Source organism: Crinia signifera, chromosome 5 (genome assembly GCF_055691185.1).
Source record: "Crinia signifera chromosome 5, ASM5569118v1, whole genome shotgun sequence".
NCBI classification, from domain to species: domain Eukaryota; kingdom Metazoa; phylum Chordata; class Amphibia; order Anura; family Myobatrachidae; genus Crinia; species Crinia signifera.
The window spans coordinates 157,851,228-157,923,316 of record NC_139221.1 but is presented as its reverse complement, the minus strand read 5'-3'; the positions used below and the strand labels follow the sequence as shown (position 1 = coordinate 157,923,316).

At 42.9% G+C, this 72,089-nt stretch overlaps 1 protein-coding gene across 1 annotated transcript; it reads left to right on the top strand.

Annotated features, from left to right (window-relative positions):
- The first annotated feature begins 29,145 nt into the window (after positions 1-29,145).
- On the top strand, positions 29,146-63,531 carry TEX10 (testis expressed 10). The gene is made up of 14 exons (XM_083188172.1): positions 29,146-29,488; positions 32,745-33,460; positions 36,010-36,256; positions 37,707-37,816; positions 40,503-40,741; positions 41,028-41,166; positions 42,164-42,339; positions 46,253-46,430; positions 48,249-48,337; positions 48,888-49,021; positions 51,697-51,777; positions 55,761-55,939; positions 58,563-58,773; positions 61,430-63,531. The coding sequence occupies exons 1-14, from the start codon at positions 29,309-29,311 to the stop codon at positions 61,517-61,519; spliced, it is 2,769 nt and encodes a 922-aa protein (XP_083044298.1). The 5' UTR covers positions 29,146-29,308; the 3' UTR covers positions 61,520-63,531.
- Positions 63,532-72,089: the final 8,558 nt, after the last annotated feature.

Genomic DNA, 72,089 nt, shown 5'->3' with positions numbered 1-72,089 from the left:
TTCGGGCGCCCCCCCGAAATATTAACCCCCTCCTTACCCATCCCCATTGCCGCCGGCGCTTCTGCCTCTAACCCGACACGCAGATCTGTGTCGGGTGACAGGCGGTCCCCGGCTCCGGCTGCAGTGCTAATATAATAACAGACACTCTGAAAATGGCTGCCCCCATACAGCATTATGGGGGCAGCCATTTTCCGAGTGTCTCTTATTATATTACCACTGCAGCCGGAGCCGGGGACCGCCCGTCACCCGACGCAGATCTGCGTGTCGGGTTAGAGGCAGCGGCGCCGGCGCCAATGGGGTAAGGAGGGGGAGGGCAGGAGTTGGGAGCCGGGACCAGGTGATAACTATAGTCCCGCAGACCCCCCAGGCGCCCACACCTGCCTAGTGCCTCCCCGCCACCGCGGGGGCTGCGGGACTATAGTTACGCCACTGGGTTTAGGAACTCCAGGTCTGGGGGTGGATCAATTAAATAAATAAAAACATATATAATAGAGAAAGGGAGGGAGAGATAGATGTATATATTGTATTTAGAAACAAAGGCACTCATATGTGACTTTAAAATAAAACTTATCTTATGGAAAGTACATTTTCAGTTCTAATGACGTCATATTTAATTAGAGGTTCAGGAACTGAGTTCCTGCTGGTTCCTGCTGAAAAATAGCACTGGATATATATATATATAGATATATAAATTTTATGCGTCATCCACTCAATGGGAGATAGTGATCTGCACACCAGTATTGTATTCAGAAAAAGTTTATATAAACTGCATCACAAAAGCAGAAAAAAACAAGCACATGGCAGCATATTGGGAAATAAGATCAAGGTGCAGGTTACTTATCCGCATCCATCACAATGTCATAGTGAATATGGAAACCGGTCACCAGCCTCCAAGCCACGATACCCAACAGCCTGTTTCGGTGGTCCCACCACCTTTATCAAGGGTACACAAAATACTGACCAACTGGCATATAAATAGAGCCCCAGGTACTGCCAAAATTAACCAGACATACCTTACATGTGTGCATCTCCACGACAACATACAAACGCACATGACTCCGGCTCTGTGAAACGCAGGAAGCGTCAGTGGACTGCAATTCCGCTTCTGCTCACAGCTGGCTGGGTCATGACGAATAGGGAAAAGCCAAGGGCATTACTCACCCTGTAAAATGTTGTAAAAAGGCGGCGCTGTCAACGCGACCACTTGTATTGGTCCGACGCCCTACACACCATCCAGTGTACAACGAGACGTCCACTAGAATAGAATATATTAGTACCTATAAAAAGTATATGCAATTAAAGAGAGATCACACCATAATTATAGTAAAGGTTTAAAAGTCTGTTAAAATTATAGGTCTGCACCCGGGGACCCCATTATCAGAATCCTCCACCAGAAAGTTTTTCCAAGTCATGTGAAATATAAACGTACTTAAAGAAATTTTTAAATAATAAGTGATAATACACAAAAATACTGAGAAACAATCAGAAGACTAGGATATACACAAAATAAAGCTAAAAGTAAGGGTAAATACTCTCTCCCATATATTGTAGGTTATACTATATACCAGTCTATTAGTATTGGAAAGAAGTGCATGTAACAAAGTTTGCGCTTTAGCGACTTTGAGTGATCAGGGGACTCAAAGGACTGACACCTGCAGTCCTGAGCAGAAATGGAAAGGTATGGTTATGAGTCACCTGAAAGTTCAAAGCGCTATTATGAACAAAAATAAAGTGAATGTGACAAAAAAAAGTGCTAGAAATGGAGAAAGGTACTTCCCCTTTTAAGTATCCATATCCTCCAGGGCATAAACGTGTTCAAAAAGCTTTGAGGAAATGTCTCCGAGGGCAAAGTTCAAACATCTCCTCCCCCCCCCCCCCCACCGGGAATATCAACTGGATACTGGACTAAGAGATAACAATGTCAAAAATAAAGTCACACTGGTGATCCTGTTATTCTTTCTCGCTCTTTAGCTGTACATTAAATAGCGTACCCCACTCACTCGTAAAGGAAGTAATTAAAACATATAAAGGTTTCGTATGGTAGTCATCAGAGACTTTACAGGGGCGTACCTATACTCACATGCATACACGATGTTACAGGCTTATAAAGGTATCTTTATTGTAGATATTTATTCGAAAGGAGCGTACCCCTACTCACCCTCAAAAGGAGGGGATATTTATTACACAAAACCCATAATAGGGCTAAAAAATTCCAACAAACGTTACAGAAATTGGCAATATAAAAAAACATTTCTAAAAAAACATAAATTTAAAAAAAGCAGGCTGAGCCCCAAAAACCAGGAGGCAACAAAAGAAACTACAGCACACTCACTGCAATAGATGGTAAGGTCCAGACAAAGTGAATGGTGTTAGAGTCCAAAAGTTACCTCCGTGGTTGGTGGGCTTCAGGATGCATGAAAAAAACAAGGTCCCCTGGTCAATGCGTTTCGGCTCACTTGGAGCCTTTTTCAAGACATCTGAACGACCATTTCTGTAATGTAGAACGAAGAAGGGTCTCGACGGCGCTGAACAGGTATGTCCCTTGAAATGTGTATTGCTCGTGATGTAGGGCAAAAGATATATGAAAAAAACGTATTAGATTTTTCCAAGAGAAAAAAACGGGGTGTCTAAAAAACACTTAGTGGGGGGATTCGTACCCAAACTTACAGGGTAGGGGTGTGGTAAAGGTGTATAAAGGTATCTTTTTTTAAGGGATCCACCCGTGCAGATAGAAAATAGCTGGAGTACCAAGATAGTGGAACAGTGTCCAAGATGACGTACCGTACTCACTGTATGTACAGGAGCTTGACGCTTATAAAGGTATCTTTGGTCACACACAGTACAAAAATATCCAGATATTGCAGATGCCTACCGTACTCAATGTGTGGGTAGGTGGGATACACATATAAAGGTTTCTTTTGAATATAGCCAGGTCTCTCAGATCTTTGTCAACCCCATCCCGGGGGTGTGTAGTATATAAAAGAAAGGAGGACCGGTCTCAATAAAAAGGTTTATTATTGGTACACCTGATATGTGGCCAATTGGCCAATAGCCACACGCAGAAAGTCCAATATAATAAAAACAAAGATAAAAGATAAAAACTCACTTCTCTGCCAACATGTTTCGGCTGTCACAGCAGCCTTTTTCAAGGTAGAGAGTGAGTGAACAGGCAGTGGTTTAAATAGGATATGGAGAAAGCACTTCCGGGTTAATGTGATTAAAATTTAGAAAATCAAAAAGGGTCTAATAACATACATAGACATGGTCCAATAATGTCGCTACAATAGCGGACAGACTGGGGGGACTTATCATAAAACGCGTGGTATTAAGCAGGCTATAGATAACAAGTTTCCCCACAGTGGAACGCACCATCGCGAAGGACTTCCGTGATTTGGAACGCAAAAGCCGGAAGTGTCGTATAGAACACGTGTCTCCCGGCTGGTTCAGTCACTAGGTGCATCCAAACAAACCTCCGGTCTGTGAAACACACAGCCGGAAGTTAGAAGGTGCATTTGCGTCTGGATACAGTAATATGCAACACCGATATCTCTAATGGCCGGGTCATTTAAACCGATGCACCATATAACACTTCCGGTCTGTGGAACGCACAGCCGGAAGTAAGATAGCGCTATGGGACATAAATAATGAACACTTTATATTAAAGATAGCGCACCAAAAAATAACACAAAATTGAGATATAGTGACTGGTTGGGCATCCTTCAGTAATGTAAATATATAGGAATCAAGAATTTTTCGGATTCTTAATGAGAGTCTCCATTCCAAAATATGCTTTCTCCATTCACATAATATAAAAGTGCAAAAAATACAAAAAGTACAGATGACATTAATTACAGGATAGATAATCAAGAAGTCATTAAAATATTTAAAATATTTACAAAAACCATTTTAATTCAAAATCGTGGTTTAGGCCACCAGGGGATAGAGTGGACAAATTAAAGATCCAACGCATCTCTGTTTGTGCAAGGCGAACATCCCTATTGTTATACCTCCAGTTGGTTTTAACCATCTCCAACCCCCAAAAGCCAGTGATAGACTTTGTGGAGCTATTATGTATTTCTAAGAAATGTTGCAAGAAAGGATGTTCTTTAAAACCTTTTTTTATATTCCGAACATGTTCGGCAAGACGAACTCTAAGACTTCTTTAAGTCTTGCCGATATATAATTTATCACCGGAACATCTGATGGCATAGACCACGTAATTCGAATTGCACGTAATAAATTGTTTCGGCTTAACAACAGAATGATTAAGTTCAATCGCTGTAAACTTTCTAATAGATGATGGACATGATTTGCACATGGCACAGTCACCACAGCGGTGAAAGCCGTTATTACGTGTCGAAATGATATTTTGTTCTATAAATGCACTTTTTACTAATTTATCCCTAAGACTTGCAGCTCGTCTATACACAAATTTAGGTTTGTTAGGCAAGATGTCAGCTAGAACTGGATCCTCTAATAGAAGTTTCCAGTTCCGTTTAAAGACCTGCTCAATAAACCTGTGATAGGCATTATACTGTGTGCTGAAAGCCACTGTATAGTGTTGAGTGTTAGGGACATCGCTGATAGGCTTATCTTTAAGGAGCTCCTCTCTTGAGAGGGATCTAGTCTCGTCCAGGGCGACTTCCAGTAGTGTGCCATCATAGCCTTTATTTAAGAATTTATTTTTCATTTTTTCAGCACTAACTTCAAAATTGTTGGAACTTGAACAGTCACGCTTCAAGCGCACAAACTATCCTTTGGGGACATTAGATACCCATCTCTTCAGGTGGTTACTGGATGGACAAATGTATGAGTTTGAATCTGAGGGCTTGTAATAAATTGTGGTCTCCAGTTTATTATTCTCCACAAAAATTCTTAAATCTAAAAAATTGACCTCAATTTTACTGATATTAAATGTAAGTTGGATGTTGAGGCAATTATTATTTAGGTACTTACAAAATTCATTAAGTTCTGTTTCTTGTCCCCTCCACACAAACAGTATGTCGTCGATATAGCGCCACCATTGAACCAGATTTGCACCCCAGCTATGGCCTTGCCATACTATAAGGTTTTCCCATCCAGCCATGAAAATATTTGCATAGCTGGGGGGCAAATCTGGTCCCCATGGCCATACCGACCTCTTGAATGTAAAAACTACCATTGAAATTGAAATAGTTATTGAGTAGGATGAACTCAATTCCCTGTATCAATAGATTTTGCAGATCAGCAGTGATATTAGTATTATTCAAGGCTTGTTTGACAGCATGTATACCGTCCCCATGTTTTATGATAGTATACAGGGACGTTACATCTGCCGTAATCAGGAAACATTCATCGTCCCACACAACATCCTTCATCTTATTCAAAACATCTTTAATGTCTTTAAGGTGAGATCTATTTTCGAGCACAATTGGCTGTAAGTAGTGATCAATGAAGTACGATTAATGATATCTAGTGCTGACAAATTACAATTGTTCTTGTAGCTGATTTTCCCTATGCAAGGTTCAGTATTCACAGAACACTTTCCCTGACTTAAGTATCTACAAGTACATTTTTACAGCATTATTGTTTCAAAGTGTCACCATTTAAATATGATTGGAAAAATTTGTAGCCAGCCAAAGGCTAACACGTGTTTCACAAGCTTTGCTTCCTCAGAGCCACAAACCTGACGAGTGCTGACCTCTTGAGGTGACAAGTTCTCTCAAAGTGAGAAATTAAACCCCCCCCAATTAAAGGGACTTTGAGAGACAGAACACCTCCCTGACTGAGAATCAAACCTAGATGTATGTATACTAATTATAAACCCCTCCAGAGTGGGAATTCAAGACCCCAGAGATAGACCAGGATAGGCCATAAACTCCTGCAAAGCGGGAATTAAAACCCGCAAGAGGAGAGAAAACGCCATCGAATAAAATCCTCCAGAGTGGAAATTAAAATTTTATCATAAATAAGAACTCTGAGAGAGGTTTTGAGAGACAATAACATCTCCTGGATTGGGAAGTAAATCCACAAGATATACTGCAATACCTAATTACAGCACAATTTGTAGCCAGCCTAGGGGAAACCTTTTATCCCTATCCAAATCACCTTTCTTATCTTTTCGTGCATAAAGCACGTCACCAATATATGTTATGTGTATGTACGTCTAAAGTCTATTTTAAACTCTTCATAAAATTTCACAAGTCTCAGAAGGAGACCACCCTGTGAGATTCTATATATTAAAAAAATCAGCACAGGATGTGGGTCTCTCTTCTTTTTACTAATAAATACTAATAAAAGTTATATTTTAAGAAGAAACCTGTTCTATTTGGGGCCAACTATCTGTCTCCGAATAGAAACTATCTTTTTGGTGTGCATCCACAGCGCAATTCTTTCTCTTTCTCTTTGTTCTCCCATGTTTATTATATTGCCAGGATAGCACCCATCGCCGGAACACACTATTAAGGCGAAGAATCTAAAAATAGGAATACCTATTAAACCGCAAATAGGTGTGTGCGGACCCCAACGTCCCCTTCCCTTTACCCCACATCTACTGTCCTGATATCTAAAAAGATACCTTTATGAGTGTTTCCACATTCATTTGGATGTGAGTGAAGGGTATGCCAGACACCTTTTCTGGTCTTTCATGAGTTGTGATCACTTATACAGCCCAATAAAGATACCTTTACATGAGTTATCCCCTCCTTTTGAGAGTGAGTAGGGGTACGCTCGTTTCAAATAAATATCTACAATAAAGATACCTTTATAAGCCTGTAACATAGTGTATGCATGTGAGTAGAGGTACGCCCCTGTAAAGGCTCTGATGACTACTATACGGAAAATAAACCTTTATATGTTTTAATTACATCCTTTACGTGTGAGTGGGGTACACTATTTAATGTACAGCTTAAGAGCAACAAAGAATAACAGGATCACCAGTGTGACTTTATTTTTGACCTATTGTTATCTCTTATCTCCCCCATCGGGAATATCAACTGGATACGGGACTGTTTGAACTTTGCCCTCTGAGACATTTCGTCAAAGCTTTTTGGACACATTTATGTCCTGGAGGATATGGATACTTAAAAGGGGAAGTACCTTTCTACATTTCTAGCACTTTTTTTTGTCACATTCACTTTATTTATGTTCATTATAGCGCTTTGAATTTTCAGGTGACTCGTAACCATACCTTTCCAGTCTATTAGTATGATTATAGATGGCATCAATATTAGTAGATGACTTTCACCGTATAGTAACCATAAATTACATATATAGTGCTAAAGTAATAAACAATATAGCACTAAAGACTTCTCTTATGTACTCTTGATAAAGGTGGTGGGACCACCAAAACAGACTGTCTAGTATCGTGGCTTGGAGGCTGGTGGCAGGTTTCCATATTCACTATGACATTGTGATGGATGCGAAGTAACCTGCACCTTGATCTTATTTCCTAATATGCTGCCATGTGCTTGTTGTTTTTTTTCTGCTTTTGTGATGTAGTTTATATAAACATTTTTCTGAATACAATACTGGTGTGCAGATCACTATCTCCCATTGAGTGGCAGACGCATGTGTAATTATTTGTGACCGTGTCCCCATTAAAAAATCTATATGCAGTGGTCAGATCCTGTTCTGGCCACAACACTGTGTGTGACCCCACACAGCCTCCTTCCGCCCAATTGGGTCTCGTTAAACAGGACCTGCTTAGCTGCTATGTGTGTCCCCAGCCTAACAACCAGTGTCAGAATGGGTACTGAAAGTGGCCCGGGAAAGGATTTTGCCTGATACCCCCTTTATCTTTGATACAAAAGGTGGTCCCTTACAAGAAACCTTGATACACGGAATCTAACTATACATATGTTTGGTACGCGACTAATTACGTGTGTTTTCCCCTCATCTACACCCTTTCTGACATTTTGATAATCTTACACACTTTTTTTTTTTTTTTTGAACATCACCTTCAACATTAACCACCAGTTGATGTCACAACCACATTACGGAGTCCAGCGCCATCAATATTGTTTTTTCCTTGCGAACCAGAATAAGGGCCAATAAGTATTGTGTGGTGTATGGTAAATTGATGAATCTCTGCATAACTGGGATGAAATGGTGCACAGAACAAAGTAACAGGATTATAAATAGGTGCTCGTTCATGACAAAATGATCCCCTTTGTAACTTTTTTAGTTTGACCTTTTAAATAATAGAATCATTCATCACCCTACAACTACATAAATATCCTTTTTGAAAAGTTGATGTTTTTGTGCAAACCACTTACCGAAAGTGTTTCATTACTAACTTCTCCATATCTCTATAGCCCATCTAGCTTCCTCCACTCCCATAGAGAACATCTGTGATCTGGTTTTCATCTTTTATTTGAAATTAAGTTAATTACTGGTTTGTTTGTATATGTTGGACCTCAATTTTGGGTGCAATCGCAGGAAATCCTTCATCTGCAGGAGAAACACAACTTACATCCTCCCTCTCCGCCACCCGCCCATCCAACTGACTGCAGCAAACAAGCACAGTTAGGCCCACCTGGAAGTGACTGTCACAATGGGCCTGCAGGTGACTGACTGGCTGCCTGCTGCAGCTGATTAGCTGACTGTCTTACGCAACTGATTGTCTAGCAATCAAAGCCTGCATTGTACCTGATGGTACCACCAGCCAAGACTCCACTTCAGCTGATTGATTAATTGAATAATTGATGGAATGCAGGCAAGCAGTTTTGGACAGCTCATTTGATACAATGCACCTTTGTATTTGCAGATGCATTCCCTACATGATGGAACCATTGTGCATAAAAAAATTTGGAAACATGGCATACATGGTATCACTTGGTGGCTTGGCTTGTCTTGTCTCCCTTATTTTCCCTTCCAGGATACAAGCCTGTTTGAATGTGTGGGGCACTTTTCAGCTAAAATCAGTGTATGTGCCCTACCGGCATATGCTGAAGTCTACCTATATTGAATGGTGTAGTGGCCCCTACAACCTCTCAAAATATCAGTACTTACTTCCTCACTAACATTCACAATACCGATGCTGATTTCCCGACTACCCCCAGCAGACCGCTGCTGGAATCCCAACATCAATGAGTATGCTGGTGGTTTTGTCCCAACTGCTTGGAAGCCAAAATAGTATGTGGGACGGGTAAGGCAGCAAGGTATAGGGCTTAAGAGTAGGCACTATTGAAGAGGAACTGATTGTCTGGACTTTTAACAACCTTGCGTTTATATCTATTTAAGGCTAAATACAGCTACTGTACTCTGGTGTTACCTTAAACTCCGCAGATTACAGTAAACAATGCTTTCTCGTTCCATATCTTCTGGCCACCGCTAACTGCAGCTGCTTCAGTTTCAGTGCTGGGTGGAGTGGACAGACGGAGGGGTGGAGGAAGACTTGCTGAGTCAGTTGGGATACATTGAGACAGGATCATGTGAAGATCTGGGGGGCCTCAGTATGGCAGTTAAACACATGTTCTGAAAAAAAAAAGTGCAAACTTGTTTATTGGCATAATTTGTAAGTCCCCATACTAATGCATGGCATGGTAGCCACTATTGGGGGTGAAATGTAACCAGGAGATATGCAATATTTCCTGAGTTGAAGGTATAAGGAATGGTTCTTTAAAAATAAATTGGAACACACTTTGCTTTGTTCCTGTGTATTGACACAGTGAAAGTGGTATAATCCCTACTGGTATCTAATAATAATATATACATTAAAAATCTCTTCCGGTATCCCCAAAATGTGATTTGGCTTTTTGCCGATCCAGAGCCAATGATTTAGCCCTTTTTTTTACTATCGCTTCTGCTTTATTTGTCCTATTGAGTAGAATTAGGTGTTGACGTGTGTGGAAAGCATATGCTGTTTTCAGGCCAATGTTGTGTTACATCTGCATTCTAACGACCATCAACATGAGAGACTCCCTATTGTACCCTATCTTCGGACCCTAGATGTTCCATCAGTTCACTTTTATTATTCTTTTTTATTCAGTTTTTAATTCACTGACTGGAAACCACATTATCCAGGATCTGACCTAGAACCGGAAGTGATTGTGCCATAATAATTATATAACTTTAAACCGTATATTTACATTTTTGATTAATTTGTTTTACTTTTGATATACTGTACTATATATTTTTTATGATTTTTGCACAATATGAACAATTGAATGATTGTTAATTGACTAATTGATGTTTATCAGTAGTATATTAGGTGACTGGTGCAAGACACAGCACCAGTGACCTAATAAAGCTACAGGTTGGTAGTGAAATGCGGCAGCTGTTGCAGGCTTCTACCTTCCAGGACCATCTAATCCAGCCTAACTGGAACAGCTTTGGCCACTGTGGTTTTATCTTATGTGGGCATTTCTCAAAAGTGCTTCTGACCAACTTGGCAACAACTCCACCTACTACTGAAAACTAGCGAGTATTCAATCACACCAAATTTACTGGGATGCTGATTCCTTCCACCAGCACCCTAATTTACTTTTGGATCGATTGGGATGCGTCTACAGACTCTCTTCCTCCAGCTGTAATATGATTCCAGGGTAAAGAGTACTTACCTGACCATCAAATAAGCCTTTCGTATCCCCTTTTTTTGCCCCAATCCATCATCCATCGTTGGCCATCCTGCAAGTGTGAGATCTGATTATTCAATATATGTGTATGTGCATTTATTTATAGATTTATGATTTAGCTTAAAAAAAATGTATCACTCACTTGTTCAACCAATTTTTTTTTTTTTGCACTACTTTTTTCTCCTAAGGCAGTAATTTGCAACCTTTTTACCTTGTGACATACTAAATTAAAGCTGTGTACACACAGGGGCAATTTCAGAATATATTGTTGGCAATATGATCGCTGAGCGACCATATTGCCAGTGATTTGTTTGTGCTGTTGGCGATTAAATGGCCAGGTGCGCACTCCCGTGTGCAGCCCCTGGCGATGGCCGCTGGTCGCAGGAGCTTGCTCATGCGATCAGCTGTTTCCCTGCCTCTTCCCCCTGCAGAGTTTCCTGTTCATCAGCGACCATCTCTGGTCGCTGATGTACAGGAGACACTGAACAATATATCTCCCCCATGTGTACATGGCTTAAGATTTTAAAATTGCCAAGGCATACCATGAGATCCCCACAGGGCAAAACACATTAGTCCCCACAGGAAAAAAAAAAACAATCCTATTGGCCCCATATAAATAACTATCACACTGGTCCCCATCGGTAACAAAAATAAAATACATTGTCCCTTTACATGAAAAGAAGAGACCAGTAAATAACAGTTGAACTGTTGGTTGCTGTAAACTGGGTTGGGCATTTCTAGATCTGGTGGCACACTTGAGACAGCTCAAGGCACATTAGTTTAAAAACAATGTCCAAATGAATGGGTCTATTATTCCAAAATGACCATTGGTCTTAAATTTTGTATAAAACAAAACAAAAACAAACCTATATGTAATGATGACTAGGTCCCCTGCTGATGATTAAATATAAACACTGGGCCTGATTCAGACCTGATCACTGATGGGTGATTTTGCAGGGTCCTGCGATCATATAGCCACAGACAGAAGGTGGAATCTTGTTCCGTTAAAGTCTGGGAGTGGCTTTTGAAAATCATCCGCCAGCTACATATCCACACACAACTCACTCAGGGTTAAATGTATGAAGCAGTGATAACGGAGAAGTGGCCTATGGCAACCGATCAGCTGCCCTGTATAATTTATATTATGCAAATTATAGATGTTACTTCAGTGCTGATTGGTTGCCATGGGTCACTTCTCCTCCCTTATCACTGCTTCATATATCTACCTCTCACAATCAAATCATTTTTTTTCAGTCTGTGATAACAACAGTGATCAGCTCTGAATAACCCCCACTGCTAGAATAATGTTAGGTGAGTAATGTACTGCAACTTCAATGTCAAAAGGAATCAAGCAAATAAGCTGAGGTAATTTGCGAACACAATTGGCTATATCATGCATACTGCTGTAGAAGAATGACACTAACAATTTCAATATAATGCAGGTGTATGAAGTCCGTAATAAAGAAATGTGGTTATGAAATTGTAGATAACCACTACAGAACTTTATAACGAACTACTTCTTAAAAAGTAAATGAAGCCCTTCAGCAGGACTACATTTTGTGCTGTGTAGTTCAGTGAAATATTAAAATGATCAAATAATGAAAGTGCTTGAAAAGGTAGATATGTGCAGTAAAATCAAGTCTCAACTGTGATTTCTCATTCAATTTTACTGGATAAAAGACATTAACTACTTTTCACAGTTGCAAGAGACGTCACACCGGGGTGGACTTTCCATGACCTGGTCACAACCTGTTGTAAACTTAGTGAACGGCTGTTGGAAATCTTCAAGTTGTGGTCTTGATCATTGAGCTCCCCTGCTAGTCCTGCACCCATGACCCATGGCTTTTCCCCCCAGCTGCCCATAATGATAAGGCAGCCCATAATACAAAAGAGACAGCAGCGAAGGCTTCTCTACCTCTGTGTGACTAGCAACTCCCCCCCCCCCCCAAAAAAAAAATGCATACCCACACCCACCACTTCCCACCCAGTGGCAGCAAATCAGCCTTGCAGTGTGTCTGGATAACTGTCAGCATTAGGAATGCCAATCCCGGGATCGGAATTGGTGGGATCCCAGGAATTTGTCACAAAAGTGCCAGGATTTGAATCCCGAGATTAGTTTGCTCATGTGCTCTGCAGGGCCTAGGTAGCACATGTCATATAAGTGGACAACTCCAGACGAACTGCAGAGCATCAGTCAGCAGCATTCAGGAATTGCAGAGCACAATCTCCTCACACATTACAGTAGGATACTGAACTACAGTATGAAGTGGATTGGCTAAAACAGCAGGTGACTACATTGGGTTCCAACGAGTTTATAGCTACCCTCTCTGGGAGAAAGCAGCCAGGTCACACAGGGGTGAAATCCCAAACAGTGGACAGTGTGTGGGGTTGGAGGTGCAGTGAGCTAAATGGCTAAGGAGTCACTAGCTACTACCAGAGCCAGGTATATACATTCTATATGAGCCCAAGTCTTCATGTTATTATTTCTTCTATAATCCCCATGGCAACCAATACCAGGTTTAGACACAATGATTTTTTCCGGACCACCTGTGCTTTGTAATCTCGCCCCTCCCTAGGACCCAAAGGTAGTTTATGTGTGTTTGAAGTGGCTTACCTCTGTTAGCTGGACGTAACAAATGCTGAGTGGCCTTTTTAACGTTTTCGATCGGCATTTCTGAAAGCATTTCGCCTTTCTTTGAAGTGCACTTTAGTATGCATGCTGCCGTTTCCCTCAACGATCAGTGCTGGCGGCGGTCCCCGTGCGCTGGAGACCAGCGAGGCAGCAGGAGGACCTTAGTGGAGGTGTGGCCTTTAGCGGCGGAGGTGATACCCTTTTGGGCATAGACACTTGCGGCTGTGCTGAGCAGATGTGGAGTGTGGCTGAGAATAAAAGGGTTTGTGCCGGTTTGTGACCCAATATGGTGGTTGCACTTACGGGACACAACTACCGGTTGTGGGGATCTTAAGCCTGTTCCAGACATCAGTGTTACAGGACAGCTGCAGCATGGATCCTTCCTCCCAGAAACATGATCATGCCCTTGTGAGGTAAGCCCAATCATTTTGAAATTTGGAGAGCGATATCTTGCCTCAAGGATCAATTAACTGGCTGTTATCTAACAGTGTTCTCCAAAAACATGATGGTGGTGGCTTATTTAAATCATCAGGGGGGGGGGGGGGTACGAGAAGCCAAGCTATGATGTTGGTCATAGGAAAGATCATTTCATGGGCAGAAACACAAAATCCTTGTCAGAAATTTTTTTGCCAGGAGAAGAATTTTTTTTTAAGCAGAAACAAGGTTCTGCCTAAAGATTCACACTTGGAAGGTTATTTGTTTAGTGGCCTTCATGTCTGCAAGAAGGATTAGTGAGATCCAGGCTCTGTGGGTAGAGGAGCCCTACCATATAATTTTTCCAGGCCGGGTGTCTCAAAGAACTAACCCAGACTTTTTACATAAAGTAGTCTCAAGGTTTCACATAAATCAATAGATCAATTTGCCTTCCTTTTGTCAGTAACCAAAGAATACTGAACAGGGGTTACGTTCGCTGGATTTAGTAAGGACCATTTCAGTATACTTAGAATGTGTCAAAGATATCAGAAAATCTAAACATCTATTTGTCGGACCAGTACTTGCTGCCATGGGGATCCTAGAAGAAAGCAACAAATTATACTCACCGATAATTTCATTTCTTCTTAGAGATCCCATGACAGCCATGATTCCCAACCTTTGTGGATTATTTTTCTCTAAGTACCTACAGTATGTTGGAGACACTTAAAAAACATGGGTGCTATGGAGGTGCGAGGTTAAATAACAGGTGGCGGTCTTTAGGAAAAATCATCCTGTCTAAACCTAAGAAAGGGGAAATATCCCTAAGTAATGGCAGCGATGGGATCTCTAAGAAGAAATAGAATTATCGGTGAGTATAATTAATTACTTTTTTATTATTGTTTATTTATATGGGCCTGACAATACATAGATGAGTGAAAAACAAGAAAAGTTCATAGTAAATAAAGACAGTTGCAGCAGAGTTTTACATTCTAAAGGAAAGGGACAGACAGACTGAGGTGACACAGAATGGATATAAGTTTTGTAGGGAGGTGGAGAGAATTCCAGAGATATGGAGCAAAATGACCAAAATCTTGGATGCAGGAATGGGTAACCCGTTGGCAGTAAAGGTGGCGTGCATTTGGGGAGCAAAGAGGGTGGGTGGTAGTGTAAAGAGAAATAAGGTCATATATGTAGGTGGGAGTAGAATGGGTGAGAAATGAACATACAGTGCATGTGAACAATTCCAGATACTGATTTAGTCTGAAGAGGTTTCACTTCAGTTGGTAGTTGGATTCCTTCAGTTTTCATCCAGTTTAAGTCCAGCATGCAGTTATGTAATTGATATCTTCCCACTTTGAATTCTGACCAATTTTCTATAATCAGCCTTATATAGTCAGCCTATGGCTTGAGTCAGCCTTCTATCCCAAGAAGGTGACTAGAACAGACAAGGATGTCTTCATGCTATAGAGCAGGGGTAGCCAACTCCAGTCCTCCAGAGCTACCAACAGTTAATGTTTTCCATGTCTCTTCACAGAATCACAAGTGAAGTATTTAGCTCCGCCTGTGGATCTTTTAAAATGTGTTAGTCAGTAATGAGGGCACCTGTGTACCTGTGAGGTGAGCTGGAAAATGTGAACTGTTGGTAGCTCTCGAGGACTGGAGTTGGCTATCCCTGCTATAGAGTGATCTAAATAAGGTAGAGGATTGGGTGCATAATTGGTTCACTGTTGATAATTTAAAAAAAATCCTCAAAGTTTTTATCAAGGCACTCTATGATAGACAATAGAATACAGTTTATACAGTAGGTATGCAGGTTGTACAATGTCATAATTTTAAGTGAAACAAAACTGATAAGTCAAGACAGTAATAAAGACTAAAGGTGCCCATACACGTTACAATTATTGTATACAATATCGCATCTCATTGCATCGCGGTTTTGCGATGAGATGAGATCTAGTACAAAAAGTATGTGCTGCACATACTTTTTGTACTAGATCTCATCGCAAAACCAAGATGCGATGAGAAGCAATATTGTATACAATAATTGTACCGTGTATGGGCACCTTAAGGTTATGAACACCCATACATAGATATTATTCAGTGTTTAACATTAATATTGTGATATATCATCCATAAGTTTAACAATAATAAATTTGGTGCTCGGGATAATGAACGATATAAAATATGAATGACTATTAAGATAAGATCCATTTTCATATAATAACAAACTGTATCCATAGTAAACAAAACATTAAAAGAAAACATTTCACAAAGTAAAAAAAAACCAGTGTGCTAATTATAATTCAAGCACTGGGTAAATCACAATTGAAAAAGGATATAGGAGTCCAAATTGACAACAAACTGGGGTGTAGTGCTCAGTGTCATGTAGCAGCAAATAAGGCCAAAATCATACTAGCCTGTATAAAGAGGAACATGGAGACTAGGGACACAAATGTAATTATGCCACTTTACAAGTCACTGGTTAGACCTCATCTAGAATTTGGAGTGCAATTCTGGGCTCTGCACTACAAAATGGACATCATAGAACTGGAAAAAGTCCAGATAAGAGCAACCAAGCTAATAAAAGGGTTGGAGCATTTAAGATATGAAGAGCATGGAGAAATTGGCATTGTTTACGCTGAAAAAGAGATGTTTAAGGGAAGACATGCTTAACATGTACAAATATATCAGATGCCATTATAACGAACTGTCAGGCACCCTTTTTGCTTTGAGGACGTAACAGTGTTCAAATGGTGAGATTTTGCTTGCTATTTGATCAGAATCAAACGGCAAGCAAAACACATTCGATTTGGGCCAGTATTCAATGGCCGGGCTGGCGGCTGGCAGCGAATCCTGTGTAGGATTCGCTGCACTTTCGCCACAATTCTCCCTTCAGAGAGATTCGCACAGCAGCCTCCCGTCCTCCCTATTCAACGCGTCAGGGGCTCTCTGCCCCTGACGGCGATAATCACTCTCTGGGGCGAATAGTTCAGGGCTCTCTCCCCTGCTGCTGCGGCTACACTGCCACTGCAGGGGATTGAGCAGAGTCCCGGCGGGGGAGCGCGCTGATACTGTCAGGAGCCCCTGCACAGCATGAGGATGGGGACGGCTCCAGCAGCAGTGGCAGACCTCCGGCTCCAGCAGTCCCAGCGCTGACATCTGCTATCACCGCGCTGGGGCTGCCTGAGACGGAGGTCTGCTACTGCTGCTGGATCTGTCTCTACGTCAGCTGAGGCAGGTCTGTGGGGTCGGGGAACAGAGCGGGCGGGGTGTACTGATGAGCAGTATCTTCACCCCTTTCCCCTCCGCTGCCTGTCAGCTCATGTCCCCTCCTCTTGCCTGTCAGCTCATGTCCCCCGCATCCCCTCCCCCCCACCACCACAATCAGCGCAGCAACACACATGTGTCCCACCTGTGGGGGTGTCCAGTCACTTTGTGGGGGTGAAGAAAGGCTCGCAGGGTGCTGGCAGGGTGCTGGGATCGGAGCCGCTGCAGTGCACTCACTGGTCCCGATCAGTGCAGTGAATATATGAATATTAATGAGCGGCTCCGGCTCCCGGCCCCCTGCTGGCGAATGTGTAAAAAAAAAAAAAAATATATTGTTTAAAAAAAATAAATATATATTAAAAATATATTCATGTGCTGCACGTATATGAAGAAAAATAGCATGCCCTTTCATAGGAAAAATATTCTGATTTTTTAACACAAAAAAAAAAATTAAAAACGCTTTAATTTAAAAGATCACATTACAGTTCACCTAAAAAAGATGACGAATGCTAAACGGAGAATCATGGCGAAAATCAATGGAGAAAGCAGTTCTCCATTTGAGCATTGAATACACTGTCGGCGAATTCCACTAAAAACCCCATTGAAAATCACAGACGAAATGTGGAGAATCATTTACGGCGAATCGGCAGACATTCGCTGTTCATTTGTGGCGAATTGCCTCCATTGAATATGGCGAATTGTTTTTTGTGACAGAAAATTCGCCATTAACCCAGCGAATTGGCAGATTCACTGAAAAAAAACGGCGAATCTGAGGCATTGAATACTGGCCTTGGACTTTATAGTACAGATCTTTACTATATAGTGTTGCCTTCACAGTCTATTCTTCAATTAAATTTAGATCAAATGTCGCACATCGCGATCAAATCAGCTTGGAATGTGGCTAAAACCCAGTCAATGTCCATTCCAGTTTGATTTGAATTTACTTATATAAGCAAAATTGAATAGAAAAATAGACCAAAGCGAACCTTGTGTATGGGGCATAAGATGTTTAGAATAGAGGAGAGAAGATTTTGTACCCTTAGAAGGAAAAACTTTTTTTACGGGCAGGTCTTTTCCTGGAGAGGTGATGTCAGTAGACACAAATACATTTAAAATAAGGTTTGACAGACATTTATTGATTAAAAATATCCAGGGGTACAACCAACAACCATAATTTGTCCCAAATTAAATCAAAATATACAATTCATTCATGCGGGGCATGGCCATGGCAGCACGCGAGTGAGGTCCGGCTCTCCAGTCTCCCCAGCGTCTTGCTGCTGCTTTTCCCCTCCGCCCTGTGTGTACATGCTAGGCTGCATGAACTGCTGAGGTGACGTGTGAGCTGCTGCCTCCTGTCCGCCCAACACCCGCTGGCTTCCCCCTCGAATCCGGCAGCTGAGGTACCCGGGTCTTGTGAAGGGTGTGCGGTGCCAGACTCTTCCCGCTGCTTCTTCCAGTCACTGACCCAGCAGGCAATGCCACTCTGACTACGAACAGGTAGTGGCTGGGGAGCTCCTGTATTCTTGGAGCTGGGACCATCTGGAGGAGAAAAGAAGTGGGACTTGCTGTGCTACTGGCCCAAAGACTCCGCAGAAGGCAGGCAGCAGCTTCTAGAGGTGAGCAGGAGTAAAGCTAAGAGCTCTGACACGGATCTGGGACCCCTCCCCCCCCCCCATATCTCCCCAAAACGCTGGCTGGCTGGAAGTGCATGCTGTTTGGGACCTGAGGTGCTGGATATAGAGCTACACGTGTGCCTGGGGGACAGGAGAGAGGGAGAGATTAGGAATACTGAAAACATTTTGAGATGCTGAGTCTCTGCTGCTCTAATTATCAGCTAGATCAGTGTGGACTGAGGCTTGGGTATTGAGTAAAAATACTCTTAGCAGGAATTAAATTATTGCCTCTGGGAAAAATTAAATACAAACCAGCAGCAGCACAGTATGAGTTCAAGTGGAAAAGTATCCGCAGGATTGTTGTGCTCCAACAGAATGGTACTGGCCACATTCATTGGTGAAACTGTGGAACTTTCTAAAACTTTTTGTTTGGAGCTGTTTCATACCCTCCCATTACTCTATATTTTTTCCTTTTATTTTATACGTTAACGTTTTCCATAAATAACTACTGACGTAAATCTACAATATGGGGAAAACAGGTCAAAATACTGCCGCAGCGCGGCTTGAAATAATATGCCCACTCACAAACCACTGCCACAAATAGTTCGCAAGTCACTACACCGCAGACAACTCCCTCTAAAACTAACAGCACTCCACAATCTCTGGAAGTAACTTTACAACAGGTTTTGGAGGCAGTGAATAAATGCGAAGTTAATCAAGTCCAATCAGACATTATGCTTATAAGAAATGATGCCCAAAAAAACAGAGAAATAGTTGCTAAGTTAGAGAGCCATATGTCTATAATGGAGGACTCCTCTGGGCCTTTGCAAAACAAAGTCAGCATAATGACAGGGCAGCTAAGTGAACTGCGCCACAAAATCTTGGATATATCGTTGATATCGAAGGATGACTGTGGCGTAATAACATGTCGTTTGTGGGTATTGAGGAGTGGGTAGAGGGAAGAGCCTCTGAAAAATTTCTTGAGGAATGGCTGAAAAAATAGGATTTTGGGTACCTACCGGTAAATCCTTTTCTCGTAGTCCATATGGGATACTGGGTTATACTATGGGGATAGAGATCCTCCACAGGAAAGACAGGCACATTAAAGCTTTCAGTGTGGGTGCACTGGCTCCTCCCCTCTATCTCCCTCCACTAGTCAGTTAATGAAAAACTGTGCCGAAGGAGAGCTATGTGAGGAGGTATGTGAACAATAACGTGGTGAGATTCTCACAGCACACCCAAACCAAAATAATAAACAGAAAACAACAAAGAGGTGAATCATAACAACTTCTGAGTTCACCACAATTCTTGAAGAAGGTCAATATATGACAACAGGGCAACAAGCCCTAACCGTGTTAGTAACAGCAGAAAGCTGCACAGAGGCGGGCTCCCAGTATCCCATATGGACTACGAGAAAAGGATTTACCGGTAGGTACCCAAAATCCTATTTTCTCTACCGTCCAATGGGATACTGGGTTATACTATGGGGAGGTCCCAAAGCTACCAGAACGGGCGGGAACGTGCGGAGTCTGCTGTAGAACCGCTTGTCCGAACTGGGAATCCTCCCTGGCCAGAGTGTCAAATCTGTAGAACTTGACAAACGTGTTACTCCCTGACCAAGTTGCGGCCCTGCACAGCTGCAGAGCCGAAACCCCTCGGGCAGCCGCCCAAGAAGTCCCAACAGATCTTGTGGAATGGGCCTTCAACGCTGGAGGAAGGGACAAACCAGCCGATGCATAGGACTGTTGTATCGTGCATCGAATCCACCGGGCTATGGTCCTTGTAGATGCAGGAGAGCCCTTCTTTTGTGCCTCATACAATACAAACAAACAATATATAGGGAAAACCAAGCGAGTACTTAAAGTGAGAATGGCAGAACATGTCAGAAACATAAAGAAGGGCTTGGAGTCCCTCGAACCAAGAGGGATTAACATGGATTTCGAACTTAAATGCTTTCTATGAAATTTTCTGTGATTCATAATGAATGTTTTGTCTGGCTTTGTACTAATACCTTTTTTTCTCTTTGTATGACTATTGGTACTTCCGTCTGTATAAACGTTACCATGACAATCTACGGATACAAGCAATGGTCAGCTGCGTTCCAATATAAAAAAAAAACACCGCTACTTCCGGGTTGCGTTCCACTGAGGTCACATCCTTTCAATTCAGGAGACGTGAGATGCATCCACGGGACTCCGATACGTCACATCCGCTTTCGGTGCTGGGAATTAAACACCGAGAACCAGCTGGTACCGCAAATGCTTGGAAATTTTGAAAATACGGACAAAACCCGCCCGTGGATTAAATGTTCTATTGCCTTGACACCATGTGTAGAAATTGTGTTTGTATATATGGTCAATATTAGGAACAATGTGTTAGTGATAGCATTGTCGTTTTGTATTAGTGCTAATGTATTAGGGTAAATCCGGTACATGTTTTTTAAGTAGCCTAAGTTTTATGGTAATTAGAGTAGGTATATATACCTGCTCAGATCACACTTCCTCCATACCTTGAAAAAGGGCCATATGTGAGGCCCAAAACGCGTTGGTTAGGAGGAATATCGTCTGAGCACTTTGGGGTTCCAGTGTCAACTTTTTTTCATCTGGTGGACACCCACTCTCGTCTCTAACCCGAGTGAGTGAGAGGTGGAGGACTGGTTCCTTTGGATCCCCACAGTGTATGGACTTTTTATTTTCAGAATTTTTAAGGAATTTTTATTGTTATCCTTTTATGGTACTTGGATAATCTGCACCTGCTGTGACTTGAATAAAAGTGTTTTTTACCACCCTGGATCTTGATGATTGGGATATCTTCCGACTGATCACAGCTTTAAGGTGAGCCCTAATCTAATAAGATTGAAAGAGTGGATATTTCCAGTTAAAGATACCTTTACGTGCCTATAGAGCCCTGCAGAGAGGTCACATGCAGGGAAGGGATTCTATACCCTTGTCTTTGTGTAAGAATTGAGTGATCACATTAGCAGTTACTTCTGTATTGCGCCTCCGCATTGCTGCTGTGCATGTGAAGTCTGCTGACCACATGTGTGCCAGTCATTCAGCGGTAACTTGCTGGGGTCCTGTAATGATTCTTATTGTCTGAATGCATCCTAGAGCTTAAATAGTTTGAGTACCCCTGGTCTAGGTTAGCGTAGGCTGGGTGTACCAGTATCCGTCATACTATTTTTCTTCCCAGGAGGGTGCGAGGGCTGTTCTGGGAGAGTAGGCAAATATGGTCTAATAGTGCATTCACACTGGACAATGCTCGGGGTGCTGGTATCGGAAACTTCATATACACTTACTGATATTGGCAGGTTTGAGCGACTGTGCATGGGGGTGCACTGCATTCTGCCATGCACGGGAGCTTGCCTCATCTGTTGTTAAGGCCCATAGAAACTGGTCGATTTTTGAGCTAAAGGCAGTTCAGTTTTGCCGTTTGAGCTGCTTTCAACTCATAAGCCGCCCAGTGTGTATAGCCCGGCGATGGGTGCTGCTTCGCACTCCCGCATCATCGCCAGTCGCTGCTACTCATCTGCTGGTAAACCATCCATTCCTTAGATAATTGCTCGGACGGGTTGAAAATTACTCTGTGTGTATGCAATGAGCAATTTTCAGCCTAGCGAATTTCTTCATCATCGCTCTTCATACTTGCTGGGCAAAAACGACCCAGTGTGTATGCATCTTTACAGGTGTACACTCTGCTCGATATAATGAACTATAATGCCCAGAAGTACCAAAATGAGCAGTATTGCTCATTATATCGCCTAGTGTGTATGTGTAGATTAGAAATGCTGTCAGTGGTTCCCAAACTGTGTCCCTTGGCACCCTGGTGTGCCCTGGATTGATTGTCCAAGACCAATTCAAATTATTTATGTAATGTATTTATGTCAATGTAATAGGCAAAACCAATGCTGGTGGCTTCCAATCATAACGTATATGGACAGGATACGATCACTAGGTTGACCCTATTTAGGTCGACATGCATTGGGTCAACCACTGAAGGTAGACAGGGCTTAGGTCTACACCTGAAATAGGCAAGGTTGCCGACCCTCCCGCATTTAGCGGGAGTATCCCGTTTTTTTGTTCCTTCTTCTGGTCTCCTGGGAATGTGTGGGATCCTCCCGGTTTTTTAGCCTGCCTGGCAAAAAAAAAATATGGTCCTGGTGACACAGCTCAACACTGGGATGTAGGAGGGTCCGAAGGAGCCAGGCACCTATCCTAAAGCTTTTAGAGGGTAGGCTCCTCCCCTACTGCATCCCGGACTCTTCAGTTCAATCTTTCAAAGCCACTGGAATACATTAACTCAGTACAAACGCCTGCACATATTATATGCACATTTTATAACAATAACTGTTAACTTTTAACCATTTTAACATGAACATCATGAAACTTCTGGCATACTTACTGAGCGTAAGGGAGGGATCGCTGTGTCACCAGGACCATATCAGAGAAAGGGATTCGAACGGTAAGTTCTTACAAAAATCCCTTTTTCTCTTTCAATGGTCCTGGTGACGCAGCTCAACACTGGGACGTTCCAGAGCCGGTCCTTTGGGTGGGTACGCTCAGGTCTGCAGCTCTCAGCACTGCTCGCCCGAATGATGCGTCCTCCGACGCGAACTCATGGAATCTATAGAATTTGGCAAAGGTATGAACAGATGACCAAGTGGCAGCCCTGCAAACCTGCTCAGCTGTTGCCCCATGTCGAACCGCCCAAGAGGTGGCAACTGACCTGGTGGTATGCGCATTTATTCTGGCCGGTACAGGCCTTCCCACTTTGGTGTATGCAAAAGCTATCACAGATCGCAACCACCTCGCAATAGTCTGCTTAGATGCAGGCCAACCAATTTTGTGTATGTCATACAACACCAACAAGGTGTCAGTCTTTCTGACACTCTTTACTCTGTCCACATAAATGCGTAAAGCACGCACAACATCCAAACTCTTCAACTTGTCCCTTTTCTTAGAACCCTCTGGGGGTTGAAACACAGGTAGAATTATCTCCTGATTTAAATGGAAGGCAGAGACTACCTTCGGCAAAAACTGAGGCACTGTCCGAAGGACCGCCCTATCGTCATGAAAAATTAAGAAAGGAGATCTGCATGACAAAGCTCCTAACTCTGACACCCTCTTAGCTGATGCCACTGCCAACAAGAACACCAGCTTCCATGTGAGAAACTTAAGGTCCGCCGACCTCAAAGGTTCAAAGGGTGCCTTCTGAAGGCATTCCAAAACCAGTGACAAGTCCCAAGGCGCTACTGGTTGTTTGTATGGAGGTTTCAGCCTAGATACCCCCTGTAAAAATGTCTGAATTTCCGGTAAAATGGCTATCCTCTTCTGGAAATAGATGGACAAGGCCGAAATCTGCACCTTCAATGACTGAAGGCTTAGGCCCGATGAGAAACCATCTTGTAAAAATTCCATCATCTTTGATAATTTAAAATGAGATGTGTGTGACTTCCGTCTCTCACACCATCTAATATAAGTTTTCCATACTCTATAATAATTTGCCGAGGACACAGATTTCCTGGCTTTAATCATAGTATGAACCACTGCATCAGAAAAACCTTTTCTTTTCAAAATGGCGGTTTCAATAGCCAGGCCGTCAAAATTAATCAAGCTGAATCCAGGTGATTGAATGGACCTTGTCTTAGAAGGTCTGACCTCAGAGGTAGACGCCATGAATCCACAGACAACCTCTGAAGCCTCGAGTACCAGGACCTCCTTGGCCAATCTGGGGTCACTAAGATCACCGGAACCTTCTGCCCTTGTATTTTCTTTAAAAGTCTCGCCAGCATTGGTACTGGTGGAAAGGCATAGAGGAGATTCCCCTCCCAGGGGATAGTCATGGCATCCACTGCCTCCGCTAGTGGATCTCTCGTTCTGGCATAGAACCTGGGTACTTGATGGTTGAACCTGGATGCCATCAGGTCCACATCCGGAGTTCCCCACTTCCAGGTGATCTGCTGAAACACCTGCGGGTGTAAGCTCCATTCCCCTTCCTTGAGCTCCTCCCTGCTCAGGAAATCGGCTTCTATATTCTCCACTCCTGGTATGAATATAGCTGATACAGCTGGAACATTCTGTTCCGCCCATAGGAAGATTCTGGACACCTCCCACATGGCCAATTTGCTGCGTGTACCTCCCTGGTGATTCAGATACGCCACAGCTGTGGCATTGTCGGTCTGAATCCTTAAAGGGAGGTTTAGTAACCTGTCTCCCGCCAAGGAAATCACTTTCCAGACAGCTCTCAGTTTCAAGATGTTGATCGGTAGAGCTGACTCCTCTGCAGTCCACAAGCCCTGCAGCCTGAGGTCCAAGACTACTGCCCCCCAGCCCCTGAGGCTGGCGTCGGTAGTAACTACTAGCCAGTTCCAGGTCTGCAATGACCGACCCCACTGAAGGGAGTCCACTTCTGTCCACCATCTCAAGGAGTCTTGAGTGTCCGAAGACAGCACTATCAGCTCCGACTTCATGGTCTGTGTGTTTCCTGACCAAGCCGACAAGATGTTCCATTGGAACACCCGAGAGTGGAACCTGGCAAATTGCAGCGTCTCGAATGACGCCACCATTTTCCCCAGCAGCTTGAGGCACCTCCATACAGAAATGCTCCGAGCGCTGAGAATCTCCTGGACTAAGGCGACCAGATCCCTGGCCTTTGCCTCCGGGAGAAATACCCGATGGAGATGGGTATCCAGAATAACTCCCAAGAATTGGAGCCTCTGTGATGGTACCAACTGAGATTTTTGCAAGTTTAAAATCCAGCCGTGAGCCTGCAAAAAACTGATGGCTTCTGCCAAATGACTCTAAAGCATGGCTGCTGACTCTGCTTTGAACAGCAGGTCGTCAAAATAAGGTATCACTGTGATTCCCCTGAGCCTCAGCACAGCCGCCATTACTGACATTATTTTTGTGAATACCCTTGGCGCGGTGGCCAGACCAAAGGGCAACGCCTTGAACTGTAAATGCAGGTCTCCTATTGCAAACCTCAACAAGGTCTGATGCTCTGGGTGTATAGGCACATGCAGATATGCGTCCTGGACATCCATGGACGCCAAAAATTCTCCCTGGTCTAGGCTCAGGAGCACTGACCGTAGAGACTCCATTTTGAAATGGTCTACCCATAAATGGACATTTAGAGACTTCAAATTTAGTATTAATCTGAAAGACCCGTCTGGTTTGGGCACCAGAAACAGAGTGGAATAAAAGCCTTTCTTCCACTCTGCCCTGGGAACCGGAGTAACCACCCCTTTCTCTAATAGGGAGTGAGCTGCTCTCACAAGAGCTGTACGAAGCCGCGCTTCCTTTGGCAAAGATGTGGGGATAAATCTTTTCGGAGGCAGACCTCTGAAAGGAATTTTGTAGCCCTGGGCTATAATGTCTAACACCCAGGCATCCTGGTCTAGAGAAGCCCATGCGTCCCTGAAATGTGAGAGACGCCCCCCCACCTTTATCACTGCCGGGCAAATCCCCTGACAGTCATGCGGAGGGTTTGTCCTCTCCTTTGGTGGCAGGCTTCTTGTAAAAGGAGCCAAACTTGGACTTCGGGGTTTTGCCCCTAGAGGACTGAAACTTTCCCCTGAATGACTGTCCTCGAAAGGACGCACCACCTCTAGGGGAGGGCCGAAAGGAAGGCCTGAAGGCAGAAAATCTGGATGCCTACTTAGCCGTGGGAGCCGGCAGAAATGTACTTTTGCCGCCCGTGGCCTGTTTAATTATTTCCTCTAATTCTGATCCAAATAATAACTTTCCTTTGAAAGCTAAAGTTTCTAGGGCTTTCTTGAACTCATTGTCCGCTTCCCAGGCCTTAAGCCAGAGTACTCTCCTGGCATTAATAGACACTGTGGACACTCTGGTTGCCATTTTAAGTGCTTCCTCCTCTGCTTCTACCACATACTCTGCAGCTGCCTTAAGCTTCTCCGCCAGCAGCAATACACCAGGGTCAGCCTGCAGCATGGTACATAATTCACTAGCCCACTCAATCATGGCCTTAGAGACCCAGGCCGAAGCAATAAGAGGACGTAGGGTGAATCCCACCCCTTCAAATATAGCCTTGAGGTTACCCTCCAGCTTTTTATCCACAGGATCTTTAAAAGCTGCACCGCCCTGTACTGGTAAAACAGTAGCCTTGGACAAACGTGCCACTGAAGCATCCACAACTGGCACCTTTTCCCAGAGCTTCGCATGAGCCTCTGGCATGGGGTACAGACTAAGGAATCTCTTAGGCATTTGCAGCCTCTTATCAGGGGTTTTCCAAGCCCCTTCCAACAATTCCTGTAAACCTTCATCCGAAGGAAAGGTAACAGCCTCCTTACGCTGTCGCTTAAACACACCTTTAGCAGGAGTTTTATCCTCCACTGACAGTTTCAAAGCCTGTTTCACAGCTACAATAAGATCCTCTACTCCTGCAGAAGAGGTCTCTTCAAAATCATCACCCTGATCCCAGGGGATGTCAGTATACGCTCCCTCCTCCTCATCTACCAATGTAGGCATAGCATAAGACCTTTTAGGGGTCCCTGCAACATCAACATCAATCTTGTCTAGTATCTCACTATGGGCCAGATTCTCTAAGCTTCAAAAGTGATAAAATGGTGAGTGATAAACAGTCAGCCAATCAGCTCCCACCTGCCATGTCACAGACTGTGTTTGAAAAATGTCAGACAGGAGCTGATTGGCTGGCTGTTTATCACTCTCCATTTTATCACTTTTGAAGCTTAGAGAATCTGGCCCTAAACCTGTTGATCCCCCTAGCAGTATCCTGCATCACCTGAATAAAGGCAGGATCTGCCTGGGTAAGAGGCAAGGAGCCAGAGGACTGCTGAGATGATGGCATAGGTCTCTGGGATTCTACCAAGACATCACTCTGTCTGTCCAGTTGCTGCACCAAAGCGTTCACTGACCTGCCTAGGGCACTGGCCCACGCGGGTTCAATCTGCTCTGCCCTCTGAGGTTCACTCCCCATGGGTCTCACAGCAGCGCAAGTGTTACATAAGCCCCCCTTGGCCATCTGCTCAGGGATAAATTTCTGTGTGCATACATTACACGCGCTCAGTGCAATAAGGGCTCCCTCCCCAAAAACCACAGCATGTTGCTCAGACATGATGAAAAGTGATATATATATATATATATACAGTGCATACAATGTACCAGCGATTATACAGGTTTAATGCACTCAGTCACTTAGCTGTCTGTTGGTTTCAGATGCGGGGAAACGATGCCCAGGAAATCCAAACACTCTGCCAGGATCTGTAAGCCAGCTCAGCTCCGCTGCAAGCGTTCTGAAAGGCGCCAAACACAGAGTGAGGGAAGAGACCAAAGTCCCTGCTGCTGCGGGGTCCGTGACTTTTGGCGCCAACCACCCCCAGTCAGCCGCTCCCTTGGTAGGATTTCCTAGTTCCAGTATCTCCCCCTCGACTGGGGACCACTTGGAACATGCCTGTAACAACGCTGCTGTCCTCTCATATAGGAGCTCAGCGTGTAAGCTCCGCAAAAAATGGCCGCCGCCATCACGGAGCTCCTGTCCCCCATGATCCCCACCTAAACGTGAAGCCGGTTTCAGGACACTCCGGAGCCCAGGCAGCTTCTTAAAAGAAGCTGTAAGCGCTGCACAGGGAGGCCAGACAGCGTCTCCCTTGTGCACAGTGAGCTGACAGGACGCGCTTCTTTCAGCTCCTGCTGCGCTAGCAGTGTGAGGATTTACTATGAGAATCCTCACACTGTGCCTACCTAGCTAGAGTACAATTAATAAAATAATAAAATTCCCCTAACTACTCTAATTCTTCAGCTGCTCCTGCAGCTCTTTAGAATAGCACCCACTCCAGTGGGCACTTAACACGAACTGAAGAGTCCGGGATGCAGTAGGGGAGGAGCCTACCCTCTAAAAGCTTTAGGATAGGTGCCTGGCTCCTTCGGACCCTCCTACATCCCAGTGTTAAGCTGTGCCACCAGGACCATTGAAAGAGAAAAGTGACTGCACATGAGCAAGTCGCAAAGTGCCGGGTCAGGTGTCGGCCGGGGATCTGTCGGCAGTGGCTACAGTGGCAGCACAGCAGGGGGCAGCCATGGGAGTGGGAGCAGCAAAGAGAGCGGCACAAGCAGCAGAAGGCAGCACTGCAAATGACCTCCTTCTTCTCTCCCTCTGCTAACCACTATTTTTTTTTTAGGGTTCCTTTAAAAAGTGCTACGGTACTATCTCAAAATGTAATTTGGATAGCTCCGCCAGTGACCACGCCCCATTTTGTGCCATAAATGGGGCGGGGCCATGGGCGGAGCTATCCAAATTACATTTGAGAGCTCCCACGCCCCCAAATTAGCTGCCCTCTCCCTGGTCTCCCACAAAGGGGAGATAAAAAGTCGGCAAGTATGGAAATAGGTCAACATGGCTAAGGTCGACAGTGTTGAAAGGTCAACCAAAGCATTAGGTCGACAAAGGCAAGGTCGACAGTCAAAAGGTCGACATGAGTTTTTCAAGTTTTAGTAAAGTTCCCAGAGAAGAAAAAGCAATATGCAATGCTGTTCTATACCATTTGAATATCGAGTCCCGAACATAAAATACAACTGAATATTATTATTTGATTAATTTTAGTGACATTTCTTGTATGAATGGATACAGTAAGCACTTGCGCTTCTTCTTTTTTTTGCGTATGACTCGCCGCATGCTCCGTAGATGATTCCGGAAGTGCTTCAGCAGTAACCGGAAGTAGATGTTTCTGGTGCTGAGGAGCGGGCTGTGCTGCACGTTAGCTGTGTGTGTGACATGTCGAAGTGAGCTGTCGCTGTCCACAGCAGCACGTACAGCACCCGGCACTAGCAGCGGCTGACCTCAGCTTCGCGATGGCGAATAAACGGAAGCGACAGGAGGATTTTCAGAGAGTGAAGCTGAAGGTTGGGAAGAAGAAGCCCAGGGTGGACAATGTCACCGACACCAACTGCAGGGTCCGGGCCATCCACCTCAGCGAGCAGCTGCGGGATGAGCACTCCCTGCCCACCAGTAACAGGAAGCTGACCATCACGGTACGGACATGTCGGGCGCCGTCTCCGGGCTAGCACTGCAGCTGCGTGCTGTAAGTGCCCGGTGACATGGGCATGCTACTGCAGTATCAATGCAACAATTATGCGCCTGTTGTGAGTCCCCATTACATACACACACCGCTATTTGCAACTTAATCTGTAGGGCGGAATAGTGCCATAAGAGATGTTGCAGGTTGCGTTTTAATTGTTCTTATTAGTGACTCCTGACAGTACCCCACCGCTTCCCATTTGTAACACTGTCAGATCAGATATCAGCAGGTGAGATTACTGTTCTGCTCTCCTGGATTGCTGCTCCCATTGTGTCATCTTGCATTGTCCCTAGAGGGTGAGCTTTCACTTTAGCATATTGCCCATGTACCTGCAACTCCGCATATTGCTCATGTACCTGCAACTCTGTCTTTCCCAACACGTCACTGGTCTGCTGGATACCTGGGAGATGCAGATGGCTCAGGGGTGCTGTGGATGTTCGGGACTTTAGCAACTTGCGTAGTAAAGTCTTCTTTTGGGACAAGTAGTAAGTTGACAAGCTGTGACTAAAGTAATAAACAACCTCTCCGTAAATGGTCATAATGTGCAAATTGCCAAAACATGTTGTTGCGCCTGCAATGAATACCTTACCGGCCAGAGGTGACATGGTGCCCGGAGCAATGGTATGTTTCGGCACCGGCCCCCCTCCTCTCCCTAGTCATTTTTCTTTCTTATAGTAATGCTCCTCACACATTATGCCACACACCGTAATGCTTGTTGCACATTATGACCCTCACAGTAATGCCTAGTTGACATTATGCCACACACAGTAATGCCCATAGCACCCCCCCCCCCCCCCATGGCATTTTAGTACTACTTACACACATAATGTACCCTGTAGTACTACTTACACACATAATGCACCCTGAAGTGTCGCTTACAAATATAATGCCCCCAGCAGTGCCCCATTACACACATAATGGCCCCCTGTAGTGCCACTGCCTTGCACACATAAGGCCCCCACAGCTTAAACATATAATGCATCCTGAACTGTCGCTTACTTACATGCTGGTTGCCCGTGGGGATTACATGCTCCTTGCCCACAGTAATTTAAATGTTTTCATTGCCCGCCCATCCGCCGCGGAGACGCAGAGTCTCTAACAGCATCAGTGCGAACCAGCGACCCTCCAAAGATGGCCGCTGCCATAAAGGAGACAGCCGCTAGAGGTCCCCCTGCACCTCTAGCTACTGTCAGTGCGACAGATGCTAGAGGTGCAGGAGTACCTCTAGCGCAGAGGTAGGCAAGTCATTTTTAATGGAGTCCGTATATTTGTAATTATTATGATCGAGGTCCAGGAAAAATAAAAATAATATATATTTATTTCCTACGGGGGCACAAAACTATGCCATTCACCTGAGACTCCATTCCCCTCCCACTGCATAGTATCCATTAAAAAAAACCAATACTCCCATCCTATATTGAATCTTACTGGGAGTTGGCTGTCACGATCCCCGCTGCCGCAGTTGACCCCAACGGATCCTCATGCCGTCGCTGCTCCCTCCTGCCTTCCTGCTGCTGCAGTCTTCTCGCAGCCCGGCGGCAGCCTCAACACATAGTGCCGACTGATCTCACTAGCTGCATGCAGGTGCGCGGTGACATCACCCGTGCACCAGTCGCAATGCATCCCTGGGACCGCTGCAAGTGGATAGAAAAGCAAACTGTCTAAACTCCTGAAACTAGCAGCGCCGCACTGCTAGTTTCAGGGGTTTAGATGGTCCGCTTTTCTATCCTTTGCGGTCCGATGGTCCGCCAGTTGCCGGTCCCTGCTCTAGCGGCCGGGGCGCAGGGTCTCTGTATTGCTGTCAGAGACTCTGCACCTCCAACTCAAATGGCATTCAGAGGGGGGGGGGGCTGCAGGGACTTGTGTAGTGTACATCCGTGTGGAGCAGGGTGGGCTTCCAGGCTGACGCTGGCTCATCTTTCAGCCATCATCACCCAGGCCCTTATTCTGGTCGGTGCGGTAATATCCGCGTGCGTTCGTGCCGCCGATGTTTTGTGTCTGCGCATGTGCAGAGGCGTCTCTGCGCATGTGCGAGCGGGGCGTACGGCCAAATCCCGCATGAAATGTGAACACTCCGAACAGGGGGTGGAGAGGGGCGTGAAGGGCTATTTGGGCTCATTACCATATGCGTACGCCCCGCGTTTCATGGGCGTTCCCATGCAAACGCTGGGCGTACGTATGGTAATGCGGCTGTGACGCACGTGTAGGGGGCGGACATATGACATTGCCGGATGTCAGCTGCCCGCCCAGATTCCTGCTTTTGCACGGAAAAATGTCCGTGTGATCTGAGGTTGCGGGTGCTGGTGGAGCACTCGGTCCTGCATTCGATGGTCTGCGACCATCGAATGATGGGGGAGGTTCCCTGAGATGGAGGAGGCGTATTCCGTGAAAAATACACGTGTGGTCCGTTCGGCCAGCTTATTACCGCGTACGGACGGAGTTGGCGATCCGTATGGAAGGCGGGGTTTCGCATGCACGGTCCTGGCCGCATAATCGGATCCGGCCGCACCGATCAGAATAAGGGCCCCAGTGCCGTACACACTGAGTGATGATGGTTGAAAAATATATCACCATCGCCCAATCATGCCGGTAAAACCAGCAGACTAACCACTTTGCTAGTGATGATGCGGGAGCACGCATCTTCTCTAGTCGGGGATCGCTGTCCCATAAACACTTGCCTGTATATTCATTTTATGCAGCATTCTCTGCCTGACTTTTTAAAACCTAACAGCAGAAATTTGTTATTAAGATTGTTAAACCTGCAAATCACATGATAAATCTAATCACTGTAAAACCCTGTACACAAGGGGCAATATTAGCCACAATTGCTGGCTAAATGGTCGCTGAGCGACCATATCCCCGTGTTTTCGGGGCAATTATCACTAGGAGCGCACTCCCGGAACATGCCCTGTTATGGTTACAGGAGCATGCTCCTGCAATTAAGACTTTTCAGTGTTGTTTTGTGAGGTGAATTTAGAAAGTTGCTGGAAAAATCGGTGCAGTGTGCGATATGGTTGCTGAGCGATATATCGACGAGCGCAAATAAGGCAAAATTGCTCAGCCATCTTATTACAGTGCTGTGAGCAGAGTTACTTTGTAATGTCCCTCTGAGCACTGTTTTTGTTGTGATGTGAGATTGCAACAGTACTAATGGGTTTATTGAATTATTAAAGCATTTTGTTTTGATACTGTTTGAATTTCTTTTGCAGGATATCTTATCACAAATGCACCATTACAATGCTGGTGTTAAACATGGTGCTCTTGTTGGTCTCAGAGAAATCCTGTCAACTCATCCTTCAATAATTGATTCACACATTTCCAATATAATGAGTGAAGTGGCTGCTGTGTTTACAGATAAGGATCGACTCGTTAGATCAGCTGCCATTTCTGTCTTGCAGTATTTGGCACCTATGATATCGCAACATAAAATCGCTCCCTTTTTTCCTCTTGTAAGTGCCCATCTCTCCACTGCTATGACTCATATAATGCCGGGTATCCAAGAAGACTCCTTAAAGATCTTAGATATCCTTTTGGAAGAGTATCCTGACTTACTTATTGATCGTAGTAGTATGTTGGTGAACAATTTTCTGGAACTTATTTCTCATCAGAAGAATTCCAAAGAGATCAAGAGCACCGACAAACCATCTGCGTGGACATTGTCTGTGAATCCTAATCGAAAGATTACGTCCCAGAAGTGGAGGATAAATGTACTTAGCAGATTAAAAAAGTTTCTGCAAGCGTTAGTGAAACGAGCTTCTGAAAGATTTCCCTGTAAGGAATCTCTGCTGGACAACGCAGACAATATATTTATCTTAAAAAAGTGTGTTCCTATCTCTTGGCAAGAACATGCAAATGGGCAGCAACCTATCAGATTGTTTGATTGTGGAGAAATACAAACCACTACGAACTCATCATTCCATCTAAGGTAACTTTGTGTAAACTAAATTATTATTTTTTTTAATTAGAAAAGTTTCTAATTTTTTATTTTTTTTTACACTTTTTTTCGTCACATAAGGCAGGAGAGTTACGGCTAAATATAATGCATGTAGATGTGTCCTCATAAACCTGTCCTCAGTATGGGAGAATAAAATAGTGTGCCGAGCACAGCGAGGCACCGTGCCCAAAGCACTTCTGACTGTGTCGACATTCGGGTAAAAAAACAGTGAAAAAACTCATGTCGACCTGTTGACGGAAAGTCATGTTGACTGTTTCACCTGTACATTCTATATGTCGGGATTTCAAATTTCATGATTTTGTCCTTGTCGGGATTTTGACCCTGTTGGGATTTTAACCGTCGGGATTTCATACCGAATCCGATTACTATTATTTAGTTTTTAAAGCAGTTCTTGCCCACTAATTCCATTTATTGCACAGTATATGGGTGGGGGGTTCTACTTATTCCTAGTTAAAAGCCCGTTAAAATGACAGGTTCTGGAATGTACTTTTACTTTGAGCTGTGACAGTTTTTAACTCACAAAATTTCCACCCCACCCCTACTCTCTATGCTCCTACCTCCAGTCTGTCTTCACAGATCCATATCCGACAAGTTTAAAACCGATCAGGGTCCCTGCAAAAATAGCTTTCACTTTCTGTTGTTACAACAGTGCTCTATGAAAAGGTCCCCATTCACATAAAGGTGATGACCTGGGTTATCATTCTTCACACCGGACCTGAGTCTTCTTGCTTACAGTGGGAGCTTGGAAATGATAGATCCCAAGTACTGCTGTCCCTCGCCAATCAGCTGCTTTCAGGCATGACCTGGCTTATACCATTCCTAAAGCAGCAATGACCTAGTTAGTCCTGGGAATAACCTTGGTCTGTTGCAGGGTCACAGGACCCAGAACTGTCTACCCTTTCAGATGTAAGCTGGACCTAGGTCAACTCGCAGTCATGGTGAAAAAAACAGGTTTTGGCTTTTGCCTAAATACCCTACACTGTGAGCGCATAAACTGGAAACAAACAAAAATAGCATGTGCAATAACTCACTTTTATCCTAACAACAAATGGAAGAAATATGGTAGATGTAACAGGAAAAAAGTAGCGGTCAGGAGGGAGCACTCAGGAACTCCTTGGTGGAGTTATAGAGCAGTCAGTCAAAGGGGGAAAAGGTGAGTCTACACACAAAGCTTTTTTGTTTAGGGCTCAGAGCTGGCATGACTTCCCTTCCTGATACAGCCGTTTTGCGGTGTACCTGCATTTGCTGGTTCTTGTGAGAAGCCGTCGGGAACACGGCAACAACCACTAACTCAATCTTTACCGATAAACATTCTGTAGTTCTCCCCATAATGTTATATTTTGTGATTGATTACATTACAACATTTTAGAACTTAGATTTTATGTACTAATTTGACCTGGGAACTTTTTTTATACCCTTCATGACTAAAGCAATATTAGTTTTTCATGTCCGGCTCACAAAAACGTGAATGATGTTTTAGTGTGAAGACGGATGCGGGTAAGTGTTTAGTAACTTTTCCATCTACATATTTTTACTTTATGTTGAAACAAATACTCTTTAATAATAATGCCCATAGTTTTGGTTGCATAATTAGTAATATCCACATAATATGCCCCAACATTGAACAGACAGTAACAAAATATAAGGGTGCTTATTGCTGGCTTTGTACTTGATTTGCTTCCATCAGACGTTTAGTGATATGTGGTCTGGGTGGGTTCTCCTAGTATCTGAACCTTTATTTGCAAACTTGACCACTAACATTTTTAGGTAAAAATGGGACAGAATTATTAAAATGATGCTTTGCAGTAGTGTTTCATGCAGATATTTTTTTTGTCGCTTTTATAATGTGTAAATTGTTTGCCACACTAGTTCAAACATCAGGCTTTTTCAGTTAGAGCAGTGGTTCCCAACCCTGGTTCTCAAGTACCCCCAACAGTGCACGTTTTCCAGGTCACCTGGGAGGTGCACAGGTGCACTCATTATTCACTGACACATTTTTAAAAGATCCACAGGTGGCGTTAATTATTTTGCCAGTGATTCTGTGTGGAGACCTTGAAAATGTGCACTGTTGGGGGTACTTGAGGACCAGGGTTGGGAACCACTGAGCTGAGTTAGACTATAGCAAATATTTGGTGCCTTTTCCTCTAGGCTTGCCTGTCTAGGTTTGCCTGTATCTTTCTCAGCAGTGCTGTAGGTCATTCACAGGAAAGGGTGCAATGTGTTCCTTATTACATATTTGTAAGACATGCTTGCTTACATTTTTCAAAATCGATCATTTGCCGGTCCGTTTTGTACTTTTAAAGTACACATCGTATCGGATCGCATGCCTTGTGCATGCACTGCAATCCGATACGATGTGTACCTAGTACAAAAAGTATGTGCAGCACATACTTTTTGTACCGTACTATGTGATGCGCGGGAGCGCGCATCGCATAGTACAAAACGGAGCCAGCGAAAACGGAGCGTGTATGGGCTCCTTTACTGCTTCTAAGGTTTGTGGTTTTTTATTCCCCTTTAAGGACATTGTCTGGTGTATCTAGCAACACAGAGGAAGGTCTCTCTTCTTCAAATAATTTGAAAGGGTTTATACAAGCAATCATTCCGATTTTGATAGAATGCTGGGTTGAAGAGTCACCTGGTGAGTCCACGGGTGATGTTTCTGAGAAACTTCTACAACCTGTAGCACATCATCTCCTGCAGCAAGTACTGAGCATCATTTGTCTTCTTTGGAAGCTTAGTGAATACCAGGATGAATCACAGAAAATGGTAAGTTGTAACTATGACCAGCTTTAGCTATTGCACATATTGGGGTATATATGTAATGCGGCCGGCAAGGATCGCCAAAAACCAACCATCCTCTTCTAACCCACTCGCTGCATTCTATGTCCCGGGGAAATCCTCGCCATCAGAGGAAGACGAGGATTACCCGAGTTCCGCCGCAAATGCAGCAAGCCCGCTTTTATAGTTGTGAGCCTCGCTGTTTTGCCGGCCGCACTCGCTGTTTCCACCTCTTTGATTACAACCAGCGAGGTAGAACCAGCGAGTGAAGGGGAGTAATTTGAATACCGACCGCAAACAATCGACACTGCTCGTCTAAACGGCATTGAATATACCCCATTGTATTTTTTGTCATATGTATAATTAGAATACTAGTAAGATCACTGACTATAAATGAGAATATTTGGTTATGGAACTTGATTAATATGGGTAGCATCTGGCATATTAAGTTTAGTTTGGCGTCGGTAATACATAGTTCTTTAATTACAAAGTGTTGGCTGTTATAAGCTAGCGCTTCACAGCGGGTTGAAGGTGGAGATTTTAAAATAGCACTCAAAGTTAGTGTAATGCCTGGCATGTAGTTGTTGCTAATCTAAATGTGTGCTCCGTTCTAACGGGCTCAGTATGACAAGCTGGCAGTTGGGATCCCAATGATCAGCATACCAACATCGGGATCCCGGCCGCCACAGGTTCTATTCTCCTTCTAAGGGGGTCGTTGACCCCACAGCGGAGAATAGCTCCTGTTGGTAGGGATCGGGACTGTCGGATAGTTGAACCTTTTTCATTTAATTTGTTATCCAGTTTAGGATTATCCTCCTTCAATGCTGTCTTATATTTTATATTTTATTAGTATAACTATGATCATGCACTGGATCAGTAAGTGCACCGCTATATTCATGTGACATTTTGTCTCAGAATCTTCTTACTTGCCAGTCAGGATGCTTTTCTTTCTGTTAATAAAGGATTCAGAGCAGTTTAACGGTTTGCAGTCATTAGATCTACAATGTTTAGGTCAACAGTCAAAAGCACGACAACTATTGGTAAAAGGTCGACATGGTCAAGGTCAACGCGAATTTAGGGAAAAAAAGCTGAACCGTGTGGCAGAGGCAAATCAGAGGGGTGGGGGGAAGGCAGCTGCTGAAAGAACTGACGTTAATAGCGGGGTGGGGCAGCGGAAGGGCAGGGCGCATTTAGTAGCGTAAATAAGTGGCAGGGCATGGCGTCCTGCAAAAGAAGCCTAGAGGGAACACTACATCTCCTGTCCTTTTACAAACGCAGCCTGTAACAAGGCGGTAAGGAGCTGATCGGCTGGTACTGTACGGTATGTGTGTAATAAACCTGACATTTCACACTTTAGTATAGTATAAAATAAATATGCATGCAGTATGTTTTTGTTATTTTACTTAATGTAACTTGTGGTGTTTTCCTCCCCCAACAGGATGTTTGGCTTAGGAAGAGTTACCTTAAAGATTTCAAATATCATTTTATGAAACATTTTCCATACTCCCTGCATGAAACGCTAAAACAGAAGAAAAAGCTGAAGAAAAGGTATCATTTATTTATATTTTGTAGTGCAGGTCGGGTCTCCATTATTCGTATATTCCAAAAACCGAAATATTCAAAAAAAGTGTGGGGGGGGGTTTCAGAATATTTAGGGGGGTGTTTTTTTACCCCCGCCTCCGGGATCCTCTGTAGCAGCATCTCCGGTCCTGGGCGTGCATTGTACGGGTGTGCCGTTGATGTCACCAGCGCACATGCGCAATGCACCCCTGGGATCTGAGATGAAGAGAATCCTGAAGGCCGTCTGAGGACCATCGGGGCACAACCAGGGGACCAAGTAATTATTAAAAAAAAAAAATGTATTCCAAAATCCTAAAAAAATTCCTTATCCAAAATGTATCACAAAATATGGTACTCTTTACTTAGAAGGGCGCCCATCTCGGGCATTGAATGCACTAAAAAATCAGGTGCGATGCGACAGACGAGATGCCCGAGATTTCCCATAGGGAACAATGTTAAATGTCTCAATTGACCCGATTTTCCTGTTCAATGCCTCAATTGACCCAATTTTTCCATAGGAAACAATGTTAAATGGGCCACAGAGGCCAAATAGGCACCCTGAAGTGAATAATGGCCACCCGAATTGTTAACGCCACCCCACGATCAACGTCAACCCGAAGCGTGGCGAGCCCGCGAGGGGCGGCGGTACGCGTCCTACGACCTTTTCATACCCCCACTATCCACGTCGGCGTGGAGTTGAGAATAGAAAGTGTGGTGAGTGCAGCGAGCCACCGAGCCCGAAGCGTGGCGAGCGCAGCGGATACCTTCACAGGTATCCGCGTCCCCTCGCGGGCTTCACAGCTGTCCGCGTCCCCTTGCGGGGCTCGCTGCGCTCGCCACGCTTCGGGCTCGGTGGCTCGCTGCGCTCGCCACACTTTCTATTCTCAACTCCACGCCGACGTGGATAGTGGGGGTATGAAAATGTCGTAGGACGCGTACCGCCGCCCCTCGCGGGCTCGCTACGCTCGCCACGCATCGGGTTGACGTTGATCGTGGGGTGGCGTTAACAATTCGGGTGGCCATTATACACTTCAGGGTGCCTATTTGGCCTCTGTGGGCCATTTAACATTGTTTCCTATGGAAAAATCGGGTCAATTGAGGCATTGAACAAGAAAATTGGGTCAATTGAGACATTTAACATTGTTCCCTATGGGAAATCTCGGGCATCTCGTCGGTTGATCGCACCCGATTTTTTAGTGCATTCAATGCCCGAGATTTTTTACTAACGATGCCCACGATCAAAATCGTGGGCGCCCTTCTAAGTAAAGAGTACCCAAAATATTCTTAAATATGAATCCAATATAGATATAATGTGTAATTACATAGAATCTTAGTGCGAGGTGTGCAACAAAAGCTCCATGTGGGTTATGTGTACAGGGAAGTGGATGCCGGCTTCTGACTGATCTCCTTGCTCCTAGCATGGGGCTTGTGCAAGTGCAAATATTAATGATGGTTGTGACAGTGTAAAATCAGTGGTCATAGCCGCTTTGTGCTTCCAGATGCATGGATCTTGGCATTAGCATAAGGCATCAAATCTGTTTTGTGATGCTGCTCGCAAATACAGCAATTTAGGGGCTGATATATGCCTTTTTTTTATAAGATAAGAAAGAGACTTTATACCCAAAAGAACTGTGCACATTTCATTTTATAGTGTAAGTGTGTGGTTTTAATATTTCTCATGCAAACCGGAAGCGCTGTGCAACTGCTAATTTATATTGTAGGGGCTGATATATCAACACGTTTTTTATACACAGTGGGTCATAAAACATTGTGTATAATAAATGGTGCTCCTGCCAATCTGCTCCTAAAGCTGGGAACACGTTAAATGATGGATGTACCTGGCCTGACTGCATGATGGCTGTAACACTGTAGCTGTAGCTGTGCCTTACACACTGATTGATATATTGCCCAATATATCTGTTCATGGCTGGAGTTCCAATCATCTGGTCTTTGTTAGTATCGTCCCATCAGATGTGCAGCAAAATACCTGTTTTCTGGTACATGCTAAACAATGGCCCTTATTCAGATCTGATCGCAGTACAAATTTGTTCTCACAATGGGCAAAATCATGTGCTCTGTAGGTTGGGCACATGTAACCTGTATAGAAAGAGTTAGATTTGTGAGTTCTTTTGTTTCTCTGCAGGGTAAATACTGGCTGCATTATTTTGACACTGCAATTTAGATTTCAGTTTGAACACACCCCACCCAAATTTAACTCTCTCTGCACATGTAACATCTGCCCCACCTGCAGTGCACATGGTTTTGCCCATTTTGAGAACAAATTTGTGCTGTAATCAGATCTGAATAACGGCCTATGTACCTGAAGTGCCGATCCGTCTTATTGGGCAAGACATTTTCTAGTGTATATCCAGTGTGTATAATCCTAGTGTGTATAATCAAGCCTTTCACCTCAATATTACATTCTGACCTCTGCCTTGACTTGTGTTGGTAGTTTGCTTCCATCATATTAGGTGATGTAGATAGAAACAATGGCAAACACTTACCAGCCAAGGTGATTAAAAATGTTTCACATGCCTTGGTGTTGATTGGAGTTGTAGCAATAATCAGTTTATGCTTGTGAACCAAATCTGCCCTGTGTTTTTAGCTATATACTTTTGACATTGACTTCACATTATTAAAATGGAATTTTTTTTTCTTTTTTTTTTTCTTTTAGTAGCAAGGATGGACTGCTTTCTCAAAATGGCCTAGACCATATTTTATTAAATTTAACATTATGTGACATTATGGTCTCCTTGGCAAATACTTCAACTCTTCAAGAGGATGCAGGATGGCTGACTTTGATTAGGATGTTTGTGACCGAAAAACTGACCAATGGTTGGAAGCTGAACTGCAAGCAGTTAAAACGACTCCTTGAAGTTACAAATAAACTTTTAAATATTCAAAAAAATAGAGGTGAGCTGTTGATTGGGAATCGGTTACCCTATGTGTAAGATGTATCGCCTCTATTATTGATTTAATGAACAACCAGCACAAGAGTGACATTTTGATCCTGATGCAGAAAATCTTTACCATCTGGTGTGGTTTTTTTTAAGCCAGTTTACCCACTTAGGATATCTTTGTATAATACTACCCTTTATATTTAAAATAAAGTATTGTGATTGTTTGAGGTGTTTTTAAAATAAGGTGGGTATACAATATTTACATTGAAGCCCTGCCTAATTGAATCATTGTTTTTCAGTTGCAACAGAAAAGTTAATTCAAGCGGTGTACATGATGTACCTGCAGAGGGACCTGCAACTAGCCGTGCGCTCCATGCTCCTCATGTTTTTCAATAGAGTTTATTTAAAAGAAGAAGATCTGTCTCTCAACCTGGGAAGGTAAGGGTTTGTTTTACCTTGTGTAGTAACTCCATTCATTTCTGTACTTGTAACTGAATGTTGCTGCCATAGGTTTCAGCAGTGAAATACAGTTAAGGGAACAGATAAAGTGTCCGAATCTAAAGGTGCCCATACACTAGTAAGATTTATCTGCAGATCTGGTTGGAACAAAAACATGGTTATGAATGAGAGACAGTTTATCAGTTTTCCAGCATTTCCAAGCAAATGGTCAACTGTCATTTGCTCTCATCCATAACCATGTTTTTGTTCCAACCATACAGACCTGCAGATAAATCTGCGTGTGTATGACCACCTTAAGGCAGGAATGACAGATCTACTGTATTAGTCTGCTGTGTTGTCTGGCTGCATTATGAGCATATATAAACTTAATAAGTGCCTCTCACATTCCAGAAATGCTCATATTTACAGTTAGCTAAACAGGTGTTTAGCCTCAGATTATAAATGGGACTATTCCTGAATTTTTTAGTGTAACAGACTGCAGAAAAGTAAAACCATGAGGAATGTCTCCTTTCAAAGAAGAGAACATATTTTAACCCGCCTATCCTAGTCTACTAGCAACCATGCACACCTTATCAGCTGAGTCACGGCAAAAACCTAAAGTTATTTTACTGACAGTGTTGTGAAGCTTTAAATCCTTCGAATACTGACACTTTGTTGGTCATTTTTAAATGTTATATAAAGTGGAGTTCTATTACAATGTGTCTGGTACTCAACATACTTCAATTCCCTGATCATGTTATCGCTGGGTTTGCTTGAAACGACTGGCAGTCACTTGTAACTGGTAACCACTTGTATCTAACCAGTGACATTAAAAAAAGTCCAGCATGTTTGGAAATTCAGTCGAGCACCTTTGTCCACCCATCTGCACTCTACATTACTACATATGCTGGTAGTTATGAGGTTGATTTATATATGACTGTTTACCATTAACCTATTTTGGTCTGCTTATTTATTTTTATTTTATTTATTTTTGCAGAAGTCGGAGTAAAGTTTTATCTCGTTGGCTTGCTACCCTGCCAATGCAACTTGTGCATCTCGGTCCAAGAAATCATCAGCTCTCCGCCCTTATGATTGATACAATATATACTGCTGCAGCTCGTTCAAGCAAAGACTTGCTACAGAACCTCCAAACAGCAGCGTGCCAAATATACGGTGATTTGCTTTATTTTGAGCTTTGAATGTGGTATAGAATTGTTGTTCATTAAACGTTTTTGGTGTTAATGCAATATATATAGTCCGTTTTAAATAAATGCATGCCATGTTTCAAAACTCTGATTTTACATATTGTGGTATCAGTAATTATCTCTTATTTCATGTAATAATATGTTAAATGACCTACCTAAACCACATGGCTTTAACCCAGTAATTTTCACATGCAGTGAGATAACGTTTTCCAAGTGACCTAGCAGGTGTACTCATTGCTAACTCATTTTTTTAAGATCCACAGGTGGAAATAATTATTTCACTTGCATTTCTGAAAGGAGACCTGGAAAACCTGCACTGTTGGAGTAGTTAACTCCAGTCCTCGAGAGCTACCAACAGTTAACATTTTTCCGGTGTACTCAAAGAGGGGTAGATGTATGAAGGCGTGATAATGGAGGAGATTTGAGCCAGAGGAGAAATGGTCTATGGCTACCAATCTGCTGCTCTATATAATTTAATAGTATGCAAATTTATTGCTGTTACTTTAGTGCTGATTGTTTGCCAAGGGCCACTTCTCCGCTGGCTCACTTCTGCTTTATCACTGCTTCATACATCTAACCCAGAATCACAAGTGAAGTAATTGGCTCCCCCTGTGGATTTTTTAAAATGTCTGTCAGGTGGTCTGGAAACGTGAATTGTTGGTAGCTCTGTAAGACTGGAGTTGGGGTCTTGAAAACCAAGTTTGAGTAACATACGCATTAACCATTAGAAGAAAACTGTAATTCATATACTGGCCATACACGCTGCGATACAGGCGAGCGTTCGGTGTTTAACTAGCACGGATCACATTGCATTGCATTGCCTGTGCATGCAATGCAATGTGATGAAAACTAAGTACAAAAAGTATGTGCAAGCACACTTTTTGTACTGTGCGATGAGGTGCCGCGGGAGCGCGCACCTCAAAGCACATAACGCACAGTATGCATCGCAGCGTGTATGGGCTGCTATATATCTGAACAAGGGGGATAAGCCTCTTGAAATGTTTGCAGCTTTGTATTGCTTCATGAGGTAAAATGAACTTAGATGAACATACTGTATAAATAGTATCTGGTGGGTATTGTTAAACCTGAGGATTTGGGACTGTCCCAAATGGAAACATGTTTGAGAGTACCATAGTGTTTGTTGCAAAATGTGAAGGCTTAAACCATATCAATTGTCATTTTTCCACAAGCTTAGTCTTCCACTAAATTGCTAATTATAGATGTAGCTGTAATTGTCCCGTTTCTAATGCTGCCTAAACACTATAGACCAACTTTCATCCAACTAGTCGGTTGGATGGAATAAAAATCTGACACTGGATGGGAGCAAATTCAATTTTTTGCTCCCAAAATCTGGAAACAGACAAAAACTGTCATTTTGCCAAGGTTCTGTAGTTGACTCTGTTTTGATTTAACAATTTGACTGAATGTTTTTGTCCATTTTATTGAGTTTGTGAGCAAATTGCTGATTTGTCCTTTGATCCCATACAGTACCAGATTTTCAGTCCAACCAATCAATTAGTTTGATGTAATTTTGTGTAGTACAGTAGTTCCCAAACTGCGCCATGGCACCCTGGGGTGTCTTGGGACACTTGCAGGAGTGCCTCAGGTTGGTGGTCCATATAATAGGTATTTTAGCTTGTGGTTTTGGATCTTAAAATATGTGGACAAATAAAAGTGAATCCTGTCCTTCGACACATATCTAATCCGAAGCATGACCTATAAACACAATTTACTTAATATTTTTTTCTAAATTTCTCAGTAACAAACTTTTATGGCCTAGGGGTATAGTAAACAAAATTCTGATACGCCTAGGGCAGGCATTCCCAACCACGGTCCTCAAGGCACACAAACAGTGCAGGTTTTAGTGATATCCAGGCTTGAGCACAGGTGACTTAATTAGTACCTGAGTGATTCTGATTTAACCATCTGTGCTGAAGCCTGAATATCACTAAAACCTGCACTGTTGTTGTGCCTTGAGGACCGTGGTTGGGAATGCCTGGCCTAGGGCATTGTGATTCATAAAAGTTTGAAAAACCATTGGTCTAGTGCATGGGTCTTCAAACTGTGGCCCTCCAGATGTTGTGAAACTACAAATCCCAGCATGCCTTGCCACAGTTTAGCACTCCCTTATAGCAAAACTGTGGCAAGGCATGCTGGGATTTTTAGTTTCACAACATCTGGAGGGCCACAGTTTGAAGACCCATGGTCTAGTGTATGGCCAGCTTTACACACGTTCTGTGGGTGATTAAGACCAGGGGAAATTCATGCCCCTTACACTGCACAAATAACCTGGGTCTGACCCAGGTTGCTGCTGCTGTGTGAAAGGGGCCATTTAAAAAAAAAACGGCATTCCGACCTGGGTTAAAAAAGGTTTTCCCGGGTCGGACTCAGGTTGTTGGGCTATGGGTCAAGTTACCAGAGTCCCGTTCACACTATAGCAGGCATGTCCAAAGTCCGGCCCGGGGGCCAATTGCGGCCCGTGCTGTCATTTTAAGTGGCCTGCAGCCTCCAGCCAGAAGTGTGTGGAGCATCAGATGCGGGACACACAGCATTAAAGGTAGGGCCCCGGCGAGCGTGCCTTTACCTTGCTGTCTGCAGCAGTGAGGAGGTGCCCGCCGCCACAGTGAGATGTGTTTGGCGTCTTTTGGGTGAGTATGCATCCAACCACTGCAGCTGCAATTGTATATCACCCTCCTCCGCAATCACAGTGACAGCAGTGTTTGGGGAGGGGTACAGCAAGGGAGAAGCTTGCTCCCATAACATGCAGAGTGGAGGAGGGCGGCAGCGGTAGTCCAAGCATCTCCTGTCCTTGCAGTTCCTGCTTTGCCTCTCCTTCCTCTGGCTCGCACAAGGGGCTGGGAAACATACAGAGAAAGGAGGGGGCAAGCAGGGGGACATACAGTAAATGGGGTCAGCATGGAGGACATATAGTGAAGGAGGGTCAGGCTGGGGGACATACAGTGAATGGAGGCAGTGATGGACATTCAGAGAAAGGGGGGCAAGCTGTGGGACATAGTGAATGGGAGTCATACAGTGAATGGGGGCAGATTGGTGGACATGCAGTGAAGGAGGGTCAGGCTTTGGGACATACAGTGAATGGAAGCAGTGCTGGACATTCAGAGAAGGGGGGATAGGCTGGGGGACAGTGAATGGGTGCAGAGTGGGGAACATACAGTGAATGGTGGACATACAGGGAAGGAGGAGCAGGCTGGGGGACATACAAAGAAAGATGGTCAGGCAGGGGAATATACAGTGAAGTGGGCAGTGTGGGGGACATACAGTGAATGGGGGCAGGCTGGAGGAAATACAGAGAAGGGGGGGCAGTCTAGGGAATATACAGTGAAGGGGCAGGCTGGGGGACATAAAGTGAATGGGGACAGAGTGGGGGACCATTCTGATGTGATTAATGATTCAAAGAATTTCAGGCTGAATGGTCGGCCCCCCACATTTTCACTTCACCAAAACTGGCCCTCGTCGCAAAAAGTTTGGACCCCCCTGCACTATAGGAAGGAGGTAGTGTCTGCTCCAAGCACTGCCTACTCCCCCCGCCCATCTGATCACGCACCTCCACCCCACTTCCCTTCTGACGTCAGCGACCCTTAGTCAGGCCCTGCATGCTTCTGCACATTGCACAGAATGCATACAAACGCTTTAAAAATGAAAGGGTGGGTTTTTCGTTTAGTTTTGTCATCTCCGCTTTCAACCTGTTTTGTGAAGAAATCCGAAATGTTGTGCAAAGAAACCAGAAAATAACTCGGGCAAATTAAACTAATCATATCAAAATACAGATGCTGTTTAAATGTAAAACTATAATCCTTTTACAATTGTAGAAAATGACAATATTTACACTAAGTATCTGTTACTCATTATGTGTCCACTAGATTCAGAAGAAGGGGTCCTTGTGCTTCTTCCAGAAGACTTGCAGCTGAAGCTGATAGAGCTGCTGTACTTCATTCCTTTTTTGTCATCTGATTTGCTTGTTTGTTTGAGCCAGTGCTGCGTTACTGAAAGGCTGTCCTCTAATCTTGTCTCCAAGCTCATTGGTTTATTTCACTCCAGGTGAGTTACCACTCCTTCATTTGTCTTCTGGAATAGATTGCATGTTGACACCATGAACTGCTACTATTGTGAGCGTAATTATCAAATATACCTACATAGATCAATTCATTACCAACAAAAGTCGGGTTGTCCAAGCCTCCACTTAATCTACATTTGTGGATTTAAAACTGCATTGCTATTATATGCAAAACAACGGGTTTTGTGCTTATTAGTTTTGCTGTTTTAATTTCTTTGTGCAAAATAATAGATACTTGGTGTCTTTGAAAGTTGCTTTTTTTATACATAAACCCCCACCCCTCTGGGTTTAACATTGATGTCACTACAGTTGTGATGAGCAACCTAATATACATCAGTGGCCACATGTGCATAATTTTTAAGTACTTTTGCACAATTATTACCTCGTTCTCCTCTAATGATCTAAACAAGAGTCACATCTCTTTTCCACGGATGAAGGAGAGAGAATATTTAGCACAGATTTTACCTTCTAGTAATCTTCTAACTGATGGGCTGCTGATATCGCTTGAGTCTCTTCCCCCTGGGTTGTACAGAGAAGATCATTATTAAAGTTGACTGAACTTTTTTTGATCCATAGCTCTTCACTATCTTGCTGAACAGGAGTTCAGATTGGTAGCACCACTCTGTCCCAGGAGGAGTGAGCTATGATGACATCATTGTGGTGGGGACACAGGGTATAATTAAGCCCCACCCTTTCAGAGGAGCAATTTGACTGCATTACAGAAAATCATTCCAATTCTTGTTCTTCATACACAAATAACAATTGTCTTTAAAATATTGTATTGTGTGCACATTTCCTTTTGAGTTTGAGCCTTTTCTGCATATCCGTAATGTGAACGGCAGTCATTCTAAACTCAATTCATTATATTAACATTAATAATAGTAACAGTTATTTATATGACGTGGAGTACCTAAGTTCAAGTATTTCTTCTCTGGGGCTGGCCATATCTATTGTACAAGCAAGAAAAATCCAAGTTGTGAAGAAAAAAAAATATTGTATTTTTCGGAGTACTAATTGATGCTATTAATATTAGACACTGAGGGGCAGATTTATTAAGCTTGGTGAAGTGATAAACTGTCTGGTTTTTATCACCGGCCAATCAGCTCCTACCTGTGAAGTTACAGGCTTGATTTGAAATATGACAGGTAGGAGCTGATTGGCCGGTGATAAAAACCAGACACTGTATCACTTCACCGAGCTTAATAAATCTAGCCCTATGACCCCTTGCCCATTTAAAATGAAGGCTGTCATTAAAATTCTAAAATGTCCGTTAAATGTGCGAAAATACAGTGAAAATTTTCCAGCAGACAAAAATATTGAATTAGAACAAATCACAATGTTTTGCTGTACTACCTACAATTCTTTATGTACTTAAAATGATCAAAACCATATTTTTGGGGGTTACTTATGGTCTCAAGTATCTTTACCAGGGTCTTCACTGGGATACACTTCGGCACATGCAATAGGACATATAGGGTTAAAGTGTATTCAATTATTAACTATTCACCAAAGTAATGGCTAGACTCAATTGTATGAAAAGATAGAATAACTAAGCTTACCACCTTTAGATCATAGCATTTTAGTTTTTTGGTTTAAATAATGCACTTTATTGCTATATGGAAATATTTCTTGATTAATATTTTACATGGCATACAGTAGTTTCCACTGGTGTCATGCTACCAGTAATATGAATTTGAATGGTATGGATTGACTTTTTAACATTATAATAATAATAATAATAATAGATTTAGTAGAATACCAGCATTTACATGTTTTGAACAAACATACCTAATTTATTACAGATCTTCCTTTGGAAATTGGTTGTGTCCAGCGACTGAAATGACTATGTATGATGTGGACTATTTTAGTTTTTTGTTCTCAACACTTATAGGTAAAGTATGTTTTAAACAAAAAATATCTATATGATTGTATTTTATTATCAATTTTTGTAGTATTTTAAATTGTTACTTCTGCAGTATTCTTGTCACGTGATTCCGGTAGTGTGATCTATGTGCAGTGTATTGGGAACCCGCAAGTATGAGCATACACAGCCTAGCAGGGAGCAACGTTGCTGCAAGGCGTCTATGTGCATATACATTGCAGAAACAACACAAATGAACACATCTATTGCATAACATATCACTTGCTGCATCTACAATGTCTTAGCAAACCTTGTTCTCTCTTGTTCTGGAGTGGTTGTTTTTTTTACGCATTTCTTTTTTAATTTTGCTTCATTGGGAAATAGATATTAAATAACGTTTCCTATAACTATGTATGATCGTTTTTGTATCATCAAATTAATACAAAAACTGATTAAAAATATGAAATCCTGTAAACTGATTTTTGGATTTTAGCAGTAGTTAGACATGCAAATGCTAACCTGTGGTTTATATAATCAGTCTGTTAGAATGCTAATTTGCACTGTTATATGTATATTTCAGGCTTCTCAGCAGAGAAGTTGGCATTGATGCAAAGTAATAAAATCAGTTCTCGAGTGAGCAGAACACGGGTTTCGCGTATCTGCCTGTACCTGACAGATCAGTCATATTTTGCACACCATTGGACAGTGACACAGGTAAAATTTCATTACTTTACGTTAAGTAGGGAATTAAAGGGGAAAAAAAACCTTTGAACCTTTAACATTTCACTGTTAACTAGTGCTGTCAAATTGCCCTCAATGTTATTAAATGCTAAGTTACATGCTTGAAAGCTGTACCAGTACAGACTGTATTTTTGAATATTTTGACCCCCATGTCTTTGCTGTGTAATCACAGATTGTAATGCGCTACTGTGAGTGCCGAGTAAAGTCCCTGCTTTGAGAACCAGTCTCATTTTTCCATTTATAACCGTGATGTGTTTGGCATGATGACGCTGTTAATTTTCCATTTTCTACTTCTTGGTAACACAGCTTAAAGTTTGATCAGATATTTTATCCATAAATTGACAATAGTTGTTTGGGCTATAGACTTTGGGCAGTATTCAATGAGAAAAATTTGCCGTGTTTTATGGCGAGTTTGTGCTATTTTCGCGTTGGAAGGAGCATTTTGCTCTCCAAAAGCGAACCACCCTATTCAATGTGATATTTTCGCCGTCTTTTTAAGTGATTTTCTCCGTGTAGCAATTCTCCATCTTTTCATGGAGAACTGGAATGTGAACTTTTAAACTAAAAGGTTTTTTTTTTTTTTTATTTTGGTGTCAAAAAATCTGGATTTTTTTTCTGTGAAGGGGCATGTTATTTTTATTCATGTGCACATGAATATATATTTAATTTAAAAAAAATTGTTTTTTTTTTTTTTACACAGAGCAGCCAGCAGGGGGCCGGAGCTCTCGAGCCGCTCATTAGATATTCATATTTTGGTACTCTTTACCTAGCACGGCGTGGGCATCGCGGCCATTGAATGCACTAAAAATCGGGTGCGACGCGATGCCCGCGATTTCCCATAGGGAACAATGTTAAATTTCTTAATTGACCCGATTTTACTGTTCAATGCCTCAATTGACAAGATTTTTCCATAGGAAACAATGTTAAATGGCCCACAGAGGCCAAATAGCCACCCTGAAGTGTGAAATGGCCCCCACAATTGGTAACGCCACCCCACGATCAACATCAACCCGAAGCGTGGCGAGCGCAGCGAGGGGCGGCGGTACGCGTCCTACGACCTTTTCATACCCCCACTATCCACGTCGGCGTGGAGTTGAGAATAGAATAGTGTGGCGAGCGTAGCGAGCCACCGAGCCCGAAGCGTGGCGAGGGGACGCGGATACCTTCACAGGTAAACGCGTCCCTTCGCGGGCTTCACAGGTATCCGCGTCCCCTCGCGGGGCTCGCTGCGCTCGCCACACTATTCTATTCTCAACTCCACGCCGACGTGGATAGTGGGGGTATGAAAAGGTCGTAGGACGCGTTCCGCCGCCCCTCGCGGGCACGCTTCGGGTTCACGTTTATCGTGGGGTGGCGTTAACAATTGTGGGGGCCATTTCACACTTCAGGGTGGGTATTTGGCCTCTGTGGGCCATTTAACATTGTTTCCTATGGAAAAATCGTGTCATTTGAGGCATTGAACAGTAAAATCGGGTCAATTGAGAAATTTAACATTGTTCCCTATGGGAAATCGCGGGCATCGCGTCGGTCGCGTCGCACCCGATTTTTTTTTAGTGCATTCAATGCCCGCGATGACCACGATGGGCGCCGTGCTAGGTAAAGAGTACCCATATATTCACTGCACCCGATCATTACATATGCACAATCGGGTGCAGTGAATACTGGGTCCCCCGCTGGCTATAGGGGGGGGGGGGCAGCTTGTGCTGCCTGGGTCCCGGGGAGCCCTCCTTCCCTCCACATATGTTCTGGGGCAGCCAGGGAGACTTTAATCTCCCTGACTGCCACCGGCTCCCTGCCGCGGACGCTCGTCCGCTGCAGGGGTTAAGACTCGCCACGAGGGGCGGCGAGTCTTAACCACATTGAATAGTGGGAGCAGGAGTGGCAGCGAGCCCTCCGGAACAGGGCGAGTGCATGGCGAGAGAAAAAAAATCTCTCGCCATGCACGGAGAATTTTTCTCATTGAATACTGCCCTTTGACTATATAGCAGGTTAGTGCAAATTTCACTGTGTTTTTCCACATCCGATCCCGATGCGCAGCTTTGGAATCGAAAATAGAAAAAGACTGTCTAGCACAATCTTTCTACTATCTTGCAATGAGGGCATGGACCTCCTTCCCTGCCAGCTGATGGCAGCACCCCACCAAATTGATATCTGTGGCCACCGGATCGCACTCTGAGTACACACCATATCTGATTTAAGCTAACTGCAGTTTATGGATCGGATGCGATGCAACATCGCAATGCAATGTCGCATCACATCCGATCGCATCTTATGGTGCCTAAAGTGCCCTCGGATGCCATATTAGATGCTGGAAGAATGCTGCCAGTGGAGGAGCGTAGCACTGTGGTTGGGGGTCAGCGGCATCAGCAGCGGGCCACTCAGTGTGTCACAGTTTTTTCAAATTCTGCCACTGCAGACCCCTACGCCAGCGCTCCTTCCCATTGCTACACCGACAGCCATTTGCAGCGCGCCTGCCCTTGCTACCCGCCGAAAATGCTCACTATGTCCGCCAATTGCATGGTTAAAAACCACATGCGATAGTTCATGCTATTTTTATATATATTATGTGCAGCACCTTCTACATGGTATTTGTGTATGTAAAAAAATTACTTTGCCCAAAGGAACTTACAGTATTTGTATTTTAACAGGCAGTATGCAACAGTCTTTCTTCGGTGAGATCACGGCGCCAGTGTTTTGATATTCTGCAAAGCGCGATCACCAAACATTTGGTAAGACTTTTTGAGGAAAAAATAAATATATAGTTTCGGGGATTATTCGCCACTTTGTCAAGGTGTGGGTGACAAAGGTGCGAATAATCCCCGAAACGTTGGATTGTTGCTGTAATTTGAATACACTTAAAAAAATCTTCCGACTGAGTGCCGCGCTGTCTGTTACTCTAACTCTGCTACTATTTGGTTCCAGAAGGCCACCCGGGTAGTTGCCCAAGAAGGAGAGTGCCAGGCCTACACCACAGACTATATATATATATATATCGCAATATTCCGACGGCACTCAGGAATCAACTGAACAAGAAGCACAGCCTCACACGGGTATTAGCCGACGTTTCAATAAGGTTTACTTATTTTCATCAGGGCATGCCCTGATGAAAATAAGTAAACCTTATTGAACCGTCGGCTAATACCCGTGTGAGGCTGTGCTTCTTGTTCAGTTGATTCCTGAGTGCCGCCGGAATATTGCGATATTGTGGGACTGCCTTGGTTCCTAAATGCGGATGGCAACAGGCTAAGTAAGCCTTGTATAGCGAGTGCCAGGACCCACCAACATATATATATATATATATACAGTTCTTTGTAAGGTAAACAAAGTAAGTCTGCACTCCACGGGTTAAGAATAAATTCTGTATTCAATAAGGAATATACATTACAAAGTGGTCCAGCGATGATGACGCTGGAGCACTTTGTAATGTATATTCATTATTGAATACAGAATTTATTCTTAACCCGCGGAGTGCCGACTTACTTTACTTTTGTTTACCTTACAAAGAACTGTTTCTTACAAAGAACTGTTTCTATCTGCTGTGCCAGTAAGGCACCCCGGGGAGTTGTCCTTACCAGGAGGACGGCCCAAAACGAACCGCCCCCTGGAGCAACAGTGTGTAGACAGAATCACCTGTGGCAGGCCAATCAGACCAACTCATGTGTCCCTTCCATCAATCCCCTTCAAACACCTACTCCTATAATCATCAGAATTCCAATCTGGGGTTAATCGCACAGTAATAGGAAAAATAAAACAAAATAGTAAACAGAATAACGAACAAACAATAAACATATACATTAGCAGCTATATATCGCTGGAATCCTAAATCTATAATACATCAAAGGTGAAAATTACACTCAAAATCGAATAGATAAATCCTATTTATAATAATACATTAATACCTGAATATTCATTTAAACCTCTAGGAGATACTGTGTTTAGTTTAGCTATCCATCAGGCTTCGCATTTCAACAATTGTAATCCCCATATTGCCTTGGTGAAGGAGGAATGTGGTCAATCATCCTATGGGCAGTATTCAATGAGGCTAAGTCGCCATGTTCTGCGGCGAATGTGTGCTATTTTCATGCTCTAAGGTGAATCTTTTTACTGAAAAAGTGAATCGCCTTATTCATTGTGCAATATTCACCGATGGCGAACAGTGAATGACTGACAATTCACCGTCTGATAGTCTCCGCAATTCGTTGTGGTTTTTCAATGGGTTTTTCAATGTGATTCGCCGTGAGTGTATTCAATGATCATATGGCGAATTGCTGTCTAAGTGATTTTTGCAGTGTCACTGTGTAGCAATCGCCATCTTTTTTCGGTGAACTGGAATGTGAACTTTTAAAATGTTTTTTTTTATTATTATTATTATTTAATTTGGTGTAAAAAAATCAGGAATTTTATTATGTGACGGTGCAAGCTATTTTTATTCATGTGCTTACAGCACATGAATATATATTTAATTAAAATATATATATATATATTTTTTACACATAACAGCCAGCAGGGGGCCTCGAGCCGCTCATTAGATATTCATATATTCGCTGCTCCCGATCATTACATATGCACGGTTGGGAGCAGTGCAAGCGGCTCCCTACCCGGTCCCCTGCTAGCTCTACTGGGGGGCTAGCTCTCCCAGGGGGGCAGCTTGTTGAAACTCAGGGTACTTATACAGCAAGAAATTGACAGAGTATTGTTAATAGAGCAGTATAAGGAGACAAAAGTATACAAGGATATTAAGTGCGGACATGAGCAAAAAAAAAAACACAGTCATTGCATGTTTGCTCCAGGTCAGTTCATGAATACCAAGATGTTTGGGTATAATTACCGACGGTGATGGTCAGATGTGAGGACCTCGTATAATGACGAAGAATATAGTGGTAGTTCCGGTATATTGCCCAGCATGTTGATCCAAATGACCTCAGAGAGTTCAGGCAGGATGGGTGGGTGGGAAGATCTGTGGAAGCACAAGTGTGGAGGAGACTGCTCCGGAAATGAAAGTTCACCGAGATGTTTGGTTGGAGCAAAGTCAAGGTGGGGCTCTTGATTAGAGCCATCTCCAAGCAGCAATATGGTGCGTGTGCAGGGCCTTCTCCGGGACCAGTGCGGTGGCAGAAAGGAGCTTCACTTTAGCAGGTAAAGCGCTGGAAAGACTTAGCGGGCTGACAGGAGGGGTCCCTGCAGGTTCCCCCACCTCCTCAGGCAGGTCAGATGCGCTCAGGATGGGATAGCAGGATATATAGGAGCAGAGAGCAGCAGGAGAAAGCTCCTTCTATATGTCCGCTGAAGCCACGCCCCATTATCCTTTATTTTTAGTTCACATGCATACAATGTAATGATTCATTGTGCATAACAATGGCATTACAAAACACTGCAGGATACAGCAGAATATAAATCAATATAAACATAATGCCTATACAGTCGTAATTAAAATAAAATCGTGCCAGGCTTATAGTTTTAGTGCTTCTGTTGGCAATGGAAGGGAAATTAAGAGGGTTCTGCTTGTGAGCATTACCCATATTTAGGGTCATGTACTGTATAGTAATAAAAGCCCGCCATACCACATGTCAAATACTTTATAATAATGTTTCAAATATTCTGTTGTAGAAGGATAGTAATAAATCCTTGGGAAAAGATACATTTGCTGATTACTGAAACACTTCTATGATCACAATATATAAGGAACCTGTAAAATAGCACACAATTTAAAAAAAAAAAAAAATTTGGTAGCTTTACATGTATTATGATGTAAGATCTGTTATACCCCTTTTACACCAAAATCCCTGTTCGGACCCTGGTCTTTGAACACAGGTGTTTCCAGGGTCAGACCCAGCTGGCTTCAAACCCATTTACACAGCACTGTGACCCAGTTCAAACCCTGGTCTGCTCCGTTTACATTGAACCTGGATCAGCCCTGCTTTTCACTATGGATGACATTAAAAATGGGAATTTTTAGGACTGATAAACTGCCCGCCAACCATAAAAATGAAGACATGACAAGTTAGTAATGAAAAAATGTGTTTTATTTTGTAAATATTTTTTTTTTAAAGTTTTATTCCGTGCTCAAGCACACATAGCGGTATAAAAGTGCAGTATCTCCCATGGGCTCCCCTCTGCAGGTGCAGACCTATCCCCCTGTGCTTCCCATCTGCAGCAGCAGACATCACCCCCTGTGTTCCCATTCTCCCCCCCTGCAGCAGCAGACATCTACCCCTGTGCTCACCCACCCTTAAGTGTTAGCGTGGCCAGCAGAGTGCCTGTATTGTAGAGCACCAGTGAACTGCCCAGAGCCTGTGTGGAGTTTGTGCGCTCTCTGCTGTGCTGGTGTCTTCTTCTGCTGATCTCCACTTCCGGGTTCTGCAGCACTGCTGCTTCTTCAATGTCCCAACCCGTGCTGGGGCCATTTACACTGCTCTCTGCCCAGGTTCTGCCTGTGTTCCACCCGGGTTAGGACCTTGGAAGTAAATGTAAAAGGACACAGGTTGACACCATTAAAAGGGGTATAACAGATAAGTGATGAAAGGTGAATATTTTTTACCTACTATTCTATTACTTTTTCAATATTAAAGACTTGTAAACCCCAGTTGACCCATACTATCGAATACTACCAAAGCTGATGAGCAAAGTGATATATTATTGGTTAGTTTGGCATAAGTCTTTCTACTGGTACTTGCTTGAATTTTGTCTTAATGATTTTTATTGTCCTCAACAGGGTGGCTTGGTGGTGATACCGGACAGTACCATTGGATCAATTTTGCATGCCATGAGTACCCTTCTTGACCAAAGCTGCACTCCATCTGAGAGTCTTAATGCATACTTGGCCTCCAGCTGTTACAGCATTTTTAATTTCTTGCTTACAATTGAGAAAGATGTTGAGCATGTACAGAAAAGGTAAAATCGTGCATACAGGCAAACCTAAGTATAAATTTCCAGTATCCCTTGCCAGTAGGACTAAAATAGTTTGTATTTCTACACCCATGCTGAATAAAGGAACAGATTAATACATTTGATTAAAGTGTAAAATCAACTGATCTTTGTGCTTGAACAGATTGTATTATATTGTAGTGTATTGCACATCATGACACAAATATCACAGTCTAGTAGGCAGAGGTGTATGGACTGTGGCTCCAGCAGCCAAAAAGAGTCACATGGCGCGTTGCAGTCTGTCTTCAGCACTTGCGACTTAACGTCTGTCACTCTCAGCTGTCTAATCTAAACACACAATCTTCCTGTCATGTGGAACTACCACGTGGGGGCATTATGGAAAATGCCACATTTACTTAATTGCCGGCCACCACAGGGATTTGCTTAGCGGTGGTTGTAAGCTAGCAATGTGTACGGTCAGAGCAGAGAGCGGAAGCTTTTGTGTGCAGCAGCGACATCAAAAGTGGCAGGCCAGCCCACGCGAGTGTTCCTCGGTTGCCCACTTTATGCTAAGTGACACCAAGGTATGTGACGCCCTAATAAGTAAATTTATAGAGATATGTATGTGTATATATGTGTTATGTTTTGGAAATTTAATACCTTTGTGTGATGAAGGTATTACCAAGGCTGCTGTGAATCTAGAGCACCAGATTGCAACTATTGTTACATATAGTTAAAACTCCAACATACTTCCCTAAGGTCGGGCGACTGGCCAAAACAAATGTTGGATTTTTTATTTTGCAAATAGATTTTTATTGGAGTGTTTTTTCAAATACAAAAATCGTGGCATATTTGTGATACAAACAGATCTGAGTAGGTAAACCAGGTAAATCTAGATCACACATTTAAAATACTTACATATAACATATAGTATCATTTAGTGTAGATCATGATTTCCAAAAATAGAATATAAATAATAATTCAACCACTGAGCAAATAAGCAGAGATTTAAGAATAGAAATAGCGAAAAGAAAGAAAAGTGCACAAAATGAGAGGATTATGAAGGGGGAAGAGAGTAGGAGTATTAGAAAAAGAAAGGAAAGGGTGGGTAGGAACTCCTCTCCCCGAACAATCCAGGGCTTGGTTGATCATGTAAAAGGGGCCAAATGTTGGAGTTTTAAGCAATAAATTGATGCTTTCTTCACAAGTCTTTTGAGTCCTGCTTCAAGTAACGCATATCTGTGTTGGACCGAAGCAAATAGAGGGGTTTTTTTCGGAGAGAGATAGAGATATATGTTGGCCACGCCACCAATTCGTTAAAGGAGAAGAGTGCCAAGCACCATGACACTTTGCTCCAAGCACCATGACACTTTGCGCCTTCCTGCTATAAGAAGTTTGGCAAACACACGCTATCTGTTTTATGCAGTGAGATGCAGTCAGTTGGTCAACACAGCGTGCAGCCTCTGTAACAAGACGCATCTGTATTTAACTTGTATAAAAAATAAAAATCCAATATATTATGCAAATGTTTTTATGTGTATCGTTATGCGTGTATTTTATTGGGTATCTGTGATACTAGATTGACACTACAAAGCAACCCAATAATTAGCATGTCCAATAGGTTTAAAAAGTTGACACAAGATATATATTCTATTCAACTTTTACCATCCACATGGACTATGATTGGTAATAGTAATCATGTCTAAAGCCTAGCGAGCCTGTGAGGGTATAGGGTTACACTAATTCATCTAAGAAATGGTGAAACATACAAAAGGAAACAAAACCTTTTCACCCTGTCAACCATCTATTGACTATCTTTACTGTAGATCTATTTGACCACGCCCATGTTATTGTAGTGTGGTCAGTAGTGCAGTGTATTTGGGTGCTCAAACACGTTAGTGGGAGTTGTATGTAGTTTGGATACATGTACCTCAATACATTTAGTGTCTGCTTTTTATATTGGAGTGTGTATGCCAGCTGTCTAGGCCAGTCGGAACTATATTTAATGATCTATGTCTCATCCTAACCACTGGTTGTGCTGGGAGGGGGCGGGCCTCTTGACACTCATACACTTTCACAACGCAAATGCCGGGTCGCACCCATGATTTCCACACTGGTCTGTCCCAGCAGTAGAAACCCAGATTTGGGAGGTGAAGCTCCCTTCAGCGACCCGGCAACAAACCTGGTCACTGATGTCACACAGGGGGGCGCGGCGGTGGCGTGTCATTGGGGAGGAGGCAGCGCTTAGAGCTGACTCTGCCTCATCCCTATACTGTAAGAGCGTCTCGGTCGCTCGACCCGGATTACCCATTTACACTGCCCAGCAGGTAAAACCCTTCCATGAACTTGGGTTGGAATGCCGGGTTGCTGGACCCAGGTTTTTCAAAATGGTGTTTTTACACCGCACAATGATTCAGGTTATTTGTACGGTAGGAAAAGGGTATTATATGGATGGATGGTCCTATTACATCACTATGAAAATGTGTATTTCAAAACAGAATTGCTCTAAGGATTCCTATCCAGGGCCTAAAGTATACACACTAAATTTATGTACAATGTAAACCCCCCCCCAAATATTTTTTTATTATTATTTTATCTGACTTTTTCTGTATATTTTTTCATGTAATTTACACGTGCTTTTCTGTTTTAGGGATATTCTGTGGGGCTCATGCATTTCCTTGCTTTCTATGCTGCCAAATGTTCTGAAGCTGATGCTGCAAAATCTTCAAGTCAGCAGGGCATGTCAGGAAGAGCTGCCAGTTATTGCACAGTTGCTTCGTCTACTGCTACAGAATACACAGCTAAGAAGTCACATGATGACCAATGCTTTCTTAGTACAGCAGACCCTTCAAGATGTCATGGTATGTTAAAATGAGTAAGAGATACAACTTACTGATCCCCACTTGGTCTATTTAGACATCCCTTCTCTCACCATTGGTGACTTTGAACTATCTAAATTTATGATCCAAATATTCTCTGCTGGTATTTATACCATACTCAATGGACCTCCTCTTCTTTTCACACCAGTGGCACATGCTAGACCTTGTCATTTTATGTCACTGTGACATCTCTAGTTTCACATTTACATTGCATTCTAACCATTATCTCCTCTACTCATAAATTTCTCCCTAGACTGTACTATCCCAGCAGTCACTCAATATCTAAGGATCTACACTCCATTGTTGCTACTCTAGACTGTCTTGCTACCTAGAATTTTTTTTCCCATGCAGCACATTGGCGTAGAAGAGACTACTGCTCATATTCGGACTTCCTCCTTCAATTAGTTGCTCTTCTTACATATCCATTCTTTCACTCTACAAATTATTTCATTTTAAACTCCTCCCATTTCTTCAACTCCTGCTTTTTTGCTTTAATTGCCCCCTCTACCTTCCTCCACTCCTTACATTATGGATTTTAATAATAACCTTAATTCTAAAGGTGCAACTCTCCTTAGGTCATTAACCCCTCTATCTTTTAATGCTGGGTAAATCAGAATTGGAAAAGGATCTAGGGGTCCAAATTGACAATAAACTGGGGTGTAGTGCTCAGTGTCATGTAGCAGCAAATAAGGCCAGCAGGATACTAGCCTGTATAAGGGACATAGAGGCTAGGGACACATATGTAATTCTGCCACTTTACAAGCCACTGGTTAAACATCTAGAATTTGGAGTGCAATTCTGGGCTCCGCACTACGAAATGGACATCATAGAACTGGAAAAAGTCCAGAGTAGAGCAACCAAGCTAATTAAAGGGTTGGAAAATGTAAACTATGAAGATAGCCTGGAGAAATTGGGATTATTTACGCTGGAAAAGAGACGTTTAAGGGGAGACATGCTTAACGTGTACAAATATATGGGCAGTACGGATGGTGTAGTGGTTAACATTACTGCTTCACAGCACTGAGGTCATGGGTTAGATTCCCACCATGGCTCTAACTGTGCGGAGTTTGTATATTCTCCCCGTACTTGCGTGGGTTTCCTCCCACAATCCAAAAATATACTGGTAGGCTAATTGGCTCCCAACAAATGAACCCTAGAATGTCTGTGTGTGCGTGTACATGTGGTAGGGAATATAGATTGTAAGCTCCACTGGGGCAGGGACTGATGTGAATGTTCAAATATCCTCTGTAAATCGCTGTGGGATATGTATGCGTTATATCAGAAACTGTTAATAAAAAATAAATAAATATATCAGGGGCCAATATAAGGAACTGTCAGGCATCCTTTTTGCTTTGAGGAAGTAGTCTACGGCACGTGGGCATGCATTTAGACTAGAGGAGAGATTTCCTACCCTTAGAAGAAAAAGCTTTTTCATGATTAGGTCAGGTAAATTATGGAACTCTCTACCTGGAGAGGTGGTGTCGACAGACACAACAAATACATTTAAAATAAAGGTTGGACAATCATTTATTGGTTAAAACATCCAAGGGTGCAAATGAAATCAAAATACACAATTCATCTATAGGGATATAACAAATAGACTATATAACCAAAGGTTTAACTTGATGGACGTTCGTCTTTTTTTCTGCCTAAACTACTATGTTAATATGCTACTTGCTTGATTTTCACATTCTAAACATGCTTTTCAACTTCAAGCTCTTGGAGTGTCTTCCCATGCATGTTCGATTTCTGTTCCTGCAACTCACTTTGCAACTTTAGTTTTAATTTCAAACGAAGGTCAGTGTTGACCTCCCTTTTTCTCCTTTAAAGCCTCCACCCGCTTAGGCTCCGTGAGGCTGCCATCTTTCTGTCCACTCCTCCATCAGATCCTTCAGTCTACTACACCATTTTATGCTGAGAATACACAAGTGTACTAATTAGAAATCTAAGACTCTTTCATCTCTACATGACTGTCCCAGCATTTTTTAAACTCAGTAGGACTTCCTTATTTTATGCTAAATATACATTTTTTTGCAACATCTCCAGGATCAGCTCTTTACTCACTATGGAGGCTATCAAATCTACCAGATCTATGTTTTCCCGGCCTATCTGAAGTTTGACAGGAACATGCAATTGGCCACGCATACATGAGTCTACAATGTACAATGTCATACGCGTGGTACGATATTTCTGATTGGGCGTGCAGTCCAGCCAACCAGAACATGTCGTCTGCGCCCCACAGGAGAATAATTGGTACACACTGAATGATCCAGCCAATATGATGTTCCGATTTGGCCAGAAACAACATATTGCAATGAGATGGTTTTAAGGTGTACCCACCCTAAGCCTTCATGAGCGCTTCCCTCTAGGGCTGGGCAACACCAGCCCTCCAGATGTTAATGAACTACACATCCCAGGATGCTTTGCATGCTGAAACTGATGCAAGGCATGCTGGGATGTGTAGTTCATCAACATCTGGAGGGCCGGTGTTGCCCAGCCCTGCTCTAGCCTGTGTTGTTCTTTACTCCAGTGCAGTTAGAATGTGATTTGGAATATATGTCCGCCTATAAAAGACACTGTGTGTGTGTGTGTGTATATATATATGTATACATATCTTATTACATTTGTTTCCTCTTAGAATCTCAAGAGCTGTGAAATTCAAGAACAGTGGCTTACAGATCTTCAATACTGCTTCAATGTTTATCTCTCTAAACAGATTCAAGAGTGATTTGCTGCTGTTTTAGACCTTTTTATGGAATGGATTGTATATAGTGACAAATTTAGAAAAACAAACAAGCTGTGACTTCAGAAACTGAATGTGTTTTTACTGCTGGACAACAAAATATTTTGCCTACCATCATTCTTGCACAGTGTTATTAGTGAATTGCTAGACCTTTTTCTAAAGTTTTTTTGGATGTCATTTTAATTTTCTTTTATTTTGCTGAGATCTATTTACATGTGTTATACACCTTTTCACCATAAGCTGCCAATTTTGTTATTGTTCTAAATGTTTTAACTATAGAAAAGAATAGCAACTGTTGCTCTTCTGAATAGTAGCAAAGATTAGCTTTAAGCTGTGTACACACAGTGCAATATATTACTCAGTGTCCCATTCTCATCAGCGACCAGAGATGGTTGCTGAAGAAAGGAGACTCCGCCGGGGGAGCCACAGGGGGAAATAGCTGGTCACAGGAGCATACTCCTGCGACAAGCGACCATTAGGGGCTGAACACGGGAGCGCGCACCCGGCGATTTTGTCGCCCTCAGCACTTATAAATCACTGGCCATATAGTCGCTCAGCGACCATTTTGCTAGCGATAAGTGCTTAATATCGGCCCGTGTGTACACAGCTTAACACTATATTCAGTGTTGATGAAGTAGCACAGAAAGATCTCTACAGCCAACATATGTCTGACTTAATGGAGAACTCCTGAATTTTGGCCAAAACCTTTGTCCGATTACGAGGAAAACAGGGCGGTCTCTCAGACTTTGTAATGCTCCTATCAAACCTGCAGTATCCAGTTGATAGATTGACAGAGAAAACTTAGACCGTAATCGGTCGTCTGCAAAATGGGATCAGCATGGGTGGGGGGAGGGGTTTTCTTCCAACTTTTTCATAATTTTCCATCCATGTGGACTAAGATTAGAAATTGTAACCTGTGCATCAGTAGTGGAGTGAGGTACATTACCTGACTTGTGTTTGCTCTGAATTGGCTAAGTATGGGAAAACCTACAAAATTACTTTAGAAATCTTTACCATTTTTATGTCAACTTCCTTTTCCATGTCGACTTTTTCAAGCGGTCAGCCATTTGGGGGCCAAAATTTGATTCATTTTATTTTTATTTTCTATTGAACCAAACTCAAACTTGCTACCCTGGTACTCTACCTCCTTGTTTCTACAGGGTGCTTAGAATTAAGTATATCTGGAGACTGGGGGCTTTCTTACATTGTGGCACGATTCTTTGTATTTAGTTCACATGTACAGTTGCAATATGTTGATATCTGAAGACTTTAGAATGAGTATCCATTTTGACCTCAGTTGTAATGTAAGAAGATACTGTAGTTAATTTGGTTTGTCATAATAGTACTGCAATTTTTTTTTTTTTTTAAGTTGCTTATTTAAAAGTAAACTACACCTTCCTAAACTAGTTTGTCTAATCCTTATTCCAAATTTAGACCTTTTTTTGTTGTCACAAATGTGTGTTTTTTTGTTTGTTTTTATTAAAAACTCAATTCATTGTAAATGCATACTACTTTTTTTTTTTTTTTTAAGGGTTTTGGCTGAAAAATGTTTTTGCTGTACAGTAAACTTGTCCCAAATGCTTAAATAAAATGTTTGATTTTCTTAATGTGTATAGTTTATTTAAAACCTAAATATTGCTATGCACAGTTAAAATGAAAGTAAATGGTTTCTTCCTATATTTTTGTACTTGGTATTTAGCTAAACTATTAATGTATAAAACTACTTTTGACTATTTGTGGTAATGCTGGTTAGACTGAAAAGCTCATCATTCAAGATGCCACTGGCTATCTCCCCATAGTCCTTACCACATCTTCCAAAGCCCCTGTATTTCATATGAGGTATGCTTTTGTAGCTTGTATTCCCATTGCTGTAGCAACCTAATTACCGGCTCTGGTCCCAAAGATGCACCAAGACTGGATTTGGGTTTTACGTATATGGTAAATGTTAGATTCATTAATGTAGATGTTTTTCAGACTATCAATTGTATTTACTTGTATATGGGATTCTTTGTCTGACATATGTCTCCATGGATTAAAAAAAAAAGACCTTAATTAAAATTATATATACATTTTAAAAATAAAAAGTAATACAATTGTAGAGAAATAGAAATGACTATAATGGAATACTGGCTGTTCTTTAATACTGTGCATCTATAACTTGTACTGTGTCTAGACTTTAAGCACTAGTTAGGTCCAGGTCAGGGGCACTTTAAGAGCGGAGGAGGCCTGTATGCAGTCTTCTCTATTCTGGCCCCCTCTTTTTCTGCGCAGAGCCCCATCTCGTAGCACAATACAGTCTGAGCTCTGGAGGGTTCAGACTCTATTGCACATGCCCAGACCGCTGAGAAAATGTTGCCACACCAATTTCCAGTGATTCCAGCAGCACTATGGCCCTCAATGCAGGATTCAGGAGGGATACGTATTTTTTTTTTTTTTTTTAAATGAGTGCAGTGTGGGGCCCCCTAGGACTCTGGGGACTGTGTGCACTGTGCACATTGCACCCATTATAGATACACCACTGGTTAAGGTGTATTTCTCATTCATGCTTTAAAAGAATCTGTATTTCCCCTTTATTGTCTTTAGCTTCTTAAGTGTTTACAGCAATCATTCAGTTCTTAAATAGTGCCCAAATGGAAAACTGTGCTTTAAGTCATGAGTATTAAATATCTAAAAAGGAAATTTCTTCTTCGTACTTCATGGCAGCCTTAACAAATGGGTTCATCCCTCTCATCCTCCTATTTAGACAGGTAGTTGTTTGCCCAGGATCTAGCTCCTCCCCTTCCTCTCCCTATATAGTCCAGCCTCTTCCCTGTAGCACTAGTCTTTTTCCTGTCTCTATCTATTTACAGGTAGTGTAGTGTGAGTGTGTTATTTTTTATCCCAGTAGGCTGGTTATGCTGCTGGGCCTGGGTAGCGTAGGTTGGCGTTGTCCTGGTGAAGTCCTGGCCGGCGGCGTTGACATGGCTGCTTCTCTGTACTCAGTGGGGCCGATGGAGGTGTCCTGGCAAGTAACAAGCATGGCGCAATACTGTGGCGGCTGCCAGTATAACTGGCTCAGGCTGCTGTGTAAGGAAAGCCGGAGCGTGCGGTCTCCTTTCCGGCTGCATCGCAGCGGAGTACCGGGTTGCATGTCAGGCGTGCCTGTGATGTCTTCCGGCGGGCGTACAGGAGCGCGCGGCATGCGTTCCACCTCTAGAGGTGGGCGGTCCGCATGCGCTCCAACACCCGCAAGTTCGGGTATTTAGCGCCTGCCCGGTGTAATAGGCGTTGCAGGAGCATACCAGAAGTGGCTGCAGTAAGCCTTCTGATAACTGCGCTATAATGGAGGAGGAGACGGCCCTGAAAGGCTCTGATAAGACCAGTATACTGCTGCCCAGGGAAGTCCTCTGTGAGGACTGGTGATTACATTACATTATCCTTTTAGTTTAGTTAGGGGTTTTCTTTTGTCTTTTTAGTGTGCCTGCTACACCTAAAAAGAAGATCTGTAAAAAGAAGCATACAGCCAAGAGTTGCCCTATGTGTGATAAACCGTTTATGGGGGAAGAAACTATGTGTCAGGAGTGTATCAAAAGGAAGTCATCAGGCCCCAGTGTGTCTTCACAGCTTGCTGATATGATGTCTTGGATGAAAAATAACTGTAACCAAGGCAGAGTTTCATGTTAGTAAAAGATCCCGGTCTCAGACCAGCCTAGACGATGATGTTATAGCTGATTCTGGTGACGTTGTGTCTGATAAAAATGATTCCACTGCAGAATCAGGAGAATTAGTGGAGGGTGATCGTTTATTCAATCTAGAATTGGTTGAAATAGTATTTAAGGATTTATACAAAACTCTAAATTATAAACAGCCTGTGAAGTCAGATTATGATTCCCTTTTTGAAGACAGATAAAAAAAAAAAAGGAAGATGTTTTCCTATCCAGAAGGTGGTGAAGGATATTCTTTCCAAAGAATGGAACAATGTTGATAAGAGGGTTGGATCATTTATAAGAATTGATCGCATGTACCCTATAGATGAAGAGTTTTTGAAATAGTGTGGTATCCCTAAAGTGGATGCAGCTGTGGCAGAGGTTACCACACGGACAACTATACCCCTAGAGGATGGGGCTACGTTGAAGGATGCCATGGAGAAAAAAATGGAGACGGCCCTGAAGAGATTACATATCTCTAACTCAGTGTCCATGAAGTCAGGAGTGGCTATAGCATCTTTGGCTAGGGCCCTGCGTATCTGGTGTGCATCAATACAGGAGGATTTACAGGATAAAACCTCACGTGATCAAATGAGTAAAAATTTGGCACAAGTGCAGTTGGCAGTTGATTACATTTGTGAAGTCTCACTAGATGTCTTAGATTTCTCGGCCAAATCAGTGACTTCAGGAGTGGTCGCTAGGAGAGCGTTATGGTTGAGATCATGGGCTGCAGACTCCCATTCTAAAAATAAATTGGCTACTCCCATTTGAAGGTGCTTTCCTTTTTGGTAGCAAATTGTATCCGGTGATCCAGTGGATGTCTGGGGCCAAGTCAGTGAGGCTGCCGCAGGACAAAAGAGGGAGATTTCCTGGTTATTCCTCCAGGCAAGCATTCCGGCAGGCCAGAGCATATAGACCAGGCCTTTTTCGTGAGAGGTATGCATCGGGGACAACAAGAGCCTTTTTTCACCAGTCCCTCAAGGACAGAAGCAGTGACGCTATGCCTCCCGTGGAATCTGCCTAGGTGGCAGGAAGGCTACTGAAGTTCGCGAACATATGGAAACAAACCATTTGAGACGAGTGGGTAATACAAGTAGTCCATAAAGGGGTACCATCTCGAGGTTTTTTTTTTTTTTTCAAGGCCCAGACTGGCAAAAGTTTTGATTTCAAGACTTCCACCTCCAGGTGTAGAGAGAGAAGCTTTAAATTTAAGTTTAAAAAACCTTATCGACTCCGGTGCAGTCGAGTTAGTCACAGATGCAGAGAAGGAATCAGGAGTATATTCCCGCCTTTTCATCGTAAGCAAGGTCACTGGAGGTTACAGGACCATTTTAGATTTAAGAGGTCTAAACGACCGAAATAAAGAAAAGAAAATTCCACATGGAGACAACAAAATCTATTTTGATGGGTCTAAGAAGAAACGATTATTTGGTGTCAATAGACCTCAAAGATGACTATTCATATTCCCATCGCAGTTACCGACAGGAAATACCCGAGGTTTTGCATAGGAGAAGGACATTATCAGTTTACCGGTCTTCCTTTTGGCCTTTCCTCTTCACCTCAAGTTTTTACAAAAGTGCTGGTGGTACTCATCGAAAGTTTCAGAAAACAGAAGGTGATGATTTGGGCATATCTAGATGATCTGCTAAATTCGGCTGAGTCAGAAGACGAAGCTATTGTGGCAAGAGACTGTTATTCAATTTTTGCAGGATCACAGCTGGCTAGTGAACTGGGAAAAAAGTCAATTGGTTCCCACAAAGAAAATCCAGTTTTTAGGAATAATTATAGATACATCTGCATTTCAAATTTCTCTATTCAGAAAGAGATGCGAAAAAATCCATCAGTTGATTACCCTGATTCTCTGCAGCAACAAAGTCTCATTTAAGATCGCCAATGAGCTTACTAGTTATGATGGCCTCCACAGTAGATACTATACCTTGGTCGAAATGGAGGATGAGACCTCTTCAGTGGTTTCTACTGAAATACTCAAGACACCAAGTCTCCTTGGAATGGCAAATAAGGATACCAGAAGCAGTAAAGCGTTCCCTAAGATGGTGGGAAGATCGCCTCTTGGCCAGAACATCTTCACTGTTGAGCCCGCAGTACCAAGTGATCACGACAGACGCGCGCTCGCCACAGGTTGGGGAGCGTATGGTCTAGGGAAAACCTGTCAGGGGGTTTGGTCCCCTCTAGAGGCCGAACTATCATCCAACCACAGGGAATTGAAGGCATTAAGTCTGGCAGTAAAGTTCTTCCGCAACGACATGAGGATCTCATGTCCGCATCTTCTCAGACAATGCAGCCATGGTGTTTTACATCAATCGGCAGGGAGGCCAAACCTTGTTGGAACTTCTTATAAGTTGGGCCGAAGACAATCTTCAGTCAATATCTGCCTTGCGTGTACCCGGAGAAGAAAATTATTTAGCAGACTTCCTAAGCCGGGAGATTGTGAATCCGGGAGAATCGGAATTGGAGGACTCAGTATTCCAACAGATCATACATCATATCGGTTGACCAGAAATATATCTGATAGCATCTGCAGAAAAAAAAAAGCTGCCAAAGTTCTTCTCCAGGTATACGGCTCAGGGGGTCTTGCGGGATGGATTCCCTGTCTCAAAAATGGCAATTCTCCCTAGCATATGTATTCCCACCGTTTTCCCCAATCCACAGAGTGCTATGGAAGATAAGAACGGAACAGAGAAAAATTATTATAGTGCTCCCATACTGGCCCAGGAGAGCCTGGTTCCCAATGCTAGAAAGCATGGCTATGGCAGAATCATTGTTCCTACCTCTGTCGGACAATCTTCTGAGTCAAGGCCCTATAACTTGTCAGGACCTACAAAATTTACATTTGACGGCCTGGAAATTAAAAGGCAACAATTAAAAGGAAAGAATCTTTCTTCTGAGGTAGTTGATATCCTTATCCAAGCTCCTTATCCAAGCTCGTGAGAACATTTCATTATTGATTTATTATAGGATATGGAGGAAATTTGCTTTATGGTCTGAGGGCAAGTTCAGATTCCCTCACACCGATATATCTCATGTACTGCAGTTTCTTTGTGACTGATTTAACAAAGGATTAGCAGTGGCTACAATGAAAGTACAGATTTCAGCACTAAGTGTTTTGTTGGACAAAAAAATTGGCAGAGCATGATCTGATTAAAAGATTTTTTTCAAGCTGTCTAGAGAAATTAGCCTAGGGTTAGGCCTTTAGTGCCCCAATGGGACCTTAATTTATTTTTAAATGGTCCATTAGATGCACCCTTTGAACCACTGGATAAATCACACTTGAAGTTTTTGACTTGGAATGTAGCCTTTTTAGTAGCAATCACGTCTGCCAGGAGAGTTGGCGAGTTGCAAGCTCTTTGCATGAAGGATCCGTACCTAAAGACTTTCCTAGATAAGATCGTCCTTAGAACCAAACCAACCTTTCTACCCAAGGTGGTATCATCCTTCCATATGAGCCAGGAGATTGTACTACCATGCTTCTTTCCTGATCCCTCAAGTAAGAAGAAACATAAACTGCATACATTAGATGTGGTCAGAGCAGTCAAAATCTATATGAACAGGACTGATACTTTTAGGAAAAATGAGTCCCTGTTTGTTGTCCCGATGGGAGCAAGGAAGGGTTCTTCACTATTAAAACAAACCATCTCAAGATGGCTTAAAGAAGTAATTTCCTTTACCTACAAAAAAGTTTGACGCGTGGTACCTAAAGGTATAAAGGCACATTCGACCAGGGCGATAGCAGCTTCCTGGTCGAAAGAGGCAGAACTTTCAGCTAAAGAAATTTGCCAAGCAGCAACGTGGTCATCTATTCACACCTTCTCCAAACATTATTCTCTAGATGTATCTGAGAGTCAGTTTGGAAGTGAAGTGTTACATCAAGCCTTGGCTTAAAAGGTATTATATGCCCTCCCTAATGCTTTGGTACATCCCATTGTTAAGTCTGCCATGAAGTATGAAGAAGAAAGTTATGGATTATACTCACGATAATTCCTGTTCTTCGGAATACTTCATGGCAGCCCATATTTTTAGCCCTCCCTGTGTGTGTGTGTGTGTGTGTGTGTTTATTTTCCTAGGACCTTGGGCAGAGACATTCAAAGACTAGTGCTACAGGGAAGAGGCTGGACTATATTGGGAGAGGAAGAGGAGGAGCTAGATCCTGGGGGAAAAAAATCTACCTGTCTAAATAGGAGGATGAGAGGGATGAACCCATTGTTAAGGCTGCCATGAAGTACTCCGAAGAAAAGGAATTATCGTGAGTATAATCCGTAACGATCACCTAGCTGCCATTGTGAACTCATTTCTAAAACCGGTGTATTCAGCTAGGCTATTCATGCCCAACAACACGGGATGACACTGCACTGCTAGTGAATATAAAAGCATGTTTAAAAAACAATTGACTTAATTCCTGGGAGACAATATTATCAACTTACAAATATAGTGCCACCACACTTTGTGCAATTAAATATAAATGTTTTTGAGGTTTAAGTTCATGTGTACTAGAAGTTGTATAAAAAAATGCTCTTCACATACTGTCTTTAGAGCAGGGATGTGGGATCTTTGGCCCTCCAACTGTTGTTGAACTACACATCTCAGCATGCCCTGCTACAGTTTTGCTATTTGGCTGTGCTAAAATCCCTGCTTTAAATCTTGTATCTTCAGGTTAACTGAGATCCTTGAACTGCATTAAGAGTGAATAGTCCTTGCACAGAGGAGTGCCTGCAATGGATACTTTCCCAAGGGGGATCCTGGCTTTTCATCAAAATGCATTAGGTCACCCACTATTGGTAGACTTGGACATTATTTATTTGTCTTATATAGCGCAGCAGATTTCGTTGCGCTTTAAAATAGTAAACCGTGATCAAACAAACTGGGTAACAACAGACAGACTTAGAGGTAGGAGGGCCCTGCTGCAAGCTTACATTATATAAGGACAATAGGTCGACACATGCAAAAGATTGGTACTGTGATGGATGATATGAGTTTGTGCCAAGTGTAGTGGTATACTAATTTGGGGGGCGGGGGGCATGTGAAAAATACATGTGCACCTTTTGTGTGCTTGTGTTTAACATTTTTCCAATGTCGACCTTTTGGTTTGGTTTAAGACACTATTGACCTAATTACTGTTGTTTTATTGGATCCATACCACTGCTTTTTGTAGCAGGAATCTTGCTGAAACTATTGCAGAGCCACGGTTTTTAGCTGGCTGCATTGAGTAATGGTTAGCTGTGGGTGGGTGAGCATCCTGTAGCTCATGGCTGCAGGGTAGGTGGACCTTATTGTACAACACCGTAGGAGGTAACCATGATGGGGTAAGGAGCAGGCGGTAGGTGGACCTTATTGTACAACACCGTAGGAGGTAACCATGATGGGGTAAGGAGCAGGAAGGAGGCAGAGCTTCTTCACAGAAGCCTGGGCGCAGGCAACTCTAGATGCAATATCTCTCCAGTTTTCTGGAGCAACTTCCCTGTTACACTCCTACATAGGCTTGAGCACAGGCTGCAGATTGGGAGACCAGAGCTGCTCTTCAGAAATATAATGCTACCAGGTTCCTGCTCCGGACCTGCATCCCAGGTATCCTACTACAAGGACAGTGAGTGCACGGGTAGTGAGTTGGTTGATAATAGGTTCCTTTATTGTGATGAGGGGTTTGTTGGCTCTTTTACTGGTGTGTGTGTGTGTGTTAGTCTGTGGAACAATGACTTATAGAAAGACGTATTGGAATAAGATAAAACCCACATGCAGCTAAACTCAGTACAAAACCAAGTAATACATCCAAATTACTTAAGCAGATACAATGGATAAAATAGAATATTGCATACAGAAAGCACTCATGGAATAACCATGTGATAATGAAACAGGACAAGAGCTGTAAATCCCATGCAGGTGTTAAATATAATAGGAGTTCTATCACCAAATCCAAGTTCTGTAATTGGGGAAGAAGATGCGATAATGTCCTAAACAATCCTGTTAATCGGTCACATCTGTAGGAAACAATCTCCCATTTCACTCAATGGAGGGAGATGTAGAAGAAACTAGAATAGTGCAGGTAGTCTTCACAACATAAAATATGTAATAAGCAATTGCACTTACAATATATTGACAAGATAAAAAGTTCTGGCTTTTCATTGTAACACAGCATGACGGAGTGAGATTTTGGTCGGGTTTGTATTTCAAACTGATGTCTATATTGCAGTGTAAAAATAAAGCACTAGAGCCACTATTATTGAGAAATTGCCACTTAAGCAACCACTAAAAGGAGTATAATACATCTATCTGAGAGGAGCATTGAGAAATGAAATATCACCTTTCATATCTATTTGAACGAATGGCATTCAAAATTAATGATGCCTTACCAGCATGTGATGTGTCTAATAAAATACACCACAATGAATATACTCCATTCTGTGAGAAACCACCTATCATAAGTGTTAAAGTATTGTGACTGTTTTTTGTATTAAATACCTTAAATAACAGAGAACACTACTCTAGTAGTATATCTACTCTAGTATATCTGAACAATTGTCAGTTTAATGATATGTATACTATAGTATATTCAGGGCTTAAAGTGGCCATTCAGAGGTGGGGGAACTCATTTCTCTATGCCACCTAATTACACCCCCTCCCCTCCCCCCATTAGACAGATACAGGGCCAGTGGTAGGTTTTTTGGAATCCCCTTGCAAGGGAGAATACTTTTCTGTGAGAATTACTGTGCAGGGCCAATGTGGAGGTAAAAATGTTCCACCTCACCGTTAGAGGTGGTGGAACTCAGTTCCACCCCGTTCCCCCTCATTTTAACCCCTGAGTATATTAAGGTACAAATCACAGTACTGTAATATATGCAAAATCTGATATACAAAAA

Bases quoted from the DNA above. Each gene is read 5' to 3' on its own strand.
- TEX10 (XM_083188172.1), top strand. From the start codon at position 29,309: ATGGCGAATAAACGGAAGCGACAGGAGGATTTTCAGAGAGTGAAGCTG. The intron at 46,431-48,248 runs GTGAGTTACCAC...AATTTATTACAG, and splicing joins ATTGGTTTATTTCACTCCAG to ATCTTCCTTTGGAAATTGGT. The intron at 55,940-58,562 runs GTAAAATCGTGC...TTTCTGTTTTAG, and splicing joins GTTGAGCATGTACAGAAAAG to GGATATTCTGTGGGGCTCAT.